The 72,089-nt window shown below is 44.0% G+C and overlaps 2 protein-coding genes and 1 non-coding gene across 4 annotated transcripts; all 3 read left to right on the top strand.

Moving 5' to 3' along the window:
* The first annotated feature begins 14,249 nt into the window (after window positions 1–14,249).
* cyp1a (cytochrome P450, family 1, subfamily A) lies at window positions 14,250–18,436 on the top strand. Its single transcript, XM_076287462.1, has 7 exons — window positions 14,250–14,359; window positions 14,871–15,771; window positions 15,868–15,994; window positions 16,180–16,269; window positions 16,400–16,523; window positions 16,612–16,698; window positions 16,840–18,436. The coding sequence occupies exons 2-7, from the start codon at window positions 14,935–14,937 to the stop codon at window positions 17,135–17,137; spliced, it is 1,563 nt and encodes a 520-aa protein (XP_076143577.1). The 5' UTR covers window positions 14,250–14,359; window positions 14,871–14,934; the 3' UTR covers window positions 17,138–18,436.
* A 2,615-nt stretch (window positions 18,437–21,051) lies between these two features.
* On the top strand, window positions 21,052–51,451 carry LOC143125733 (enhancer of mRNA-decapping protein 3-like). Of its 2 annotated transcripts, XM_076287460.1 has the most exons (7): window positions 21,052–21,144; window positions 21,526–21,700; window positions 21,881–22,029; window positions 32,589–32,948; window positions 45,507–45,660; window positions 47,891–48,108; window positions 49,209–51,451. In XM_076287460.1, exons 2-7 carry the CDS (start codon window positions 21,537–21,539, stop codon window positions 49,553–49,555), a joined length of 1,392 nt encoding a protein of 463 aa, XP_076143575.1. In that variant the 5' UTR covers window positions 21,052–21,144; window positions 21,526–21,536; the 3' UTR covers window positions 49,556–51,451. The 2 variants fall into 2 exon arrangements, with proteins under 2 accessions (XP_076143575.1, XP_076143576.1); XM_076287461.1 differs by lacking the exon at window positions 21,052–21,144 and having other exon boundaries at window positions 21,582–21,740.
* A 2,428-nt stretch (window positions 51,452–53,879) lies between these two features.
* Window positions 53,880–53,951, top strand: trnam-cau (transfer RNA methionine (anticodon CAU)). The gene has a single exon. It is a non-coding gene; the product is annotated as a tRNA-Met (tRNA).
* The last annotated feature ends 18,138 nt before the right edge of the window (window positions 53,952–72,089 follow it).

Raw genomic sequence — 72,089 nt, 5'->3', positions numbered from 1 at the left:
CATCCAGGAACAAGTTTTGCTTCTTTATGCCCCTCTGTGAGTTATGATTGAGAAGTGGGAGAAGTGGGAGAGAAGGAGTAACATATAAAACCTTATAACAGTATAACGTATAACATAACAGTGCAGTTTTTATTTTAACTACATAATTTTTTTTAATCACAAACTGCTTGCTCACAACATTTCATACACACAATTTCTGAAATGTGTCATTCATTCAGCAAAATCCCATGAAGTTAGATTTTGAAAAGGGATTATTGAGTTCTGAATGCAGTTTCTGGTGGAGATCATACTATTTTATATCATTACAACATAAGAGCAGCAGGCTTTGAACATGAAACGTTATATTTATGTAAAAATATTACTAAAACTTTGATTTTGAGGCATCATTTTTGACATAAGTGTAAGATGTGTATCCACAAGTTTCCTGTCTTATTTGGCTTATGTTGGCTTAACAGGAATGAGTCAAATCAGAAACAAATGAGTCAGCAATCACAAACAAAACTGTAATAGGCTAGATATGTCATGTATGTCGCTATGGAGACAAACTGGTGAATCCTTTAGGGGTCTAGAGACTATAGCCTCTCTCCTCGTGCCCTAACAGTTGGCGCTTCAGGACCCACTCCAACGCTGCAGCCGAGCCCAGAACCCAGGGCCTTGCCCAGCCAAGCCAGAGAGGATTGGTTTCAGCTGTGATACAGGAAGTCTCATTCAGCGGCTGGGTGTCATTCATGAAAATATTCCTGTGCCTGTGAATGGGAGTGCCGGGCTGTTCAGTCAGCTCTTTGCGCTTGTAAATCGTTCAGCATTCATGCCACGTCTGAGCAATGGGCCTGACAATTAAGCCCTGAGACTGCCGAGAATACAATAAGGATGAGAGAGAGAGAGAAAGAGAGAAAAAAAGTACACCACGTTCTTTGAAATGTCTCTTTAACTGCTTTGCTACATAACTCTCAGGCTGATTAACAGTGCTGTGCAGAGCTGACTCGTTTATTGCTTCGCTACATAACTCTCAAGCCAAGAAAATGTGCTTTGCAGATTGGAGTTTATTTTTGCAGTTGTACACTGTTCATTTTGTAGATTATTTTTATTGATGTAAACAAACCAATCTACCTGTTGCATTGCTAGTTTGTGTGTGTGTGTTTTCTTATTAGGTCAATGGGAATGAAGTTAGTTTTTTCCCCCTAGAAAACAGTCCTGAACATACATGCATATGTGTGTGTGTGTGTGTGTGTGTGTGTGTGTGTGTGTGTGTGTGTGTGTGTGTGTGTGTGTGTGTGTGTGTGTGTGTGTGTGTGTGTGCTTTAGCCACTGTATTGTTATGGTGTAAAAGATAAATAGCTGTCTTATGCTTCTGTAATATGTCTCAACACACATCCTTTGGAGCTGTCTTTGCCTTAGAGAAAGTATTAGTGCAGATTAAACATTAGTCATGAGTCACCATGGCATGAGTCACTCTGGCTGATAGACAAAAACAATCTGGCCTGAATTGTTTGGCCTTACAACCTTACTCACACTTAAGGAATTTGTATGTTGTATAGCATACCTGTCTATTTACTCTCTCTCTCACAGACACACACACACACACACACACACACACACACACACACACACACACACACACACACACACACACACACACACACACACACACACACACAAATGAGACAGGGAGACAGAGAACAATGCCAATATCCCCACCCAAATTGTAACAGGATGTCCTCCGACACCTTCTAACACCATCTTCTCTTTTTATCCTTATCCTAGCAGCTCTTGTTCATGAATCTGTCATCCCCTTCCCTTTCTCTTTCTCTGCCCTCTCTCCATGCCTGACATAATTCATTTGAACAACAGCTGTGTACCTCTCTTTGATATCCATCCAAAATGCTGCCTAGCACTTAGAAAGATGCCACGGTTGTAACTTGTTGCAATGCATGCACTACATGCTCAAGCCACTGTCTTTTGAGCTCCACTTGCTTGCTTGGGGAGATCTCAAAAGGCACGATGTAAGGCGCAGCGCCATTCATCGTGAACTCGTTTGCACTCCAGCCCCGGCGTGCTGCTGCGATTCGCCTCCTGTGGGATCTGTTCCAGATATGTGAAAAATGCCTCGGTCAGGTTTTGGTATGGGGAAAGACCTAAAACGCCACCGTGTCACGCCAGAGCCCGTGTTGGAGCCGAGGCCGAGTTGCGTACGTGCACCTTCACAGCATCGCGCCCCTATCCCCTGTCCTGTCCAGGCCAGCATAGAGGATTTAATAGTACGTGTCTGATGCTCACACGCGTGTACACACACACACACACACACACACACACACACACACACACACACACAAACACACACACACACACACACACACACACTCTATCTCTCTCTAAAAAGAAAGACAATCACTCACGTACAAGCACAAGTGCATACACAAGCATGAACTTGCACACTCACACACATGTGCATATACACTATACGCTTCCCCTATCTAATATTCTTACTCATACTCCTATATACACAAATACCTAAACAGTGTATCATTTGAACCTTTCTAATACCTTCTCTCTCTCTCTCTCTCTCTCTCTCTCTCTCTCTCTCTCTCTGCCACTCTTACTCTCCCTCTTTCCCTCCCTTTCATGCTTGTATGCTTCAATTATCTTGAATTAAATTGTTCTGAGGCGTATGTTGTTTGCTTTTTCATGGCATAAATCCTGAGATAATAAACCAAGACAATGACCCCAGGCTCAACAGTAGCCGTCTTCAGCTTATTTTCCTGCTGATATAATTACGGTTATGCTTAATTGGTAGATGGCAGCCTGTGTGTGCTGGCTGACAGTCAAGTCGAAATGACTTCTTCACACCTGTCGTGCAAGTCACTGGGAGATCTTTGGCAGGTTGATTCGTCAGATTGAGAGATGGGGGCAGATAAGAAGAGGAACTCAGCATGTCTCATAGCACGGAACCATAAAAATGTATACACATGTAGTTGGAATCAGTGCAGCACATCGCAAGTGGGAAATCATTTCCCCTAAACGAGTCCATTTCAGTACACTTAACTGTTTTAACTTTTTCAAGTGTACTACTGTAAAAGTGAACTACTAGTACACTAGTAAAGTGAACTACATTTGAATTATGTATGGCATGGCTCTGATTAAATGTATATGTGTTTCATTAAGTAAATGAGCGTACTAGCTCCTGATCCTGAGACACCCGGAATCCTGTTTGCTTGCTCACCATGTTTATCTTCTATCCCAGAGTGACATTACTTCTTTCCACAGCTTCGAAAGGTGATGCAGGTGTGTTAAGCTGCCACATGTGAGACATACCTGTTCAACAGATGAGAATGTTGGGGGCTGTGTAGTCTAGACATAACATTTGGATTAGGATATTTAGCAAAGTGGACACAGCAAAAATGATATCCTGAAAAAGATTTTAGCTGTAAGATGGTATTGCTAACAGAACTAATAAAAAACACCTCTCCATGGTCCATCACAGAAACTCTGATCTTCACATCACAATCATTGAATACATTAAGATTTTCATTAGTCATCAGACAATGTCCTTATTATGACCGCCGCGCAGGTTTAGTCAGAATGTTTTTTTTTTTTTTTTTTTTTTCGCATGCCCAAATTTCCGTCAATGATTCCCGGGACACTGAAAGACCGGGGTACACGAAACTTGGTGGGCATGTAACCCCACATGGATAGCATGGAACCATCGTTTTGATCTGTAGCCCCCCCCCCCCCCGCTGGACTGGACCCCCGAAAGGAGGGTAGGGCAGACACAGTTTTCTGGCCTAGGAGGTTTTTTTTAGTTTTTTTTTGCATTTTTTTATGTATGTTGATCTCAAGGGACCATGTCAACCCATTCCATAACCACTCATTTCATGTATAGCGCCACCTAGTTAAACACAAAAAAGTAAAAATGAGGTGTTGTAATCGCAGGTATCTGTGACCTAACATAGTCAAAACTGCACGAAATTGGAAGTGTAGGATCATTATGATACCCTCTGTATGCACGCCAAGTTTCGTGGAATTCCGTTCATGGGGGGCCACACAATAAATTAATTTATGTTACTATACACCAACTGGCCTGTAGGAGGTCCACCTTTTTTATGTATGTTGGTCTTAAGGGGGCATGTCAACCCATCCCATTACCACTTATTTCATCTATAGCGCCACCTAGTTAAAAATTAAAAAGCAAAAAATTAGGTGTTTTCATCACAATAGCTCTGGCTGACAAGGTCAAAACTGCACAAAATTAAAAGTGTAGGATCATTATGACACCCTCCGAATGCATGCCAAGTTATGTGTACTTTCGTTCATGGGGGGTCTTACAATAAAATAATGTATGTGTACATTTAGTGACGTACACCAACAAGGATTCCCGGGACACTGAAAGACCAGGGTACACAAAACTTGGTGGGCATGTAACCCCACATGGATAGCATGGAATCGTCGTTTTTCGTTTTGATCTGTAGCCCCCCCGCTGGACTGGACCCCCCGAAAGGAGGGTAGGGCATACACAGTTCTCTGTGAATATCTTGAGAACTGTAGGGACTAGCATGACCATTTTTTTCCGTATGTTTGCCTCCAGGGGTCATGTTAACCCATTTCATGTACACAGATGTGCACAAACAGATACACACACACACATATACATTCACAGTAATCATACGTATGACACATACTCACACAGTAGACATATGTACGCTTGCATGCACAGGCACATATGCAGGCACACACACAAGCACGCACACACACACACACACACACACACACACACACACACACACACACACACACACACACACACACATAACATACACATGTACATGCACACATGCACACAATTCAAGAATTTCTCAGAATTATGAACAGGCAAGATGGAGGTGGGGTTGTATAAAATGAATTTTTCATGTGAAATCTATGAACTAATCATGTTTTGGTACTTGTTGTCTAGCAGATATCAGTGAGAATTGAGTGTGGATAATGCAATTTAGTGAGACAGCTAGAATCATACAGGCCTTTCAGCGTGATTTATTTTTGTGGAAAAAATGTGCTGTACTGGGCGGCGGTCATATTTTGTACCGCTCTGCGGTACATCTAGTTATAGTAATCATAACAGGGAGGATACACTGGTCTTCTAAAACTATTTTTCCGCTTTGCGAACGGAGTGTTTCACTTGCAGACCAGATGTAGCCCAGGCCTAAGAATAAGTTGATTGTATTTGTTATGGTGTTTGTTGATTGCATTAACAATCTAGAGGCCCGATGGGACCTATCTCTAACACTAAGGACAAGGTGAGGAACTGTGGACCCGGAGAGTGGCTAGTGCAGGCTGTGCTAAAGCTCTGGCAGGTAGCCTGGGCTGCTTTCCTGTTAGGGCTGCTTGCATGCCCATCAGCAGCCAGCCCAGGACAGACAAGGGTTGAGGGGTATGCTGGTACCCTGCGGCGACAGCAGTTTATTTAGGAACGGGCAACACCCAAAGGGCCTGGGCGAAGAAAGACAGCTTCCATTCTCTCTCTCTCTCTCTCTCTCTGTCTTTCTATTAAATCTCTATTACTCCAAAAACACATGCACAGCATTGGCAAACAAACATTTAAAAAGCTTCTCAGCCACTGGTGTGCATGCCGACTCGATATGTAAAAACACAAAAACGTGTGCACTCACTCTTAAACATTCACACAACACTCACATGCACAGACATACAGCTCACATACAACAGTCAAAGAATGCAATAAACAACATCTCTCTCACTCTCTCTTTCTCACTCTCTCTCTTTCTCTCACACACACACACACTCACACACACACACACACACACACACAAGCCAAGCCAAGCCAAGCCTTTAGAGATAGCCCTCTTTAGTGTTAGCTGTTATCATGACAGACTTCCATAATCTCATAATCGGATTACAAGTCATCCTTATCTCACACACTATTTATCACACACATCACACACACACACACACACACACATATGCATTCATGCACACACACACAAGCTCAAGCACACGCACACACACTATACATTAATAGTCTTGTCTACACCTACAATACTTCCTCGTACACCCTCTTTCTCCTTCACTCTCTCAAATACACAAATGCATACTGCATGCCCATGTGTACATAAACACACACTGTCTGTTTTGGATACTGTTTATCTGTAATACATATACATTCACTGAAAAAGCGTTCTCACACACATGGACACACCTTTCTCAGGAATCAACATGCTGCTGGCTCTATCCCTGAAACATTCAGACTGTATAATGGCGCAGAGGGGACTGCATATTTTAAACACACGGCCGTAAACGTACCAAAAAACTATTGATGTGCCAAGGTTTGGGACTTTCTGCAATATGAAAACTATGACAGGTTGCAACTTGTGTTTGGAAATGGTTCACTGTCTAAATCTCCCACTTACTGGTTTATGTTTTACTCACCTATTGCAGCTGGCAGGCTTTCTCTCACACCTGTTGTAAGGTGTTTATCTTATGTGTGTCTGTATATATATGTGTGTGTGTATGTGTGAGTGTGTGTATGTGTGTGTGTATTATTGTATTGCGTGTTGTGAGTGGAACACTCCACCTTGGCCTCTTGGCATGCAGCGTTGATTAAATGTCTGCCAATGAGAGAGAGATGAAGATAACACTTGGCACGGAGCGACACTCGCGCACGCCACACACACACACACCTCCTCACGCAAGGCAGCCATTAGTCTCAGATGGATTTCACAACACTGGCTTTAAACAATCTCTTGCGGCACCGCACATGGGAAAATTAATGGGGGAATATCACTGAGATGGGATTTGTGTGAGTGTAAACATGCTTGTATGTGAGTGTACGCATGTGTCTGCAGTAGACAAGGTCTTTGAGAGTGTATATTTTAGTAGATATATTGTGTGTTTCAGCTTGTTTCCAAGCCCATGCACAATGTCTGTGATTGAGTTTAAGTCTTTGTATGTGTGTGTGTGTGTGTGTGTGTGTGTGTGTGTGTGTGTGTGTGTGTGTGTGTGTGTGTGTGTGTGTGTGTGTGTGTGTCAATCTTCTCTAAAATTCGAAGGAAGAGAGGGGAAGGAAAGAGACTGCCAATAAAACCATTACAAATGTTATGCATTTTTAGGTGCAGTCCAGTTCATGGCAAAGTTTGAGAATACCAGATTGGCTTCAGGGAATATGGAGGATATAGATAGCACTCCACAGGGGTGGATGCTCACACTTAAAAACAATAGGAACATCATTAAGTGTGAACACGGCCGCCAAACAATGCTCCAATAACGTTTATAATGGTCGAAACTATTCCTGACTGCTGCTGTCTCCTGTAGCCATACCCAACCCACTCTCTGTGGGGTGATTTCCTGTCAGTTCTGGGCCTATAAAGGAAACTGGGAACTATTTCAGCAGACTTTTAAAAATCTGACACATTTCCCAGTTTTGTTACTCACTGATTATATAATGTGAGACAGAAATAGGAATCCTTGCAGATCACCACAAAAGCAGTGTATTAGCTAAGACAACGGTTTATTAAAAATTATCTCAGGACTGGCCACAAAATTGAAAGATGCAATGTTGAGATAAACGGTAATTTTGCATGCACTCATGCATAGGACTGTGACAGCTTTTTAAACTTGACTCGAAGGCCACACATTCTCTGCAAATTGGCTCAAACAATATCACATACTGTATGCAAATAAAAGACAAAACACAAATCAACACAGACAACACAGACCCTCGGACACACACACACAGTAGCATGTTGCGCCTGACATCCTGTCTCAGAAGGGTTGAAGGGTCTTGTTATGCTTGAACCCGCTTCAGTCGATTACCCAACAGGGCCCTGAGGGAGAGGGACTTTGTGCCGTCCAAGGAAAACACTGGGCAGTGCTGATAGATGCCTTACCACCACTCCCACTCCCCCCATGTACTGCTGCTGCCCAGCAGGACTGTCCCATCAAGGGTTAGAGTCCACAGCAGAGCCCCCCCCCCCCCCCCCCCCCGCGCCCTGCAACCCTCCACCCTGCATCCACAAACCCTACAACGCTCTCCCTTTGGCCTCTGCTTGGGAAGGAATGTGAGGTATTTCACAACTTTCAATTGTTTGTCTTGTGTTTCCTTTCTCTCTCTCTCTCTCTCTTTGTGTGTATGTGTGTGTGTGTGTGTGTGTGTGTGTGTGTGTGTGTAGAGGGGGGCACTAACACTAAATAAAATAATAATAAAAAAAGTAAACTCTTTATATTTTGTGATGTTTGGTCATGTTGTGTTTTCAAGGTGTGTGCACAAATATTTGCAGAGTCCATTATTTTCAACAATAGACAAAAGTAATTCCAAATGTTGTGATGCATGTATAGTGACTTATCTGTGCATCCTTTGGATACTTTCTAATTGAAATCGGCGACTTCTATTTGAGGAAAAAGGAGATCTAAATGCACTCAATCACTGCCAACTTCTCTATTTACACAACAGTAGCGTGCTTCCAAAAAAACAGCCACTGATTGTTTTGATAAAACGGGTGACCCGCGAGACTGGCCGATGCCCCGCTCTGCTCTCTCTCTACAACCTCGCGAACCTTGGCAAAGCCCAAGCAAACACAGTCTGCACGCAATGCCGGGCCTGTGCCACAATGATTAACCCGTAGATGCGCGCGGAGCGAGCGAGCCCTCGCGGTGCTTGACAAAGGTCCGCTGCAAGAGGGAGAGTCGGTGGGTGGGACAGTGTGCGTGTGTGTGTGTGTGGTGGAGGGGAGGGGTGATGTGCTTCATGCCTGGCTTGTTTTGCGTGACAAGCGTCTCCATATCTTCTTTCCCCCACACGCTTCTCTTTACACGCTCCTTTCTTTTCTCGTTTTCTTTTGCCCCTCGCGCTCAATTTTCTCTCCTACTTAACTAGTCTGAGTCAGCGAAAGAGAGCCATTTAGTGGCACCTTCGTGTCCGAAGCAAGCAAGGTGACAACAAGATGAATGACCGAGATAGAGATTTCCGCACGCAACTATTGTTGTTCGCTGCGAGCGGAATTAAACCGACAGTTGGGGGTCGGGGGGGGGGGGGGGTGAGAGACGGCCACTGTTAGCTCACTTACTAATCTGCCGCGTATTCCTATCAGTGAGGGGAAGGTGATACAATTGGTCCCCCCACCCCCTCGCGCTCCTTTGTGAGCTGCTTGCGGAAACTGTGCTCGCGCGACTCAGCTATTCTCTCTTGCGTGTGGGCTTGCGTGTTGGAGGACCGCATTGAGTGAGAGAGCGGCTGAACTAATCTTGATGTTGCGTTTCTGACCTTATTTATCTAAGATTCCCACGCTCCGCTTTACACCACGGGTTATCTAATAGGAGAGCGGACTCTTTCACGACCCAAGGGCTGCTCTCTGACTATTCACTCTTACATATTATCAAGTTGTTGATTAGTTTTAACTCCTGACCCACTTGTCACAAAGTTGTCTCAGTTAAGTCCGTAACATGAAAAACTAAACGTGAAATGTAAAACATCTACACATTTAAACACAACAAAACTAGACTACAATTGCAAAATTATGTACAATATATTCCCATTTCTAGTTTGTACATCCATCTTTATATGTTTTTTTTAATCTCCACATGATGCATGTATATAAGGTGTATGCTTGCTTACATGTTTCTGTGCCTGAATGTGTAAGTGTGTAACTGTGTCCCTATCATGTCCCTATCCTTCTGTTGGTGGAATTGCAAATCACCAGGCCAGCCCAGTCTAGATTGGGTATCCCTGTGCCAGTGTGCCATGGGCAGAACTGCAGTTCATCAGTTGGGACCACCAACTGATTAGGGAATCAGGCTTGTCTGGAGGGTGGTTGGCTCAATCCCTGACTGGTTGGAAAAATGTGGGCAGAATAAGCCACATCAATGACTGAGGTGCCCTTGAGCAAGGCACCTAACCCCCCAACTGATCCCGGGTGCTGTGGCAGGGGCTGCCACTCCCCTGTGTGCTGTGTGTTTGTATTCACCATGGATGGGTAAAATGCAGAGACCAAATTTCCCTCGGGATTAATAATAGTATTTGTCTGTTGGTTGGTCTGCCTGTCTGTCTGTCTGTCTGTCTGTCTATCTATCTATCTATCTATCTATCTATCTATCTATCTATCTATCTATCTATCTACAGCCTATTAAGTTTGGCCTTGTCTGACCACATACAAGGACAGAAGCTTGGTCCTCAAATAATCCAAGCATCCCTTAACTCAAACTCACTGTCATGACAACTGCCTTGCCAAGTTGCCTGTTTAGGCCACTCCGTAATCCCAATTCATCCATAATGCAAGTGATGTCATTCAAGTTATTGGCAGGCCAGCTGACAATAGTGTAATTGCCGTTTAAACTGTTAAGGTGTCGGGTTCTTTAGACGTGAAAGCAAGGCCTTCTTCTTTTCCTGTTCGTGTCTCTGCTCGCATGCAGCTGGGTTTGAGAATTCGTGACTCCCAGGAACAAAACCTGTTGCTTACCCAATGGGGTATGTCTATAGGGGAAAACACAAATACTCTCTCTCTCACACACACACACATGCAATCTTGTTTGGCACACACATGGAATGGTAGTGAGTTGATTAGCAGTAAGAGCATTAGGCAAGGCATCAACCCCTATGCTGAACACCTAGGCACACAGACACACACAAACACAGACACACTCACACACACACAGACACACACTCACACACACACATACACCCACCCACACGCTCCCACCCACACACCTGGTTGTAAGGTGAATGTGACAGGTGTTTGGCTGTTGCGTGCTCAGACTTTGGCTTTCTTCACAGTCGTTTGACTCCCTTCATCTTGCACGCTCTGCTATAGGGAGATTCCTCTGCAGGGTCGTCAGAAACTGCACTAGTTTGAGGGAGGCAGTTTTGCTTTTAGTTACCGCTGATGATTATCAGTGTCACGCATTGGCTTTAAAGACTTCTCTACACTTTCATGATCTTAATGTTCCTAGTTCCGTAATGAACCATACAATATATGTTAAATGTATATGAGGATATATGTTAAATGTAAACTTTCTGGGTCTTAGAGGATTTTCTTGATAAATGAAAAACTTATACCCTCAATTCATAAAGATTATTTGAGTAGTAAAATAATACCTTGCCTAACATTTGAACTTCTGCCAAGACAAGCAATTGCAAGAACTTAAAAGAAACATGTTTTGGGAGTGATTAAGGAATTAAAATGATGCCATGGAAGAGGAAGGTGTTCAGCTTCAGTCCCATTTGTTGTCATACAATGAAAGTAAATGCACTGATATTATTTATCTATACTAATAATCGTAAATAATATCGTAAATAATAATTCGTACATGGAACTGGGCAATTGTCTCCTTTTCTATCAATTACTGTATGATGGCTCGCCATTACTGTATGGGCCCCTTTAGATGATTAGGGTAAACTTGTGTTTATTGTGTAACCCAAAGCTTGGTAAATGTCTCCTTTATCAGTTTCATGTGATATGAAAGAAAAGAAGCAGGCGCTCCCCAGTTCACACGCAACGGGACCTGCCATGCTTGGCACTACCGTGACTTCTGCCTGGGCAACGGCTTTTTGGGGGATTTAAGCAGTTGATTTCAGCCCTGCTGTTTTGCCTGCCTGCTGGAACCATGAGTGGCAGATCGCATGACTCCAAAGCCCAAGATCCTCGCATTTACAGAAGCTATGGCGCGCAAATATGTGCACCTCTTTGCTCAAAGAAAAAAAAACCCTCTCACGTCCTGCGCTCTTTGTTCTGCGAGTTTAAGACCCTTGTGTCTTTCCAGGGGCTGCTGCCTTCGCGTGACTGACCAAGCAGATTTAGGATTGTCCCGAACAGCGAGCCCACCCCTCCAAGCGGGAGCTCCGCTTTCTCACGCGAACACAAGTGCCGCGGAGCCGCAACTCGATGGGGTAGGCTCCGACGGGTGGCCGACACAGCGGGAGTCGACAGGCGCATCAAGCAACACGACTGAAGTCGTGTATGCTACTGCATGGCACTGAGCTTCAGGCTGGAGAGAGAGAGAGAGCGAGAGCGAGCGTGTGTGAGTGTGTGTGTTCTGCGCGCGCGTGTTTGATAACTTCAGCACATAATTAAACAGTCCCACTTACTCTCCATCCATCTCGGGATATAATTTCATACGATAAAGAATTTAATTGTATGATTGTAAATAACGGCCATGATGTGACATCGTGATTTAAAAAGCCATTGCTGAAAGCTATACATTTGTTTAAATTATAAGTGAAAACTGTTTAACTTAATGTTTTATTAGGCTGTAGGCTATGATTAAAGTTTTGTAATCATATAACCCAGAACAGACCCGTCACAAAAGGATGATTAAAAAGTCTGGTCATTTATCAGAGGGCCTTCGGCCTTACAGACGCCAGGTATGTTCAAAGAAAGTTTAATTTACCTAACGCACGGAAAAGGGCTCTGTTTACGATGAACTCATTTACCCTTTCACCTCTGCCGTTGCTGACGGCGTTTCCCCCCAGCACCAAAAAATCAGGTTGGGGGCAGGCAAGGGCTTGGCTGAGGCGCTCTCACGCAACTGGCCAATCTTTAACTAGAGTGCTAACAGGTGCATGCACGGAATGGCATCTGACAATTTTATCACAACTTTACCTGCCGTGATAACACACCACGCAAAGCCCATCCATTTGACGGTCTTTTATGGCTTTATTAGCCAATTCAGCAAAAAAACCCTAAACAAGAGCACAGCAGTTTTGACAGATACGTAGCTTACCTGGTCTGAAAATCAATATGGCAAAATTGCAACGTATTGCAATGCGCACAAATTGCTAGCAACTAAAATAAATAAAAATAAGGATGCCGTTGTGACAAAGAAAAAACATGGGGAATGGAGTCATATTCTTCTGAAGTAAAACCCATTTAAAGATGTAATACACAATCCGGTTTTTGATTTGATATTTGCGGTCAAATGTCGATTAAATGCTTTCAATGCTTTAAATTGCTCTTAAAAGACGGAGATGAATTCTGGCTTGGTCCGCGCCATTAGGCCTAGTGTTTCTTATGTATAGAGTTAGGACTGTGTACACACTAGAATTATTTCATAAGCCTTTTGTGTTTTAGAGCTAACAATGAATGGTTGAGACTTGCAGAAGCAATTCACTGAATAGCTTATAGCAGAGTACTGAATAAGAATTGCGGAGTGAAGCTTTGACAATACAACCCATCATCAATGCTACACTTTTCCGTCCTGCGTCTTATGTTTCCTCCTGTTTTCATTCATCTCTTGTGTTCGTTTGTTTTCTCATGGTGAAATGTAACGTTTGTCAGATAGCGTTGCCGTTTTTTCTTGTTGACATGAGTGAGATTTATCCAACTGCCAGGGAAGAGTTCTTTGATTAAAAACTCTCCGGGGCATGAAGTTCTTCTGCGCGGAACAGACACCTTTGCACGCCATGGAAACCTGTTGCCTAATAAGTTGAAGGGATCTTGGCAAAGGTAACATGACTACAGTATTGATGTCTAATCATTTCCTCAATAATGTATGACCATTAATAACCCCTGACAATATAAACACACACACCTGATCGTAATATTATTCTAATATTTAATACAAATAATGCAGTATTGCCTTTGGTTCGCATCAGGAAGCTATGGTGAATATTCCTGGCGCAGTCTAGCATTATTATTAGTGTTCTGTGTTCTTCATAAGCACTTGGCACCTGATGTTATGGTCAGAGTAGCCTTATTTCTTTATTAGTCAAGTAAATAGCTGTAAAATAATTGGTGTGGAATCTTTGCGTAAATGTCATAAAATTGCTGCCCTGCATATGAAGATGTGAAATGAAAAATCGGTTGACAAGGCCTTTGATTTTTCCTAATTAAAGTCTTGCCTTGATACACTGTAATTAATTGACAGGAGTTGCTTTAATGACTGTGGCATTAGTTTAGTTCACCCTGGAAATTAAAATGGTAGCCTATGAAATTAGCGCACACGAATAATATATTAATGTGACGTCAAACGTAAACATTACTAGGAAAAAGCAAACCAAGTTGACAAATTGAAATGATACTGCGTAATTTTATAATCCGTGTTATCTTTTGTGAGGGGAGTTTAACTTTATTACCCACCAATGAAAGCACGCCACAAAGACTGTGCCATTGTTTTCATAATTGAGTTGTAATCTGTCCTCTTTGCTGCTCTACCTCAAAGTGACCGGCGCTCTCTGTTCTGAAGCGCCCTTCGTTGCGTCACGGAGCCATCAGCCAATAGAGCCAAGAAGCGCTCTATAAAAGAACTTGCTGTTCTATCATTCAGAAGCTTTCTAGGAAAGCAACAAATTGAAATTTACTAGCCTACTGTAGTGGGACCGTACACTTACGGAACTACACCTGTTCAGTGACCACACTGATTTTGGGTAAGTAGTTTGTTATGTATCTATCTGTAGCGTTCTGAAGTTACAGTTTAAGTCGCAGTAATTGGCTCTATTAATAGACGAATCCGTGTTTCAGGTGTTACCCTACGCACATTCAGAGTAGCTTTTTTTTGTAGTTCTTAAGTTATAGTTTAAAGGATGTGATCTTGCTGACACAGCGCAACATTATTACTGAAGAAAGACACGAATCTATTCAAATTCTACAAATGGTTCTTGCAGCTGTTAAGTAATCGCGTGTGGGCTGGAACGAATTGTAACATATTTTCAACGGTACTTTAGCACCATTGGAAATGGTCCCGTAAACAAGAATCAGAGTCGGCAAAAGAAAAGTTTAAAAGGCGCGTGTCTCCACAGCCAGCGCGCACGTTTCCAGGTTGCGCGTGTGAGTCAGCCTCAGCTGTGTCAGGATCACATAGACGTTGCTTTATTAAACTCACTCTTTTAAGTCTTTGATTTTTGCCGCTGATTATTTCAATCCCATTTTATCCCACAGGCATATACCAGTATCAACACATGCTCAGACATAAACCTTAGAAGAAGGAAAAAAAACTTCAACCATGGCACTTCTGGTTTTACCTCTGTTGGGGGCTTTGTCAGTCTCTGAGAGCCTTGTGGCCATTGCAACAGTGTGTTTGGTATACCTGCTCTTGCAACTCCGCACAAAAATCCCTGAAGGTCTCCTCCAGCTTCCGGGTCCCAGGCCCCTCCCTATCATCGGCAATGTTCTCGAACTCGGCGGCAGCCCTCACCTGAGCCTCAGCGCCATGACCAAGCGCTATGGCCACGTGTATCAGATCCAGATTGGCATGCGGCCCGTGGTGGTCCTCAGCGGCGCCGACACGGTGCGGCAGGCACTCATCAAGCAGGGCGAGGACTTTGCCAGCCGTCCTGACCTCTATAGCTTCCAGTTCATCAACAACGGCAAGAGCCTGGCCTTCAGCTCCGACCAGGCCGGAGTGTGGCGTGCTCGCCGCAAGCTGGCCTTGAATGCCCTACGCTCCTTCTCCACGCTGGAGGGCGAGAATCCAGCCTACTCCTGCGTCTTGGAGGAACAGATCAGCAAGGAGGGCATCTACCTGGTCGAGCGCCTGCGGACGGTGATGGACGACAGCGGCAGCTTCGACCCCTTCCGCCACATCGTGGTGTCAGTGGCCAATGTCATCTGCGGCATGTGCTTTGGCCGGCGCTACAGCCACGACAACGAGGAGCTGCTGAGCCTGGTCAACATGAGCGACGAATTTGGACAGGTGGTGGGAAGCGGGAACCCCGCCGACTTCATTCCCTTACTCCGTTTCCTGCCCAACAACTCCATGAAGAAGTTCATGGACATCAACGACCGCTTCAACAACTTCATACAGAAGATTGTGCGGGAGCACTACGAATCCTACGATAAGGTCAGTAAAGGTCAAAGACCATATAAGTGGACGCACATCACAGTAGTATACATAGTACGTGGACATCTGTTGCTCACAGGTTTTGTTCTCTTTCAGAATAACATCCGCGACATCACAGACTCACTCATTGACCACTGCGAGGACAGGAAGCTGGATGAAAACTCAAATGTGCAAGTGTCAGATGAGAAAATTGTCAGCATTGTCAATGACCTCTTCGGTGCCGGTGAATAACTGAACACTTTTTTTCTCACAATATCAAAATAATGTGTCAGTTGGTAATTATGTTCACACACTGAATATGTTGACTGTATAAGATAATATACAGATGAGCTTTACATTTGTGTACAATGAATTCACAGATTATGTTTTTAGGATTATGATTCTTATGATTATGTTCTGTTATTATAGGATTTGACACCATCAGCACAGCTCTGTCATGGGCTGTTGTGTATTTGGTGGCCCACCCAGAGATCCAGGAAAGACTTCACCAAGAAATAAGTGAGTATTGTTACATCCAAAATCATTACTATTATAGCAAAAGATAGGCAATGGATCTCTGAAAAATCAACACTCTAAGCAGAGGTGGTTAGCACTGAGCTCATTTGTTGTCCCCTTATCTCTTTTGCAGAGGAAACGGTTGGGATGGAGAGAAACCCACATCTGTCGGAGAGGTCCAGACTCCCTCTTTTGGAAGCCTTCATTTTTGAGCTGTTCCGTCACTCCTCCTTCCTACCTTTCACTATCCCACACTGGTAGGTAACACAGTCTCATTCAAAAACATGGATGAATACTCTGTGTATAACTGCTGGATATCATCTAACTCCTATATTTAATTTACAGTACTACCAAAGACACATCTCTCAATGGATACTTCATCCCTAAAAACACTTGTGTTTTCATCAACCAGTATCAGGTCAACCACGACCCGTAAGTGTTAACTTGTGATCACACTGCCACTATATTTTGTGCATTGATCATGTTGTATGTAAATGAGCAGATACTTTTCTCCTTCAGTAAAGTGAAGGATTTGTTTTGAATTCCACCATCTCCTTTTGTGACCCCTCTCAGTGAGGTGTGGAAGGACCCCGAGATTTTCATGCCAGAGCGTTTCCTGTCTGCTGACGGCACGGAGGTGAACAAGTTGGAGGGCGAGAAGGTGCTGATCTTCGGAGTGGGCAAGCGGCGCTGCATTGGCGAGGCCATCGCCCGTGCCGAGGTCTTCCTCTTCCTTGCCATCCTCATCCAGCGCCTGCAATTCCACAAGATGCCCGGCCAAGAACTGGACATGACCCCGGAGTATGGCCTCACCATGAAACACAAACGGTGCCACCTGCGTTCCACCTTGCGTCCACGGGAGGAACACTGAAAAGGAAAAGGGGAGGGGGGTATCTCGCCCCAGAATTTTGCACCTAAATATTATTTGTCTTTTCAGGGGGGTGCAAATCTCCATGCAAATATAAAATCCAATTTGCTTGCATTTGCTGGTGTCCAGACAAAGTAGCAAGTGGAATAGTGTAACAGGGTCCACTGTACTATCTTTGGTTTGTGCGTTATCAGAGTGTACTCAGCAAGCTCACTGCTGATTGGACAGGGACATGAGATGAGGTGGATCTAAGAAGTTGTGAATTATATGGGAGGGCTTTTTGTAAGGTAGACAATGGAAAAACAATGCTTTTCATAGACTGAAATACATCCTTTGTTCATCCAATTAACTGACAATTCTGCAGAGGAATTCTCCATCTAAGCACATAACTACCTGGGCTCTCAGACAGGCAAAGTCAATGTTTAAGAGAAACACTGCAAGCACCCTATAGAAGAAAGCAAATCATTTCTGCTCTTTTCCAAGCAAACTCAGCTCAGGTCAAACAATCCTACACTGTTTGATGTATAGCAGGGACATACATATCAGCTGCTAATTAAAAGGGGTAATTTTCATCGGAAGGTTTATTGTAAAATATATTGCGCACAGAGGGGTAAAATATGTTATAATGGGAGGTGATGTGACCCTACCACCCACTTTTTAAAAATATATATATTGCTAAATTGGCAGAGGAAATGCAACATGTGCCTTTTATAATATACGGAGGACCACATATGCTGCTTGATAAATCTTTGATGTACTGAATTAGGATTACATGAAATTAAGGCCATCTATATATCAGTCCTTTGAAAATTTCAGGTGGGTTTTAAAAGACTAAAGCTATTTTGTATAACAGTGTAGTCCTTTAATGTGATACGATGTGTATATATGAGTATTTTGACTGTTGACTGCATAGACTGTATATATAGAGCAGTCTGTGGTTGACTGTTAGCTAGATTTGAATGTGCCTGAAAGGGTTTATTTTGTATTCCTATGGCAAATGTGCCATTTGTTTTGTTATTGCCTTTTACCCCACACAGAATGTAGCCAATTTGTTTATCTGCTGTATTCCCTGTTTGAGAGTGTAAGGAGTGAAACACTGTGCAGACAATGAAGGATTTGATAAAAGACACTGAGCTGTGAAACTCTGAAGAACATAACAACAAGCTATTAATTATTCATTAATCCCGACTTGTACATTCATTTTTTGTGATATTTTGTCTTTGATTTTTTGTCATATTTTTTCTCTTGATGAATTGGTGTAACTTGTTTGTGTATTTATAAATAAATAAAACAATTAAAAATTATAATTAAAATAAAAAAAACTCTTCTGTGATTATTGCTATTTTAAATTTCGCACATCATACAATTAAACAAAATATAGGCTACTGTACCGCTTAAAAAAACAAACAAACAATCAAATGAAACACTTAAAAGCCCATCACAACCAACACAATGCTGCACAACACATGACACCACAACATCTCCACTAAATGTTCATAACTTCTAAATTTAGGCGCCATTAAGACAGACCCACTGGGCCTTGGCCTACCCTTAAAGGTTAGAATGCAGTCTATCTTTGTTGATTAGAACCCCTCAACCTAAAACATTTTCATGCAAACTTTGCAGCAAACTCTTTTAGAAGTTCTATTTTTTTGTCAATGTAATACAAGCTTTTAGAACAGGGGTGTCAAATATAAGGCCCGGGGGCCAGATCCGGCCCGCCAGCAGGTTTCATGCGGCCCCCCAGATGTTTTGGGTAGGAAGGGAAAATTACAGCCAAAACAAGATATTCACATCCAGTTGTCTTCAATAATGTGTAATAAGCAATATATATATGATTAACATTACAAACTATCCTCAGGAAGGAAGATGCAGAGAAAACTGACATGGGAAGACCAGTATTATGACAGCAGTACACAGGGTTGCCAACTCTCACGCATCTGGCGTGACACTCACGCTTTCAGCACCAATCTCACGCTCTCACGCACACTCAAGAAATGTCACGCCAAATCCATTCTTTTTTTTTTGCAATCCGTTCATTTTTTGTTGGTGACTAGACTAGCCCACAGCATTGTTTCTAAATTACAGGATACGAGTTTAAGGTATACCGGTACATATGTCTAGACCAACAGCAGGTAGGTCTAATATCCGCCTACAACGTTCTCAGCGCAGTTTTCTCTGATTGTTGATTCGCTAGGGTATTTTAATCCGGTCCGCGACACCTTCACGGAACATTTTACGGAACTCACGGAACTCGCGAAGTAGCCTCACAGACATCACATTAAATAACTTTTTCTCATCTTTTATAAGGTGCTATAGCCGCTATTTGCTGCGATAAACGGTTCGCGAGAAAAATAAATTAACTTTCAAGAAATAATCATATTAGGCTATAGCTCTGCGCTCATTTCAATTCCTATAGGAGGAATATCTCACAAACTTTTCGTTCCACACATGACAAACCGTAAACCAGAATAAACAACAGACCTTACCGAACACAAAGGTGTAATGCAATCCCCTGTACAATAAGCCGTTCCAGAGTAATCCGGTTTTGAAATGGTAGCAAATTTCTATATGGTCTCCAATTTTGGGCTTTAAGTGTCTTAAAACTGAGCTGTGCTTAAATACCTACATATGTGTAAATATTCAAATCAGAGGATATAGCTCATGGCTAAGAGTTTGTCGATGTAGCCATAATGATTTGTTTTCACAAAATGCTAAGCATGCATTTAAGTGTCTTAAAAAAGTGTGCTTATATTGGTCAATGCATAATTTCATAACAGGCCAAATAGAAAATAAATGTTAAATGTTAAATATACTGTAGCCTAGACATAATATTAAAATCAGATGATGTAGGATAGTATAGAGTTAGAAGTTGGATGGCTCCAGAACTCACACCAGTGGATTGGGTCTTAAAGGAGCCACACCACTTTTATGACACTATAGCTGTTCTGTTGACCTTTAGATTTGTTGCTACTGGGCATGAAGGGCAGGCCAATTATGAGTTCTGTCCAACATTGATGGTAGGTTTAGAAGAAAAGTCAGCACATTTTAATCATATTGCAATACCAATAACCGTAATCATTTTGGTCATGATTTTTCATCAAATGTTCATACTGTATCTCTAGTGGCTGGTAGACTTTGGAATCCACCAGCCACAATGGTAGGTGGAAAAAAATATTTTAGGCTATTTCCATCCCTGATACATACGTACACTCATACACACATTCATAAGTCTCAATCTGTCCATTTCTTTCCACAAAACTCGCCAGAAGTAATCATTTAAGGGGTTATTTTTCATTTTTTTCTACTGAGCTACTACCTTTTTCAGGTGGGCAGGGGGGCCCTTTTCATGTCTGTGCCCAGGGGCCCAGTGGCTCATAATCCTTCCATGCCACGGGGTTAAAACACTGGTCTTGTTTTCAAGTGCAATCAATAATTTAATTGTACATTTTGAAGAAACTTAAATCAGGGATTATACTGTACATATCAAAAAAGTCAGGGGACAGACATTTTTAAAATTAGGTTTAGGGAAAAATGTAACGCACACGCACTATGACTTCACAAAATCTCACTCCAGCCAATCACCCAAAGTTGGCAACCCTGAGTACATGACCTGTACTTGTTTGCTGCATTGCCTGGGGAGGATATAGGAGGATATCATCAAACAATCTGTTACCCACGCAGAAAAATGACCAGGACCATGACGGCCCCCATGAGGTCTCATTCCAACAAATCTGGCCCACTCCCTAATATGAGTCTGACACCCCTGTTTTAGAAGAATGCTAAGCTATAAAATCATACATACCCTTAAACGTTTAGAACTCAGGTCTGATGTGGCACGCTAACCTACTTCACGCTGGAAGTGACGTATTCGTACAGATTGTTGTTGAAGGAAGTGGTCGGCACACGCGGTGGTGGACATTTATTAAGTAGATGGTAGATGGTTAGCATAATAGTTGCGGCAAGCTAACTGGGAGTATTTCGTCTTCCAGTAATAAATTCAACGCAAGGTATGCTGTTGTTTTAAACTTGCGTATAAGCTAGCTTGCTCTAGGCTAACGTTATTATACGTGCTTAGCTGTTTTAACGTGATCCCTGCCTATTAAACTGTGGACAGGTAAGCCTTCATGAGAAGGCGTTTGAACACACGTAACTTTATATGCACCAAATATAGTATCAGTGTCGCCTACTTGACGTAAAGCGGTTCAAAGTTAAAGTTAACGTCGTTAGTCTACTCTTCAAGACAGTTGTTAGCAAATCGTAATTTCGTCACAAGGTTGTTTGCAAGTTCACCGGCAACGACATTGAATCACTGTTGTCAGTAACTTAACTGAAGTTAATGTGTTATACGTCTTCTCGACCATTAATAATTTGTGTTGTGTATCTCGTAGAACTGTGTGCCATGGCATCAGACTGGTTGGGCAGTCTCGTGTCCATAAACTGTGGAGCCACGCTTGGTGTATACCAGGGAGAGGTCTCTGCTGTTGACCCATCCAGTCAAACACTCTCTCTGAGACAACCATTCCACAATGGTATCAGGTGTTCTGTACCTGAGGTTACTTTTAGGTAGGGCTTCACCTGTTTAAAGTAACATGCAAAAGAAGATGTAAGTACAAGTGCCTACTTTGATAAGCCTGTGTCAATATTAATGGTACCACACACACACTTTGCCAGTCCTTTGTATTACTTCATTGTCAGTGTTTTAGTTGTGGCTCAACAATTTAAGACTACCTGTTGGTGCCACAGTGCCATGGACATTAAAGACCTGAAGATCCTGGACATCCCTAATGTCAGAGGGGCCATGAACAATAACACTGAAGCCAAGCCATCCACTCTGCCTGCCGAGGATAAAGGCCCTGTGCCCATGAGTGCCCCCATCACCATCCTACGCAGAGGTGAGCATCACTGTGGACCAAGGGTTCTTGAATCTCCTAGTGAAGCTTATGAAGCTCCTGAATCGTACCCGGTGTACTGTATCCTGAACTGTACCCTGTTAATGTGTACTGTATCCTGAACCGTGCCCTGTGTCCTCTGTCTGGCCTTGCTCCACACACACACATAAGTTAGAGTCAGTATGAATAGCTGAATTGTTGTCGGCAGGTAAACTGTGCCATGAGTTAGTTAGTCAGATACATAGACTTGGAAGGAGGAGCAGGATTCAGAACAGCTGCGTTAGACAATGCAATATGAAAACAGAGCCTCTCTGACCCAGTCTAGAAAGATCATGAAACCTAATCCTAATGGAATACTCAGGCATAAATATATTTTTCTGAGGCTTCCTCCACGTAGTCCTTGGTTACATTCTGTTACTTAGCCTACCAAATGAAAATGCTTAAATGGACCTAAACCCACTCACACAACTCCTGGCTCCTTCGTTTGTGGTTTGTAGATTGTGTAATATGGAGAATAGCCACCATTTGCGCAGTGAGCTCATTTCACTCCAAACATAATGTATTGTCCTTATTCGTCATCAGCTGTTTCACCTGTTTTTTCACAGTTACGGTTTCTTGAGATTATAATTACAGTCGTAAGAGGAAATGAAGCACAGAATGTCACTGTGGCAAAGTGAAGCCAGGCACAATTACTGATTCCCAGTGTGGATAATCCATCTTGTCTGGGTTCGATGGTGTGATGTTTACACAATGTGCTTTTTTTCTTGCCTGTCCACATACCCTTTGTGTTCTGCCATCTCCTCTTTGCGACTAAAGGTTCTCATTGTTAACCTTATCCCTGGCTTAATGACACACAGCAGTGTGAAAAGCACTCACAGCAGTGTTACAGCCAGGCCATCTCCTCAGTGTAATCTCCTGTTAACAGTCAGCTGAAGATGAGCCAAAGCTTGTAGCTGAGTATATCTTATCTTAGCGGCTCACCTCTCCTTCACTATAAGCTGGCTAGGCCATGACGTTTTGAATTGGCTGGAGTGGCTTTGAGATAGAGGCAGTGGTGCGTTTCCCCAAATTGTAGATTAACACTGTTGTTAATTGATGGAGAGATTTGTTTTGAAAACTTTCAGTCATCACAGTGTTTGCTGAACAACGCTTTCTGGAATTGCAATCTTGCTCGGGATGAGTGTCTGTGTGTGATATCAGGCATCCCATAATAAATCACTGACTTTGTTTTTTTTTAGTTTGTTTTCACAGCATATTGTGTATGCAGCAGGTGCATGTCTGTTTTTGGCTTGGACGTCACCCAGCATGACTCACAGTAAAGGGGAGGAAATTGTGCCAGTGCATGAGCATTGCTGTTGATTTGGCCAGGGGTTGTGAAATACAGTGGACGAGAAGTTCACAGGTGTCCTGTTGCTGACCTCTGGTTGACAGTCGTACGCAGCTGTTTGCATTCCGGTGGTGTGAGAAGTAGAGCTGGTTTTCGTCCACCATGTGCACTCCATTAATTAAGTATAAATAAATATAAGTATATATACTCTTTTGATCCCTTGAGGGAAATTTGGTCTCTGCATTTATCCCAATCCGTGAATTAGTGAAACACACTCAGTGAACACACAGTGAGGTGAAGCACACACTAATCCTGGCGTAGTGAGCTGCCTGCAACCACAGCGGCGCTTGGGGAGCAGTGAGGGGTTAGGTGCCTTGCTCAAGGGCACTTCAGGCTGCCACGGCTGCCCCCCAATTAATCTATATGTAGGTGTTCAGATTTGGATGATAGCCCCTGCTAATCCATTGATAGTGTGTCTATTATGGCATTCATGCAGTGGTTAAAAGTACTGCCTCCGTAAGCTGTCTTTAGGTGTGAGACATTAAGCAAAGTGATAAGCCACATATAACACATCTCTTCCTGTGGTCATGTGATGTGACCTCTGCAGGTGAGATTTTACCTGAATTCTGAAAGTTATTGCTGCCAAAGTGCAGATGTGTGTTTTTGAGTTTAAGCACAACCTCCTGTAACAGATTCACTCAATGGTCGTAAGGTGTCTATATTGCTGTGACATAATAGTGACAGTCTATAGTGAGGTGGGATCCTAAAAGCGTATATTTAGGTTATTTATTTTTTGAATGTAGGTAATTCTTGAGTAGGCCAATTCTGTCCTGCTTATGAAGTTGCCATAACACCTGTAAGTTGGGTGCACTTTATTTTCCAAAGTGGTTCAATAAGTAAAGGATAATGTATAGAACGCCGGTCATTATTGGGAAAATAAGTGCCGACAGGGCGAACCGGACCCCGACGCGCAGCGGAGGGGTCTTGTTCCGCCCTGAAGGGACTTATTTTCCCAATAATGACCAGCGTTCTATACATTATCCCGCTTATTACATAGCTACTTGCCAAACCGAAACAATAAACTCCCCACGATATGACTCTTTAGCCTACATAGCCTAGGCTATAGCCTATTTGTTACCGTTTCATCGTGGCTTTTGCTGAGAAACAAATAGTTTGCAACAGCACACGCTGAACTTGAATCAAACATTCTTTAGAACAGACTTAGACTTTAGAACGAGAATTAGCAGACCACCGAACGTTGGGAAGGCCCATTCAAGTCAATGGAGCATTCTTCAGCATTATGAAGAGCCGTGTAATAATAAACATTAATGTATCATTTAGATCTTAACTCTGATAAAAACTTCAAGTTGTGTGAACTGCGGTCAGTCATGATAAGATGAAGTCGTTTGTGCAGACAGGCAACGTGCCGTTGACTTCTTGCGTTCTCCTCTGTGGCGGTTCCACCCCTCCGGCTCCGTGTGGGGATTTTCCCAAGGGGCCGTCTTACCGGCCGCGCCGCCCCGGGTGGTTCCGTGCGGTGGAAACTCTGGGTCAGTTCCTCCGTGGCGTGGTGTCACTGGGGCCGCAGCGCTGAGGGCCCCTGGGCCAGGGCTAACCGTCCGCTGCCCACTCGCCGACGCCTCCCAGAAGATTCCCATAGCGTGCTAGCAGGCTGTACCAAAGTTCCTCTTTACAATACTTGTGTGACTAAGATCAATAAACATCCCCCCTCGCTGTGTTTGAGCGCCTAAAGAGGCAGAGTTATGCAAGGCCTGGGCTACGTGCCGCACTGCCCCTTCCTCTCGCCCCCCACCCCCCCCCCATGTCTTTTCTTACTCCGATATCTCTCGTTTTCCATCTCTCTTTCCTTCACCTCCATCTGTCTTTCCTCTGCTTTCTCTCTCTCTCTCTCTTTTTCTCCACCACTTCCTTTTTCTCTAGGTCCTCTCTCTGTTCCTCTTCCTCTCTTTCTCTCTCTCTCTCTCTCTCTCTCTCTCTCTCTCTCCAGTTGCTCTCTAACTATTCTGGCCTGGTGCAGGAAACCCCTTCGCGCCCCCCACCCCCCCACCACACACACACACACACACACACACACACACACACACACACACACACAGGAAGTGGTGTAGTCTTGGCGAGCCGTGCATGGAAGGGCAGACCGTATCAGTGGTGGAAGCACTGTTTACCTTTGTCTTTTTTATTTTAATCTGCAGCATGGCTCGGGCCGGCGGCCAAGGACCTAATGCACAAATTGCACAGGGCTCGAAGTGCTGAGTAGCAGGGGCCAGGCTGACCCTTTCACACGCAAAGCCAGGACTCACTGTCTCGCCCCGAGCTGGGGGGGGGGGCAGAAGAAAGAGAAGCAGGGAGAGAGAAAAGAAGGGTAGAGGAGAAGAGATAAAAAAGAGAAGGAGTGAGGGATGCAGAGAGGGAGAGGAGAGAGGGAGAAGAGGGGCTGGGGAGGAGGAGGAAGAGTGGGAGGAGGAAGGGGCAATTGCTCGTGCAAGATAACGAGTGTTCTCTTAATTGTCTTCCAGGAATCTTTGTGGGAGAGTGAGGATGTAGTGGAATGTAGGAAATGGGAAAATGCCCAAACCATGCAGTTACCACATTCTTCCCCCAATTCACAATGGATCTGTACAATCTGAAACAACATGGAGTTTTAAATAGTCATGTGAGATAAAAAAAAAAAAGAACTGTTAATAACTGGCAAACACACAAACACAACACACAAACACATGATTACCAGAAGCCCAACTAAAGTGTGTGTTATAGTGCTGAAGCAGGAAGTTGGATTTACAGGCTTGTTGGGTTTGCTGTGGCCCTGGTCTGCCATCCATCTCACTCTTTTCCTTCCACCTCCTGATAGGGCCATGTTACGGAGGTGTTGGGCCTGACTCGAGCATTTCTTTTTCACTTGTCACCCTATTTGCCTACATTCTCTGTGCATTCACTTGCATACTATTTTCACTATTGCATTTGAAATAGTCGTACAATTGTGGTCTTTCCCCGAGTTTAAGAGTAGGAACTCTGACTTTGTGTGGTGTTCCAATTGTACTTTTTTTGTAGTTGGAGCTCAGAAATCGTAACTTAATGAGTTTGTGCAGAACACAATTGGGAAATGTCAACGTCAAATGTCAAATTCCAAGTTGTCAGGAGCGCAGCATTAACATTCTTGTTTTATTTTCATTTGCTTTGTTTAGCTATATTTTTCATGTAAATTCTTTCATTTCTGTTTACAATAATAAAACCCCCCATTTTTTTTCATATTAGTTGTCATTTACGACAGTAATCCTGAGAGGCAGACAGATAGACACACACACACAGAGGCCTGATAAGGTTTTTTTTTTTTTTTTTTTACTCAGACTGACACACACACACACACACACACACCACACACACAAAGACAGACACATGCAGCCTCAATTGTTAATCCCAGCGGCTGTCATGTCACTTTCCTCTCTGGTTGGCTGTCATGGTTATTAGTACATTAGGAACAGTTAAACAAGCTCAGCACACGTTTAAGAGAAACAACAACACTGAAAAAAGGAAAGTCCTGTATACCTGGTAAGCAGTGTTAGTGTGTGTGTTTCTCTTAAGCCTTAGGGCTGTATTTTCGGTCACCAGCGCATGGCGTAAAGTTCGTTATTCACCGGCGCGAAGTTGAATTCGTTATTTTGCACCTTTATTTTTTAAGCATTGGGCCCAGGGGTGTGGCAATTAACAACCTAGGGAGGGACCTGGCGCATTGTCTAAAAATCGCTATCATACACCACCTAAACCTGGTCAGAAGTCAATGGCGAGTTGTTCATATGCTATTTTAAGAGCGCATGTCAACAGTCATATTGGCAGGTGCACGCACCATCCTTCTATCATTCATGAACGCACACCAGCGCACGTCCATGCAAAGCATTACAAATTGCACGATTACAATGGGAAACATAATTAGAATAAAGATATTACGAAATACTGTACATCTCATGATGAGTAGTTAGTTATTCACCATCATTTGCAAATTGGTAATGACGGTTAAAAGTGATTAGGGGAGAGGCGAGAGACACGTATGGAGCACAGCTGAAGACGCACTGTCACGAGATATAAGCAACTCCTCTGCAGGATAAATGTTGTTTTATTCAGTCATTTGAGCAACATTAGGGTAAGTTGCTTTTCCCAGCCTATGTTTTCGATGGTAACCCATTGTCAGTCAATAGTGAAAGTAACTGCATATAACTGTCTTGTCATTGACTGACTCCTTTGGTGAAGTTAGTTTCACTTTGCCAATGAGTTCAAATAATAGACGAGTGCAAATGCGTGAAGGCTATGCTAGGTTTTAGTAAAGCATGGTTTAAGAATGACTATTCCATACGGTCTCGCAAGCAGCCTCCTTCAAATGCGCCATTGAATGCCAAAATACCGATGCATTTATTTGACATATCGCGCGTTGCGCCGTTAAAGGGAATGACAGATGTCATTCTCATTGGTTTAAAATGATGTTACGCCCCAAACACACCCATATGACTGATTAAGAGACCTAGGAACACCTTGTTACGCCATGCGCTCCACTTTTGAGAACGAAACCCCTCCCAATGTGAACTGGACATCCTACTAAATTTGAATAGACTTTTGACGAGTGACGATGCACTTTAGAATGTCATGATAGGGCCCTTAGACCCTGTGGCCATGCCCTTTCCACCGCACACACACACACACACACACACACACACACACACACACACACACACACACACACACACACACACACACACACACACACACACACACACACACTGTATGTTTTTATTGTTTCTGCATAGCCAGAAATCTGTTGGGGTTGATTTCTTCCATATTCCGTATGTTTTTTACCGACTTTGGTTGACATGTTCCTGACCAGGGAGGAGGTTATAGTATCAGAGAAGTCAGACCAGACAGCAAGAGCAGGGATGACTGACATAATGGACGCAACTCAGCATGTAGCATAGGAATGCTGTGAACACTTGACTCTGCTGACGGTTCCATCCGTTTGTTTTGTTCAGTCTGCTTGTGGTTCCTTGGCCCGTTTTCCTCTCATGTAGTCGGCCATATTACTTAGGGAAGACCCTCTCTGGCTTCAAGTCATTGCCTCTGATTCCCGCTCCTTACTGATGAAAAGAAAAATATGTCCTTGGTACGAAGTCCTTATGTGGGCCAATGATTCCTGGTGGTGGAAGTGGCCTTTAAGGCTCTTTGGTTTAAGGGGTCAGTGGGCCTGAATGAACTGGGAAGATGGAAGCATCTGTGTGTATGACTGACGGTAGGCTGTGTGTGTCTGTGTTGCATTTGTGTGTTGCGTGTGAGCTGAGAAGATGGAAGTGTCTGTGTGTATGATTGATGGCAGGCTGTGTGTGTGTGTGTGTTGTGTGTGTGTGTGTTGCGTGTTTGTGTTGCGTGTGTTGCGTGTGTGTGTTGCGTGTGAGTGTTGCGTGTGAGCTGAGAAAATGGAAGTGTCTGTGTGTATGACTGATGGTAGGCTGTGTGTGTTGCGTGTGAGTGTTGCGTGTGAGCTGAGAAGATGGAAGTGTCTGTGTGTATGACTGATGGCAGACTGTGTGTGTGTGTTGCGTGTGAGCTGAGAAGATGGAAGTGTATGTGTGTCTGACTGATGCTAGACTGTGTGTGTGTGTGTGTGTGTGTGTGTTGCGTGTGTGTGTTGCGTGTGAGTGTTGCGTGTGAGCTGAGAAGATGGAAGTGTCTAATGGCAACCTGTGTGTGTCTGTGTTGTGCCTGTGTGTTGCGTGAGAGCAGCAACGTGAAGAGTGTGTTGGCGATGCTGGCGTGCCACTGCCCTGTCTCGGTACACGTTCGCGTGAGAGCTCCACGCCACTGAGGCTGAGCACCAGGTTTTTCCAGTTTTTTTCTTTCTCTCTCTCTCTGTCTCTATCTCTCTCTCTCTCTCTCGCTCTCTCTTTTCTTTTTGTTCTCATGTTGGTTCTTTTTCTGGTATTAGCTTTTGTTTGGTTTGTGTGTGTGTGTGTGTGTGTGTGAGTGTGTGTGAGTGTGTGTGTCTGTGTGTGTGATACTCTGTGATCGTGTGCACATAAGGTTCTATTTCAGTGAGAGAAGTGTTCCCATGGCGGCTTGTTTTTAAGTTAGATCGGTAGGTGTTTGCAAGGATTAAAGTTCTCCGTCATAGGACGGATTTCCGTCAATTTGATTTTAGAAATGTCATATTTGAGATCGATGCAGATCCGATGAGAAAAAAAATAGGAGGGGGGGGGGGGGGGGGACTGTCACCTTTGCTTTTCCTTTTTTAAGGCAACTACAAATATTAGGTAAATGTTTAAAGACCTAATAGTGTTCTTGAGAACTTTCTGTGTCTCAATCCGTGACCGCTCAAGAAGATACGTCCTATACGGCCTACGTCAGCCATGAGTTTCGCTTTGTATGTTGTAGCTACACACTTGTCTCGGGCGTTTGCTTAAAAAAAAGAACACGTATGGAGGACTATAACGGTCTAAAAGTTGGATTATAGTGACACAATCGAGACAGCTGATGAGGTTGGCCAATCCGTTTAACTTTTTTGGATATGATATTGTGAGCTCTGTGCGAATTCGGAGGCTGTGTTCTTTCCGTGTATCAATGTAGACACTTACTATCGCGAACTCTTGTCAGGGGAGGTCATTCATTTTGGGTGTCACCTATGATTTGAACAGATAGCCTGCTATGCCACCCGATGTAGGCTACTATTATTGTTACAGTTTTTAATCAATGCAACTAACATTATGTGTAAAGCGACGCAATATAAACCGTAGCCTATGCAATTTATTATCCCGTCTGTTATGACATACAACAATGTTTTTCACAATTTGCGACGGAAGGTTTTGACTGAGCGTGTCGAGTAAGGGGGTCAGTCGTGTTTGACGCACAGACAGCCTTGTAGCCTATTTTGCTTAGGCCTCACTTTTAACGACAATAGGTTGTGAGTGTATGTTGACAAAAAATAACCATACAATTAAAATAGTCAACTTAAAACTTTGCTATAAAATATTATTAATTTATAGCACAAAACCATAACCAGTGGGCCTACCAGAACCTCGCATATTAGCGTCATGATTTGTGTGCGTCTATTTGGCAAGGCCACTAGCTGTCATGGATGCGTTGTTGCTAAAGGAAGGCAGCTGTTGGAAACGGGGGAGAACTAACAAGCCATGGTGTAAAGAAATTAAAGTGCCAGGAGTTTGCTTTTGCGCGGTTCGCTGCAAGAAAATTGTTTATGGATGCAATAGGAAAACGTTTTAGCACGCCACCAATCAGAAGACCGCCATAAGGTTAACGTTCGTGCACTTCAGGACATCTTCCCTACCTGGTGCAACTAGCACCACGACAGAGGTAGGCTACGTTTATCTATGGCTGACCGTTTTTACGTTTAGAAAGTAGGCTACGCATGTTCTTTCATAGCGCAACACGACCTGTCCTTAACCATATCGCAACCTCTTGTCAACCTTATACAATCTGTTGCTGAAGACAAAAGCGCCGTCTCCAGATTGTCGTTACAAATGCGCAGACCTCCTGCATGAGCACACACAGTATTGCTGCTCATTGGAAAACTGAGTTGTCTGTTAAACTCAAAATGACCATGTTATCATTAAATGCGGATGAGTCAACAAATGGAAATATGAACAATATCTAGAATGTTCTGATTTGTTACTTTGATGAGGAAATGGGAAGTCTTGCAAACTTGATTTTATAGATTTTACTTGGTGTTGAATTGCATATTAACAAGAAAAAAATCTCCCCTTTAAACACTTTTGGCCTGAAGTAATTAAATAGGAGTGTGTTAAAGCCTTTCTACAATATTGCTGCAGTAGAAAAGAACAGCAATGGCTAATCAGCAATGGTCAGGGATGGTACTAAAATATATTTTTGTTCATCAGGAAAACTCAATCTCAATCAAGAACACTCTCAATTCGCCTTATTCACATGGCGGCCATTGGCGGCTAAAACGAGGCTACAGGGTACACAAACCATAGGATTGTTATGTTCTATGCATTCACCTGTAGGTGGCATTAATTATATAGTAAGTGTACCCTGTAGCCTCTTTTTGGTTTAAACAATGGGCGCTGTGTGAATAAGGCGAATACTCCCTTTACTTTGCTGTTTGCATCTTTTTGTACATTAAAAACCAATAGGTCGCGACCGCAAAAGGGGTGCTATCTCTATAGGTAGATATGAACAACGTATGACTTATGGCCTGAAAAAAGTTCAGTCAAACGATTTTTTTTCACTTTAATCCCTGTGTTTGTAATCAACAATCAAGCCTATTTAACATTGCATTACATGACGCAGGATACAACGACAATGCAAAATTGCCTATTGGCAGTCGCAAACGCATGGATCCAGGATCCAGAAAGTTCCTCCTTCATGGTACCACATGCGCTGCCTGCCTGAATTTCCAACTCAAGAAACAAAGCAACAAAAACCAAATTACCAACAAAGCTACCTTAGGGTACGTTCAGACTTGGCTTGTTTTCCTGACAAGATGTAATGTAAAACGGACGCCGGCAACTGCGAAAAATACGCCTTGTCTGAACATATCCTGAATGTGCAAAAACAGCATCACCAACAGAGCAGCCTTCGTGACCATTTCCTCCTCGTTGCTGTGGCCATATTTATCCTAATAGATAGATACACTTCTACATATGATATGCATAAGGTTTCACCTTCATCCTTGCCCATTTCAGACTGTCATTCAACTAGTAGTTAGTAAGACTACTAAATAACTCTTGTCGCCTTGAGCTGAATTTGGTGATGTGGGAAAAATGAGCGGAAAAGCCGTAAACTGCCTGCATGTTACTTAATGGAAATATCCACATCTTGGAAGAATACTTTTTAAGCCATCATTTGGAAGCTGGGGTGCTCCTCAGATTCTGTGTTTCTCTACCTAATCGGAGTCCAGATGTAGTAAAAGACTCTCTGTCTCTGTCTCTCTCTCTCTCTCTCTCTCTCAATTTCAATTTCATTGTTGCTTTATTAGCATGATTGCAGGTACAGGGTTGCCAAAGCACAAAACAAAACATTGTAATAATTTGTACAAAAACATTGAGAACATTGAGGGAAAGGAAATGTCAAATGTCTCTGTCTCTCTCTCTCTCTATCTGCTAGGATTATCCCCCTGCTCATTAGCTCTTTGACAGTAATTTTTTGGCCTAAAGCCCCTTGTGTTTCCCAGCTCTTGACTTCTTCTCCCTCCATCTCCCAGGAACACCCCTGAACTCTAAAGCTGCGCCCCAGCCCCCCATCCAACCACCCCCCCGGAGGAACAGCACCCGGAGCAGCTCAACAGGCCCCCTCAGCCGGCCAAAGGATGACTATTGTTTCGGTGACGGGACGGAAGAAAGCCTGGACACGGACTTCGACTTTGAGGGCAACCTGGCGCTCTTTGACAAGGCTGCCGTGTTCTCGCAGATGGAGCGCCATGGCAACGGGCCACGGCAGCGGACCACGCCTGGCAACCCATCCGCACCCTGCTACCGGCACAATGAGAACGTCCTGGAGGCGCAGCCGGTGGTGTACAGACGGATTACAGTTCCTCAGTATGGGGGGAAAGAGTACTGCACTGGTAAGACCTTACTGCCTTTGCGTCATCTCAACACACTGGAACACTTTCACAGCTCTCTAAATACTCTCTCTCTCTCACACACAGCACACACACACACACACACACACACACACACACACACACACACACACACACACACACACACACACACACACACACACACACACACTAGAGGTGTCAGAACTACTGATTTTTACTAGTCGACTAGTCATTGTGTACCGGCACAGTGCTGGTGGTAACATCACCATTAGTGCTAGGTGTTTCAGTGCTAGGTGTTGGCAGCTGGTATTTCATCTTTTCTACGGCTATCCATAGCCGGCATGTTCTTATTGCACTTTAACACAGCTGGACACAACTTGGGTGTCTCTGTGGAACAGGTCTCATTTTTGGTGAAGTACTTCCATACATAGGAATGTCTAGCCCGTTTAGCCTTTAGCCATTTTGTCCATGACTACTTGACTGCTACCTACTAGGGATATTAATAGTTGACTTGTCAACTAGTTGATTAAACACACACACACACACTCTTTCTCAGCGTCTGTCTCACGTTTTCTCTCTTTGACACACTCTCTCTTTCTCTTTCTTTCTTGCATTCGCTCACACTCTCACACAAACATTCTCTCAAATATATATACTCTTTTGATCCCCTGAGGGAAATTTGGTCTCTGCATTTATCCCAATCCGTGAATTAGTGAAAAACACTCCGCACACAGTGAACACACAGTGAGGTGAAGCACACACTAATCCCGGCGCAGTGAGCTGCCTGCAACAACAGCGGCGCTCAGGGAACAACAGCGGCGTTCAGGGTTTGCAAACACACATACGATCACTCTCCTGTTGTCCAGACCAAGCTGGCGATTGTCTTGTTCAGGAGTACTGCTGCATCCTCTAGACGTTTTAACAAGTCAACATCAAGCCTCTGATTGGTTGAATCAGCAGTGCCCCACCCAATCAAAACGCTTCTTATAGATAAGATGGCGCAGCCAGCAAGTTGCCATGGGAGTGCAGCTGGGTCCCAGGATACCAGCCACGTAGGGCATCGAGCACACAGGCATTGCCCATGCAACGCTAAAAATAGGCCCAGGGCAAACAAACAGGAGCAGAAGCAAATTGGCCCGTAATCAGACACACCAGCGTAAGGAGAGGAGGGAGCAGGACAAGGATGGACAGATGGGGAAAGAGGGCTGTGGGTGGACAACAGAGTACAACGCACGGTTGTGTGCGTGCGTGTCCGTGTCTGTGCGTGCATCTGTGTGTGTGTGTGTGTGTGTGTGTGTGTGTGTTTGTAATGGGAATCTAATATTGGTAGGCTGAAATTCTGCCAGCTACTCCCTAAAGAGAGAACTATACTCCAGCAAGTGTTCTCTCCATTAACTCATTGAGTGCCAAAAACGTAATATTACGTTTTTCCTTCCCATGCATTGAGTGCCAAAAACGTAATATTACGTTTTTAGCTTTTTTTTATTACGAAACTAGACACTTTAACACACCTTATATGTGATTTTGGGAACTCTGAATGGAAATGAAATATATGACGATCGAAAACTTATGAAAACGCACAATCTGGACATTTTATCTGGACATTTAATCTTAAAACTCTGCTTTTGATGGTTGCCGCTTTGGGTTGAATCAGTGACACGTGTACGTCAGGTCAAAACCAGGCCATTTTCGTGGGTTTATCACTAGGTGGCAGTCTCGCCAGGTCACTTCCCGGAAACTTTACAGGCAACACTTCATATTTCATCAAAGACGCTGCATCTCCATTTCTAGAAATAAAACAGGGATTTTGATTAAAACTAGCCACTGTTTAGATTGGGATTTCTTAGGAACAGAGGCATGTAGAAATAAACGGTTTGTACCCACTGAGAGCTTAAAGTCTCACCTTTCAAACAAGCCATAGTATGTGTCCATAGCTATACCATAGAATACGCTGTGGCTCTACAACAATCGTCAACAATGATCAAGATTGCTGGCACTCTGGGCCAAAGCTGGCCAAAACAGTGCGGCATTCAATGAGTTAATTCTCTCCGTAAATTTTCTCTGTCTTTCTTATTCTTTCTCTTTTAATTTCTCTCTCTCTCCTAATAGGTAACACTCTAACCTTCTCCCCCCATCTCTCTCTCCTAATAGGTAACACTCTAACCTTCTCCCCCATCTCTCTCTCTCTCTCTCTCTTAATAGGTAACACTCTAACCTTCTCCCCCTGTCTCTCTCTCTCTCACTCTCTCTCTCTCTTAATAGGTAACACTCTAACCTTCTCCCCCCTGTCTCTCTCTCTCTCTCTCTCTCACTATCTCTCTCTTAATAGGTAACACTCTAACCTTCTCCCCCCTGTCTCTCTCTCTCTCTCTCTCACTCTCTCTCTTAATAGGTTGCACTCTAACCTTCTTCCCTTTCTTTCTCTCTCTCTCTCTCTCTGTCTTTCTCTCTGTCTCTTAATAGGTAACATTCTAACCTTCTCCCCTCTCTCTCTCTCTTAATAGGTAACACTCTGACCTTCTTCCCTCTCTTGTCATCCTCTCACTCTCCCACTCCTCCCTCTCCTTCACCACTCATTCTTCCCTGCACACACAGCCCGGGGAGCTGGCACTGTTTGTTATTCTTTCTCTTTTTTAAAGCCTTTTTTTGTTTGTTTTAAGCTTGAGTGAAGAGAGTGAGCAAGCGAGAGAGAGAGAGAGGGTTGGTTGGAGAACGAGGGAGTGATGGACTGGACTGAAAAGGCAGACGAGGGGACCAATTCAAGCCCAGAATAGAGTCGGGGCCCGGGGGAATTGGGTCCTTTTCCATAGGCCCTTAATTAGAGGCCAGGCCAAGCAGGTCAACTGCGAGCACCAGAGAACAATGGCAGTGGCCCGCAGGAGAACGGTGAGCGGGAGTGTGAGCGACTCTTGGCACGCATATGGACATGATGGTATAGGACACACACACACACACACACACACACACACACACACACACACACACACACACACACACAGAGGCACAGGCTGCTCCAGAGATAACAGACTCTTCCTGTTCGGAGTGGATGAACATGAGAATCAGCAGCTGCCGGAATCCAGCCGCCTTGGCTTACTCCCATTGGCTGGAAAACGGACAGAACTCTTTGTCATTGACCTATAAGGAGCATGAGGTCCTGCTGATGGACTAAAGTGAAGCTTGAGCGTTGTTCTATTGGCTGGAGAGAGGTCAGTGTGCTCTTTGAGTAAGAGATAAAGGCTGTGGCGGCGGAAGCAAAGAACTCCACGATGCCAAGTTCATTAATTCCTTATATATCGGAACACCTCGCACCTCGCAGGCCGTTAATTCTGCTTAATACCTGGTTGCCACTTATGTGTGTAAGCAAACCTGTTCAGTTGCACTACTTTCTGTACACATGGACTATGATAACATTGGTTAGTTTGCTTGGCTAGAGCTGAATCCTCTGTTACCATGCCTTGCTGGCTTGATGTCATGTTTATTATGACTGTTATACTTAAAGGTGTGATTTGTAGGATTGTTAACGAACGTTCTGTAGGCCAAAATCAAAACACTGGTGAACGTTCTCAAGACTACCAGACGCGAGCCTCTTCTGGGTTGCCAGATGTAATGAAGACTTAGCTAACGTTAGTTGACCTGCAGCTGCTTTAACGTTTCTCCAACCATGACCCAGCTACACATTACGGAAACAGTGAAAACAAAAAATACCTCTCTAACCAACGTAACATATTTAGCTGAAGTTAGCGATGCAGATTTTAGAAGTTTAGCATAGGCTACCTGTTGTGGAGAAATATGGCCAGCTCTGCGTCAGACTTGATATTCTTAGTTTGACGAAGACGTCACCATCTCAGGAAGCTCCTCCGATGTCCACTTAATTTGTTTCTTGTTTTAATTTTGGAAATTTGCCTGCCTCTTGTAGGCGTTCATGACTACAACTGACAGCTGTTGACAGTTGGCCTTTGCTAATTTGGCAACCCAAATAGGAGGACGGGCTAGCCCATTATTAATACGCTATTCTAGAATTAAAGGAGAATTCCGGTGTGATTTTGACCTAAAGTGTTTTGAAACATGATACCGAGTGTGAACGTATGTCTCATAGCCCATCTCGGCTTGTCCCCTGCACTCCGAAATCTGGCGCTAGTTAGCCGATGCTACCAACAAGGCGGTCAATGGTGGTGCCTCGGCATCGGCATAGCCATGCAAATAAATCACTGTTTTACACCATTTACGAGGCTCAATGTATCTCCACACTTCATTGGTGGACTTCTGAGGGCCCTGACATTTAAAACGAGACATTGAGAACTTTGAAAAAGCACTGGTAGTTTACTTACAAGACGATTTATACAGACAGTATCTTCTCGAAGTTTAGCGTTTGCAGCCATCTTGAATTTAGTCACGATAAGTCGAGCGACGAGTAAGAATGAACAGGTATGATAAGGGATCAGATTCCAAAAATAATTCAGTGGAAATGCATGGATTCCAGTTGCTGCTACTGGAAGAAACTGTAATCCATGCATTTCCACAGAATTATTTTTGGAATCTGATCCCTTATCATACCTGTTCATTCTTACTCGTCGCTCGACTTATCTTGACTAAATTCAAGATGGCTGCAAACGCTAAACTTCGTGAAGATACTATCTGTATAAATCGTCTTGTAAGTAAACTACCAGTGCTTTTTCAAAGTTCTCAATGTCTCGTTTTAAATGTCAGGGCCCTCGGAAGTCTACCAATGAAGTGTGGAGATACATTGAGCCTCGTAAATGGTGTAAAACAGTGATTTATTTGCATGGCTATACCGATGCCGAGGCACCACCATTGACCGCCTTGTTGGTAGCATCGGCTAACTAGCGCCAGATTTCGGAGTGCAGGGGACAAGCCGAGATGGGCTATGAGACATACGTTCACACTCGGTATCATGTTTCAAAACACTTTAGGTCAAAATCACACCGGAATTCTCCTTTAATCGTTCAAAACATAAACGAAAATTCCAAGAGATTCCGCCCCGTAACTGATTTTTTTTCATGGGTTTTACGGGGTTTCACGGGTTAGAGTAATGTTGTCAAATAAGCCATTACTTCAATTCATCGTTAGGGCTGTAACGATTTACAATTCGAAACCGAAATCGCGACATTCAGATCCACGATACTGTGTCGCGGTGTGAAAAGGCAGAATCGCGACACACACTTTCTAGTGTTTCACGCAGTGCTTTGCAGCTTATGCGGCCGCAAAAGCAACCCACAACTCCCGCTTTACTTATCGGTAGCCTACGTTGTCCAAAAACAAACAAATAAATAAATAATAATTTCATACCTCTCCTTGCTTTCATTGTAGACTATGTGTGCAACTTTACCAAACAGTATAGAAGTAAACCCCCTCTCCTTGCCCCGCTCTCTCTCGCGCTCCCTCCCTCTCACTCTCCCTCCCTCTCCTGCTCAATGAACACGCGCGACTTAAATAAAACATTCACAATCGTGAAAGCAAGGAGACGACTAGCTAAATTACTATTAAATCCGCTTAGCATCATTAGCATGCTGCACATATTTGTTTAAAACTCTTGCATTGAAGTTGACTGATCATTTCAATACCAACGTTTCCCAAAAGGGCCTGTCCCAAGGAGAACCTTGAAACTTAAACACACATGGGGAAACTGAACAGTCCAATCAGTAGACTATGATAGGCTAAGCTATATGCTACTTTGTTTACAATGTTTCCAGGCTTCAACCAGACAGCTGAATTAAAGAGGTAGAGTTGTAATAAAAAATAGTAGGCCTAAGCTATAGGCTAATCTGCATAAAGTGTGCTGTCATAAATATCAGTCATTCAGAAAAATATTTTTATATCAGGATATAAAATAATAGATATATTATATTGTAATCCTCTGGTGTTCTAAGGGAGGCTGTTAAAATGTTATTTAATAAAATGTCTACCCCCCCCCCCCCCCCCCCCCAAAAAAAAAAAAAGAAAGAAAAATCGAGATTCGTATCGAACCGTGGGTAGGCCTGTCGCGATATTCAATAAATCAATTAATCGCATGATAATTACAATTAGCTCGATAATTTTTCTGGCCACGATAAATGCCATTTGCATGCTTGTTTGTTTTCCTCGTCTCTCTCTCCCTCTCGGGTCCTTAGAGTAACCATGAGTGAACCCTCATGTCAGTCACTTGTCAGTCGCATGGTGTGTGGGGAGGCGGAACTACTGGCGTAGCCTACCACAGAGTGCAGCTAAAGAGCCGCGTGAGAAGTATACCGGTAGGCACTAGGCAGAGAGAAAGCTAGTTGCGAGTTCGAATAGGCTATGCCTATTCGAGACAAAAAAGATGGAATTGGTTTCTAAGCCAAACGCGATAGCTGCAGTGTGGGAGCATTTCGGATTTAAACCGAATGCCCGTGGTGAACCACTGAACGTGTACGAGTCGGTGTGTCGCATTTGTTGGAAAACAGTCGCAATTAAAAGCGGCAACACAACAAACATGCATATGCATCTAAAACACAATCATCCGCTGCAGTTTTCCCAGTTGGGGAAAAAAAACACAACAAGTGGGCCGTCTTCCTCTTCCCGAGGAAAATTCTCAGAACGACAATATTATCGCTTATCGCAATAATTTCTGAGACAATTTATCGTCAAGCAAAATTTGTTATCGTGACAGGCCTAACCGTGGGTCAAAAATCGTGATACAAACCGAATCGGGAGGTTGGTGTATCGTTACAGCCCTATTCATCGTGTTTCCTCACTCTCTGACAACATATGGTGATCATTTTTGGAATGGTTACAGTTTATTTTCCATTATTTCCTACATACTGGACCTTTAACATTCAAAAGGGCATTGACATGGAACAGTGGTGAAACATTATTATTTGTTTTTGTTCTTTACCAGATCTACTTCATATGACTTATATTTTCTGATGTCCCGAGAAGCCACTCAGAAAATAGTATTTCTTGTCTCCGGGGGGTGGGGGGGGGGGCAATGCCTGTGTGCTCTATGCCCTATGTGGCTGGTATCCTGGGACCCAGCTGCACTCCCATGCCAACTTGCTGGCTGCGCCACCTTTTCTATAAGAAGCACCAACAGGGTTCTGATGTTTTATACTCAGCTTGAATTGGGTTGCCCCATTTTTATATGGCAAAAATGTTGATTACATTTGCGGACACCTTGGTATCCCTAGTCATTTTTCTGCGTGTGAAATGCAAGGTGTGGCGTGTTGCGTGTGAGCTGGTTGAAATGCGGGTGTCTCAGGCCCAATGCGTGCAACTTGAGAACCCTGAGCACTAGGAACACCTATACTCTTTCACCTACACAATCGTAAACTGTCATGCACTCTTGTACATCAGTCAAAACTTAGCTTACAGCATCTGTATTTCTCTCTCTCTCTCTCACACACACACACACACACACACACACACACACACACACACACTCGCGTGCACGCGCACACACACACACACACACACTCGCGTGCACGCACACACACACACACGCACACACAAACACACATACTCATGCACACACACACACACACACACACACACACACACACGCACACGCACACGCACACACAAACACACATACTCATGCACACACACACACACACACACACACACACACACATTCTGAGAAAACCATGCCAGTCACTGTTACACAACTCGCATACCCAGGCATCCTAGACAGGCAGGCTGGCCAAAGTAAACTGGTAGTACATGAACACCTCACGCATGAATGGCTCAATTTTAGCCTCCTGGTTTATTGACTTTTCATCGATCTGGTTCCAATAATTATGTAACCCTTCATCTCCTGGCATGTCAGCACTCACTATTCACTATTCAGCACTCACTATTATTATAAGAATTTGGAGAAATTGGAGGACATGTTTTATGTGTCTCATGGTTGGAAGGATGCAGAGAAGGTTGGCATGTGCGATATAAATAAAGTCAGTGGAAGCTAGTTTTGCAGCCTCTATTAGACTATGTTTTGGAGTCTATTGTGTTGATTCATTTGTGTTTTTATGGAGTAACTTGGACTTTTCTCATGTCACAGTCAGACACAGGTGAGCTATGTGTCAGAGGTGAAGCAAGGCCAGTGAAGAGGCAAAGAGGCTGTGAATAGCAAGATTTAATGAAGCACTAGGAATAATAATAATAATAATAATAATAAAGCATTGTTCAATCATCTTTTGTATCCATGCTGTTGAAATAGCAGCAGAGTAGAGACAACAGGATGGCAAAGTCTGAGCCCTCCCATTATGAGTGACGAGTGGCATGGGTCAAAACGTCTGAGGGAGCATTTAAATAGAATGACTTGCCAATCAATGCACGCTTTTTTAAAATCTTGCCTACACTCTCATGCTAGAAGTAGTCCATGCCCATAGCTTGCCTTGCCACTGGCTGTATAGTGTGCTTTGCAGAGCTCCACAGCCTTGAAGTCTCAGTCAGGCTGTGTGCTCCTGGGTCGTGCCATGCCCTGGTTGGGCCCCTGGGCAGAGCAAGTCGGCCACCGCCTCCTCTCACTACTGTACGAGTGCCACACCTTTCACTTGACACCTTTACTGCGCCAGCAGCAGGAAGCAGGAGGGTGGATGGGTACCGGGCTGGCAGGATAATCCTCCTTCCTGTGCAGCCTGTAATTATCGTGCCGCTCCAAACAGCCCTACATAAACAGCAGCTCCGCCATAGGAACACACACATGAACGCACGCTCGCACGCACGCACACGCACACATGCACACATACACACACACACACACACACACACACGCATAGCATACGCATACACACACCCGGATGCACATACACATACATGGGCATAGACACATACTCAGACACACACCTCCAAAGCCTCTTGTATAAACACACACTTACCTGTAATCTCACTTTACACAAAGGTCAGTGTACCAAATCATATGTTAATGCAAATCTTTCTACACACAAACACACCACACACACACACACCCACACACACAGACACACACACACTCATGCGTATCGGGCCATACTCCAGAATGTACCAGAAGATGTTTGCGGAAACAGCTAAGATTAAGGGGGTTTCGATTGCCTGTAAACGAGTGGATTGACTGGAATGGCTTGTTCAGATTTTGTAGTTATTTAGCGACGCCTAAAGTAAACGAGAAGGGAAATTAGGGGTGTGCTGTTTGTTCACAAGATGACCAGAACACTTGTCACTCGTTTATCTTACTAAGGACCCACTTTAGACAGCAGGCAATATCCAGCCTGTGTAGGCTACTAAGCCAGTTTAATGCAAACTGATACGCACGCACGCACGCACGCATACATGCTAAGCAAATATATTGCCACTCTGGGCATAGACACACTGCCAAACAGTGCTTTTTGTGCGCGCACACACACACACACACACACACACACAGAGTGAATCTGTGCTCTTCAAACAGAGTGAAAGCGAGTGAGTGGCAGCCCTCCCCTTCTGGCACTGTAGCTGTTGTCACCGTAGGGGTTGGAAGACAGCTAGCTAGCCAGGCTGGTAATTGACAGCCCCACAGTACAGGTCTGCACAGCACTCTGTGTTCCTATGCAGCTCGTGCCCCTCCAGGTACCGTCCAGGCTCTGGGTCATGGCAGCCCTGGGCTCTCATTTATTCTCCATCTGCTGCACTTTTCTTCTGCCCTACACAGGGGCATATTTTGGGACTTCATAGAAGGGATTTACCAATTGTGAAATTCTGGGCTGATACCGATGGAAAACAATATAACAATTTGGCAGATAACCGATGCTGATATTTTTTTTATTATTTGTTTGTGTACTTTGTTTTTGTTGTTAATTATACCTTTTAGTTAGCCTGGGTGCCAGCCGAACTTAGCTCCGCCCACAACATTTGAGGTCGGGAAGTTCGTATCCTGACTAGAATCTGAGTATGACGGGTCAGGCTACCTTTTAGTGGCAAGGAAGAAAATATTAATTACAAAAATTACCAGAACCATTTACAAGTCTTTCAGGCCTTCATAGCACCATCTCTGAATGCCCCAGTCAGCATATAACACAACATTTAGCTAGCACGGAATTGATGCGACATAACTGATAAATGTCAACCACCGCCATCGGTAAATGTCATATCAATTTGCTGATAGCCAATCCAGTCAGCAAGGCCAGTATTGGCCCGATTGTGATGTAAGGCCAGAGACGATGCCAGAGACGATGTTAGGCTCTTCTAACCTGTTCTGCACAATAATAATGAACACCTTCAGGTAAAGGTCACCTGCCCTCTAAACTTTCCACTACTGAAGCTCACCTGTCTCATGGCACAACTCTGTACTCTGCTGCAGCTCACCTGTGTGACATCACAACCTCACCTATCTTACAGCCCAACCTCACTCGTCCACCTCTTAAGCTCACCTGTGTTCCCATCACAACCTCACCTATCTTACAGCCCAACCTCACTCGTCCACCTCTTAAGCTCACCTGTGTTCCCATCACAACCTCACCTATCTTACAGCCCAACCTCACTCGTCCACCTCTTAAGCTCACCTGTGTTCCCATCACAACCTTGCCTATCTGCTGCTGTTGCAGCATCCCCATCCGATACTTGATACTTGCAGTAACCAGGTCAGGTCACCTGTCTGACTCACCTGTGGGTCCCCGCCCACTGCCGTGTCCTGCTCCCTGCGGTTATCTCCTCGCGTGCTGCCTCAGCTGTGCGCTACAGGCCACCTGGCCGAGCAGGTTGAGCATTGCGTGTGTGGTGTTGCGTGCATCTGGGCAGTGGTTTTTTCTCGGTGTGTGTATCTACTGTGTGTGCGTGCGAGAGTCCGCGAGTATGACTGAGTGAGTTAGATCGGGCTTGCCAAAGGAGTATAGAAGAGATGACCGACAGACAGCGAGAAATCTTACTCATCTACCATTTTATTATTATGATCTATACATTTTTGGACAAATGCATGTTTATGTAGGCAATATTTTAAAACAGAGTAATGGCAATAAATCACAAATGGAATTGAACTGAGCGAGGGTGAGAGGTCGATAGGGGTAAGGTCACGAGAGGAAGAGGGCAGTGTTTGAGAATTAAGAGGGGAAGGGGGCGTGGAGTATTGGGGCCTTTTGCATGTTTACACAGATGAATTGTATTGGGGGAGAGAGGAGAGGAAGAACATGTTAGGCACTGGGAAGCCACAGCGGTGGCGTAGGAATGCTTGTCTGAGGCACCTGTTGGAATGGCAGCGCGTGTAATTAGCAGGCGGCCTCCGCTCCCTAACCCACCCTCCTCTTCCTGTGCTCCTGCAGCTTGCATGACAGCGTGTAGTTGGGCTTATCACTCGCGTGCAGCTGTGTGTGTTTGTGTGTGTGTGTGTGTGTGTGTGTGTGTGTGTGTGTGTGTGTGTGTGTGTGTGTGTGTGTGTGTGTGTGTGTGTGTGTGTGTGTGTGTGTGTGTGTGTTTGTGTGTTTGTGTGCTTGCGTGTCTGGGCGAGCCTTACCACTAAACCAGCGCTCCCTGGTGTACTCACATATACACACACACACACACACTCAGGCACTTTCACACGCAACATACACATTGTAATATGTTCCCTGTCGTTGTTCTAGAATGATAAAAGAACATGGGTGTGGAGATAAGCAGAGTGATAAGCAGTGCAGCGAGGCACGACACCTGAATATGTGTGTGTGTGTGTGTCTGTGTGTGTGTCTGTGTGCGTGCATATGCAACCTTTCCCATTTAGTTGCAACATACAGTACACCTTCCTGTGGGTGAATGCGATGTGTGAATAGTCCCCTCCCGTGTCTATCTGTGTGTATGGTATGTGTGCGTGAGTTTCTTAGAGAGAGAGAGAGAGAGAGAGAGAGAGAGAGTGAGGCAAACAGAATGGAAGTTCACTGGCTTTGTTCGTATAGTGTCTGTACAGCATGAAGTAATCACTCTGGCATCTGCGGAGCCTTCGCCGCCCTGATGAGCTCTTCACAGGAGGCTATTAACGTCTTAACTGCTTCCCTGTGGCCTTGGTGCCTGCAGAGCCTCTCGACAAGGGAATTGCGGGCTGAAAATGCGCTCTGTATATGTTGCCAAGACAGATAATATTGTCCTGTGTGTGTGTGTGTGTGTACATGTGCTTGTTTATTACAACTGTGATTGTTTTGTATCACTTTGAGTCTGTTCAACAGGAGTTTTGATTATGTCTGTGGTAATTGTGTGTGTCTATGCTTGTACTTGTAATAGGTGGTGTATGTAAACAACATACAGTTGTAAGCGTTAGCAAAAGTCATGTTAAAAGGGCAGGTCACTAACTGGCAGCAGTGCCAGGTGTGAGCAGTGAGCGGTAATATAGTTAGGAAATGAACATAGCTGCCAGTGTAATAAATTCCAGTGTGGCTGTTGCTTCTTGTCCCATCTCCCACCCATCTAACTTTTGCCTTTTTTTGTCATTTCATCACCCCTCCCTAACCCCATCCACAACCCCCCCCCCCCACACACACACACACACACACAAACACACCCATATTTCTACCCACACACACCCCCCCTCCCCCCCACACACACACGCACGCACACACACACACTCATACTACCACCCACACACACACACTCACACACACACACACCCCTCCCTCCGTGTCCTTGCTGCAGACTCGGGTCTGGTGGTGCCCAGCGTGTCCTATGAGCTGCACAAGCGTCTGCTGCGGGTCAGCGAGGAGCATGGCATCTCTCTGGAGCGCAGGCTGGAGGTCACCGGAGTGTGTGCCTGCCAGATGGCCCTCACACTACTGGGAGGGCCCAACCGGTTAGTGTGTGTGTGAGAGATAGAAGTTTGATTATATGTCTATGCAAGGTGTGTGTTTGTGTGTGTGTATGTTTGAGTATATGTGTGCATGTTTGAGCATATAGTTTCACCAGGATGTGCGTCAGTGTGTCTTTGGCAGGGTGATTTGGTAAGTGTTTGTGTGCCATAGTGTGTATTAGTTTGTGTGCTTGCATGGGTGTGGGATTGAGGGAGGTTAATGTGTAAGAGGGGAGAAAAAGATGTACTTTTGTTAAGATGGATGGATGTGTGTGACCAACTGGTGCAGGGTGTGTGTGTGTGTGTGTGTGTGTGTGCGTGCATTTGTGTGTGTGTGTGTTTGTGCACACGTACACTTAACAGACCCTGTTTACTTGTATGTTGCAATGGCATGTTTGGAGTGGGATGATCCGGCTCAGACTAAACACAAGACTCGGCCCTCCTATTCAATGTGTTATTTCCTCAGTTGTCATGGGGATGTATAGCCATTATTGCTCTGTGACACGCTAGCCTCTCCTGTCCCCGTTTCGAGGCCCCAGATTCCTCACAGGCACCACCCCCATCCCCCCTACTACACCCAGTGTGAGTAAACAGTAAACTCCTCTCGACCCTGTAAAAGGCTCAGGTAAAGCCGGCCCGGGTGAGGACCAGGTGTGTCTGGAAGGCCAGTCGTCTGCAGTTAGACGTGTCTAAAAAATCAAGAGATCTGACCCTGGTGCTCCCGTGCACCTTTACTACTGCCCGTCATTAGCGCTTCTCTTTGAAGAGCGACGGATCTACTTTATTCCGGTGTTACGGAGCCTTGGAGCAGAGCTGGAGGAGCAGCAGGCAGATCTGCAGCCCCACCACCACCACCTCTTCCGCCACCTCCACCTCCCAAAAAAAAGTGTTACTTCTTATGTAAATGTAGCACAACCACCTTTCGCTATTTCTTCCTCTCTAACCTCTTGGCACGGTTACAAACAGTTGCATGAGACTGGAGAAAAAAAAAAAAAAGATAAGCGACTGCAGACGATCTGGTCCAAAGGTTTCTTTTGATGGTGTCGGGTATTATATAAGGTGAGTTTTTGTTTAACGTACGTCAGATGGCTCACTGTCCCACTAGCTAGTAATGGATGAATTCAGCACGGCACGTAAGGCCCCACCGGCCCCGCTCCAAACCTTTGCTCTGAAGCTGTTGCCAAGGGTCAAAATGAACAGCTTGTAGGCTATTGTAACAACTCAGTTTGCATAAAGCATATGGTTATTGCTAAACACAGCTAAATATAGCCTATTTTGAATAATAAGCACAATCTTCTGAGTGTTATTTGGAACCTCTTGCTACTTTTTAAGACAATGAAACCTACAAAGTTTATTAGACAGCAAATATTTCCCAGTGCTTAGGTGTTCTTTGGTGTTCATTTTTAGGATGTAGAATATTGTACAGGAATGTTGTACAAGTACCTGTCAGAGGCTGTATCTAAAATGAGAAGCTAGATGGACAAAGTCCATTTTAGACCCAAGACCCAAACCTATGTGTGAGACCTTAACAAGTCTTTGAACAAACAAAACCAAATCTTGGATCAATGAAACAAATTGACCTGTTGTTTTGCATGCATGCATGCTATTTGACTGACCTGTTACTCAGCTTGATCACTCCCTCTTGTCTCTCCGCCCTCAGTCTGAACCCCCAAAAATTGCCTCTGTGGCCCACAGAAACCCATTGTTCAGTTGTTTGAAGGCCCCTGTCTGTCCTGAGGGGTACAAGTACGAAGTACGTTTAGTGACTAACCTCGTTAGTACTCAGAGTAAGTGTTAATTCATCTAAAAGAAAATTGTCTTGGCTTTGCCTTGCGTGGAGAATGAAGCAATAGGCCTCTTCTATTATGTTTACCACTTTAGTCACATTCAAACAAGGAAGAAACTATCAGCAATATTACGAAGAGAGACCATGGAATGTCAGTGACACGAAACGCCATGCAACAGTTACAGTTACGCTTCTCTCTGCTTCTGAGGCAACAGGTCATGAGTGACAAAATAAATCACCATATAAATCACTTGAGTTGATTGGCCCAGGTCCATTACTAAACCATGTACTTACAGTAGAAATACCCCACTGCGCCTACTGATTTCTACAGTCACACAAACATGCATCACCGGTACACACAGGTGCTCTGGCTGGTTTGACTAATTGTCTGTCCCTTATATTCTCTTTAAACCCCCCCCCACCCCCCCCCCCCCCACGCCCATCCAGACTGAACCCCAAAAACGTGCACCAGCGCCCCACGGTGGTGCTCCTGTGTGGGCCACACGTGCAGGGAGCCCAGGGGGTCAGCTGCGGTCGCCACCTGGCCAATCACGAGGTGGAGGTCATTCTCTTCCTGCCCAACTTTGTCAAGATACAGGAGGCCCTCACCCATGAGCTCAGCCTATTCGGACGGGCCTGGGGCAAGCAGGTGTCCAGCATTAGAGGTAGGTATGGCATGGCAAACAAAACCCCTGGTGTCGGTCCGGTCTGAAAAATCAGTGGTGGTGTTGGAGAAGTTGCACATTAAAATGCGCATGTTCACTCAACTGAAGATGATGGGTAGTAAAGTACCCTTAAACATCTCAGTAAATTTACCTTACAGCAAGAACTTTGAGATGGCATATTAATGGTATATTAATAGGTAATTAATATCAGTTTTAGGTAATTAGCATCAGTTGTTCATGAGTGTCTGTAACTTAGCCAACAATTTGGGGCAGCCGTGGCCTACTGGTTAGGGCTTCGGGCTTGTAACCGAAGGGTTGCCGGTTCGATCCCCGACCAGTGGGAAAAATGTGTAAAAAGTAGTTGAGCACTGCTCTCCCATGCCCACATCCACGGCTGAAGTGCCCTTGAGCAAGGCACCTAACCCCTCACTGCTCCCCGACCGCCACTGTAGCAAGCAGTGCTTCACTGTGCCTGTGTGTGCTTCACCTCACTCTGTGTGTTTCACTAATTCACGAATTGGGATAAATGCAGAGACCAAATTTCCCTCACAGGATCAAAAGAGTATAATGAAAAAAAAATCTCACCTGTTAGCTATATTAAATAGATAGATAGATAGATACTTTATTGATCCTCAAGGGGAAATTCAAGAATAGTCATAGTATGGCATAAATCACACTTAATTGGAATGTACTCTTATAACTCATTACCGAGGCTGAGGATGAAAGACATTTCAAAAGCTTGAAATACTGTAGTAATACTTGCTTACACTGTAAAGGTGTACTCTAATAGTTGTTGATACAAGACAAGAATTGTCTGCTGCCCTCTGTTGGTTGAGAAAGGAACAATTGTGTCCCTTTCACCTTTACATAATTTGTTTAAGCATTTTCCTAAGAGGTATGCTTTTATTTATTCAGTTCTTAGAGCCCTAATCTCTTGGCCACAATAATAGTGCATGGATCTTTTGATTGACAGTTATTGACTGATTGACTGAACATTTCCAAGGCTCTTGTTTTCTAATCTGTGGTTACCTGCTGTAGGCATTCCTCTCATTCTTTTTCCATTATGTAACCCCCCCCCCCCCTCCCCCCATCCCAAGCAGACCTGCCAGTAAGCCCGGTCGACCTGGTGATCAACTGCCTGGACTGCCACGAGAACCCGCACCTGAGAGAGCAGCCCTGGTACCGGGCAGCAGCCGAGTGGGCCAACCAGAACCGGGCCCCGGTCCTGAGCATCGACCCGCCAGTCACCGGGCAGAGCCAGGCCCAGGGCCCGGCTGTGGAGGCCAAATGGTCACTGTGCCTGGGCCTCCCCCTGGCACTGGGAGAGGGCGCGGGTCGGGTTTACCTGTGTGACGTAGGGCTGCCCAGACAGGTGTTCCAGGCCGTGGGCATCAACTACTTGTCGCCCTTTGGCTGCAAGTTTGTCGTTCCCCTGCATTCAGCCTAGGCGTCGAGAGATGTTACATTTCGCTCTATAGACACAGACGCAGACACAAACTCACTTGCTCTCTCAATACAAAAGGCACACATAGACTATAGTTTCAAAACACACTCACACACAAAGCACACATTCTACAGTTTTACTATGTTACACACACACACCTCTGTCTCAAGAGTGAGATTAGCTATGTCAGGGGTGAATGCACATATCTGGACAGAGACCTACCTTTAGATGTGGCACTGTAAAATGGCTCTGTGCAATCTATTTTTCTTTTGTCGAGACTTCCCAGGAGACGGTTACAAAAGCAGATGGTTTGGCTCGTGGCACTTTACCTGATAAGGCACTTTAATAGTCTGCTGCTGTAGGACTGCTGTTTGTGTTTTTGGTGGATGGGGAGGGGGGTAGTTAGGGGCAGTTAGGGGTTCACTAGGGTTCAGTGATCGCGTGCGGAGGCTCTTCAGAGGAGGAAAGAGCCGCACTTCCTGTCTCTTTTGTGTGCGTGGTGACACAGCTCTAACCGTGACAGTGGCAACCTTGGAGTCAGAGGCTGTTTACCAAAGAGGGACCACTGTTAGTGGCACCTGACCTCTCGACCCCTCCTCTTTGACCCCTATGATTGGCTGGGGCCTCCTGGTGCACTTCCTTTTTCCTGCTCGGAGTTTTGTGTGGGGGAGTCCTGACACATTGATCCATAGTAAAGCACTACATTCAAATACTTAACACTAATACTTAAGCCATGGACAACAGTTTGTCTGACTTGACAGTTTGGTTTGATTCTGGAACTTTCCCCTTGTCCCCTTCAGTCTCTCTATTGCAGTTTATTAGTTATGTATGTCTTCCTCTCAGTTAAACAGTAGGGTACATTGTATAAGCTAAACAATGACTTTGTGACAGCAATCAGAACAAAGGATAAGTGAAGGCTAAGTAAAATTGAATGTACTTAAAATGGAAATAATAAGGTCATGAGTTTACCCCTACAGGAACTTAATATTGCTGAGAAAGTGCTGCAGAGATTTCCTGAATGTTCCTGTGGTTACTGCCCATGAGGCCTTAGCAGTGAGATTTGCACTGACCTGGCAATCAGGTGTTTTTGAATTTCTATTTCAAATGTTTAGTTAACTTTTTTGTGTGTAGTGGGGCATTTTTTCCCCAGCCCTATTTTTCAGTTAAACATAGTCTACCTCCACACAAATGTGCTTGCGTGCCTGCAGATTCAGTTCCTAGTTATTGACAGTTCATGTGATACTGAGCCACACTGAAGAAACATGTTAGCAAGCCAAGTTTGAAGTCTCATAGTGAAATTGACATGCATTATTCATCAGACATTAAATGTGATTACCACAAGTCTCACATGTTTTGGCAAACTTTAATATCTGAATAGCAAAATAAAAAGCATACCCATTGAGTGCCATTGTGGAGTTATTATAGTTGAAGAAGATTGCTTTAATTATTAGGCTGGTGATGCAGTCAGTTGTTGTGTTGTGAAGAGAATGCCTGTCTTTTCTTCATTAAGTGGCTGTTATTAACACAATGCTGATATGTCACTGGCAACAGGTTATACTACTTGCACAGTGATGAAAGATGTGCCCTATGCCGCCTTCTCATTTAGCAGACACTTGTAATTCAGAAGAAGCTTACAGTACAAGTAGATCTCTATACTACTGTGTGTATGTGTTTATACCACAGGAATACATTATTTGATGATCATCATCTGGGGAGGAATGTTCTTCTGCCATTTCAAGTTGTTTATGTCCACACCGTTTGGACACATTGTCCTGTAGTAAAACACTTTTACACTCAATTTGTTGAATTGTTACATTTGTACACATGTTGTGTAAACTAACATAATCTTTTGTGTCCATCTTCACTTTATTGTGAATTCATTAAATGGGTTTTCAACCACCATGGTTCTATTCTGTTTGTGTTGGAGCAGTCTGCGGTGGGTATATTGACATTTCGAGATCCGCCGCTTCACTGTCAGGTTTCCGCCTGTTCTACGGGGGGAATTTCGGGAGGCCAGATGAGCTCATCCTCACAAGCTGCCTGAATGCCACTTTGATTACAGAGGTGCAGGGTGGAACTTGCCATCTGGTTTGTCAGCACTTATTCTATGTGTGCACAACTGCTTGCTTGCTTTCTTTTGAATGCTTTCTCTAAATTAAACAAAAATATGTAAACATGCCTATTGGATGCCGTTTTAACAAGCATTTTTCCACAGTTTGGTCAGGATGTTACTATTTTGAAACCAGCCTTCATCCATGAAGCACAAAGCCTCCTAGTGACCAATGCTTGCAAGTGCACTGACTGACAGTCAACAAATAAATGAATGAGACGTTACACTCTTAGTATAAGAGTATAAGGACAAAGCCATTATATTTTAACAATCAGCATACAACTGCAGAAGGAATTCATTGTACTCCAGATGCAGGAGTGTTTTTACATTAAAAATGCATTACAGTTACACTGTATTGCTCTTGCAGAAATGCAGTAGGCTATTTTGGACATGTAACTGCATATAACATGCGTTCACATCAGAACATTTGCAGTGTATATTCTGTACGTCAGAATATTTGCAGTAGCCTATATATTGTAGTTTTTTGTCCTATAAAGCAGTTATTTTCAGTAGGGGTGAAACCAGATAAAGAATGGAGACCAAGTTTGGCACAGAAATAGAGGTTTGACTAAAAAATGGAGAAGCAGTTAAGGCCTCTCTCAGGCCTAATCAGCATGGCCTGACTCAAAGTTTTTGCCCCCATAAGATCCGCTTTGAGCTATTCAACCCAGCCAACCTGGTCATTTCCCACCTATTTTAGCCTACCATCAAATGCCTGACCTCTTTAGAAAGCTGAGACCCTGTAGTTTCTTAGGAAACAATCATATAACACAATTAGGATTAATTGTGTGAAGTACTGTCACGGAGTTACAGAGGGTAGAATATTGTTTTTTCTTCTTCTTTCTACCAGGTTACAAACATTTTTGAACTGACCACATTTCAGCCCTCTAAGTCACTTGAAACACAACTGTGCCCTAGCATCAGGTCTTGTGATGCTGTGTGTAAAAGTGGATGAATATAGAAGAAACAATGAGTGGTTTACACAATTATTTTTAAAGGCATGTCCATGCGTTTTGCAAAATGCCCTATGGAGACTCCCCGTAAGACTTTTGGTTACCCAAAATGCATACTGACAATAAAAGGTGTATTGTGAATGAACCCCTTGGTAGAAGCATAATCATGGTATCAAATGAAAGCTTACAATCTGAAGTTTCTTGTTGGTATTTAAATTGTATGCCAGGGGTTCTGACATAGAATGACTACACAAAATTGAATTGAATTTAAATTGAATTGAGACATAGTAAGATTAATTTGACAATGCACATGAAAAAGGTTGTCATGGATTCCCAAGAGTCCAAGCTTTCAAATGGTGTGTAATATTACTATGTTACAGAGTAATATGGTGCATATTTAGATTTAGAATGTTGGGGGAGGTGGGGAAGGGGGGTAAGCGTGACGTGGCCGGTACACTGTCTCATAACAAATCCTTGTTGAGTTTGTGTCATGTTTAGGAGGATAGTTTTGTGCTGCATTATAGCTTGTTATAAATCCATAGTTACACATATCATGTTGTGATATAATTTGTATCAACTTAAGTTCTATTGGATATTACCAGTTTTTAACTTCCATTCCGTTCAAGTCAGGAAGGGGAAGATTGGGGAAAGGTTCCAGTGGGGGCTGGCATAAAGATGGGGAGTGAGTGTGTGTGTGTGTGTGTGTGAATGCAGTCCATCTGATCAACAGGTAGGCCCTATGTGCCTGGACTCAATTTTATACACTGACCATCTTCTCTCACCCATTCATTTCTGACCAGGGGTAGCCTGCACATGGGTGTTCTAAAGTTAAAAATAAATAAACACGTAGGCCTACAAATTGTTATGCAAATTATGAAAATTGCTTTTGTGTGTTCAGATGTCCTATGTTAACAAAGTTATTGAGCCTATGATAGTCAGAATAAAGTAATAATATTTTTGAGATAAGAGAAAAAATTGTAATTTGATCGTAGCCTAACACAACAGGAGGGTTAAATGACGAGTTAGCTTTTAGTTGTTCAAAATACAACGCCAAAGCTTTACACTTGGAAATCGAAGACGTCGGTCCTAATTGCACCTACCAACCAAGCTGGTAATGAGGTAAAAGCATGATCGTCTCGTTTATTTTATTTCAATTAGGCTATTAACGGAACAGTGAGATTTCGGAGGTAAACACATTGAGAAAGCTTGCAATTCAGGTGACGCTATAGCTTTAAAAACGATTGTTTTCGAAAACGTTTTCCGCAGCAGAGTGGCGCAGCGGAAGCGTGCTGGGCCCATAACCCAGAGGTCGATGGATCGAAACCATCCTCTGCTATGATCTTTTTCGCTCGTGGGTATTTTACATGTTGATATAGTATACAAATATGTTTGGTTAAAAACATATGTAGGCCTATGACCCATATTATGCCGTCAAGAAGAAAATCGGTAGCGAAGTCTGTGTTTTATCTTAGGCTATAACATGAAGTTGTGTGTGAATAATGGTTGTTATGGAAAGCAATTAGGCTACTTTTAAAACGTAAGTGCACAAACCTAAAGAGACATTATCATTTCAATTGGGTGGTTCATTTTGCCCCATATTTCACAATAGCACGATTTTAACGTCTTCAGACACTAGATGGCAGCAAAACATCGGAAGGATTTGTAGCCTACCATTGTTGGAAACTGCTGACACGTCAAATAAAAAGCTAGGCTACATTTTACCATTTTACTAGTCTTAGACTAGAAGCACCCAATAACTGAGCCTCTTGTATTAGCTAGAGACCACAAAGTAATTTTTCTCTTCAACTAGGCCTATAAACAAATTGCTATTGGTTTTGTTTAGGAGGTGTTTCATGTTGGCACTATGACCAGCTGCCATGTGAGCTATGAGATATAGGCCTATCCTCTCCCTCATGACCACTTGAACTCACCTCTTAAGCAGTGTCCATACTGTGTATAGGTCAGTGTGCAATGACCAACACTCTCAGCCCCTTTGGTACTGCAGGGTGTCTTATTGTGGAGTGTTTTTGGTTGAAATGTCAAATGCGGAAGGGGGCTTTGTTAGTCTGAACAACAACAACAACACCAAACTACAACATAATAAATACATAAATAAATAAATAAATAAAACATTTCTCTCTCAGCGTCTAGTCAGCATCCAAGACCTTTAAAAACACAGTAAGAAAGGTTACATTAATGAATCATGGATATGTTAAAATAATGGAATGTGGGACAGACAGACCCCATGCGCCATGCTTCATCAGTCTTAAATAGATCAATAGGCAAACGTGCCTTCAAATACTGATGGATGAGCAGAGTGTCTTTTTTAAAATCATCTCATGAATTTGTTGTTCATATACCTTATTCTTTCTAAAGACAAGCTCTGAGCTGACATTGCTTACCAACCCACCTTCTGTAATGAGTCTCATCAACACAATGACTCTATACTCAATACAAAGAAGTTGAAAAGATCAAAGCAGCATGATGCCTCTGTGCAACATTGAACCAGAGACTGACTGCAGTTTGTCATCAGCAAGAAACAATTTAGATCAGAAAGACATTTGTCCCCTCTTTATCTCTGCTGTCAGAATCTGAACAAGTGGAGAAAACTGTTTGGAGGCGTAATCTAAAATCTTGGGATGTGGTTCTTTGAATTTGTTCAGTCTTTTTCTTTGCTTGTATTAAATTGTCAGTGACAGGCCTAACTGAGTCTGGGGATTTTCTCTACATAACTTTATACAGCTTATCTCATGTGAATTGAATTGAGCTTTGTTTTTTCCCTCCTCAGCTTTTAGCTTCCTTTTATTCAACAAATGAACAAATTGCTTTGCCACGCGTCTGAAAGACAACAAAGCACAAATTACACCATATGAGGTGTGTGGTTATTTACTCTGTCATGCAGACATCTCCTGAGTCCTGAGAACTACATGTTGTGGTGACTTAGTGACAGAACCAAACCAAACCCCTTATTGAAGCAGAACAGCTATACCACCAAGGTTCTGTTCTGGTTCATTTTGGTTAATTTAGCTCAGGCAGCCATTTCAAATAATTGTGGATGTTGGCCTTTTGATCTCTTCTGTTTGGTGATTTTTCACTCTTACAGGGACATGCATGAGTTTTTTTTTTTTGTCTTTTCTTCTTTCACCATTATCTGTTCCTTCAACACTGTCTGCAGGGCTTCCACACACAGCTGCTCGAAATCATTCAATATGGCGGAGTCACACACACACACACACACACACACACACGCACACACACACATACACACACTGGTTTGATTACAATGGGAAATAACATGGCCGACTGAGCTTTAAGCTCTAACGTGTTGTAAAGAAGATAATGTAAATTGCATTTGCTCTGTTTGTGTGCCTCAGACTGAGCACCGACAATGTAGCCGGTGATGGCACTGTGTTTCATAAAACTAACCTCATTTTTACTGTCTGTCCTGTTATCTTACACTGCCTCTCCTTGTGTCTTACTTTCTTTTGTCCTTTCTTTGGAAAAGTATAGTATGGGGAAATGTAATAGGTGTGTTTGATGCCACATCATTTTTTAAAATACACTTTTCCTCCCTGTTGAGCACTCTCCTCGTCTGGCGAATCACTAATATCCCGGCTGTGCTCAACTGAACCAACTATTCTTTCCAGACAATCACATAATCAATCACTGTGCCATTCTCTGACAAGCCCATTGGAGAGTGCCTGAACAGAGCAGGGATGGAAAGACCCCTTTAGCCTGCCATAGGACAGAGAGAGAGAGAGAGAGAGAGAGATGAAAGAGAGAGAGAGAGACGGTGACTGTAGTAACATGTTAGCCTCTGTTTTGAGTGTAGTTCTGTTGCAAAACACCTAAAACATGGACACGGAATGTCTGAACAGACTGCACATAGCATGCTGAAAACCACATTCTTCCCGCTTAGGCTATAGTCTGTTTTGAGGTGGACATTTTCCACTTTTTAAAAGCAAGTGTAATCCCGATTGCTTGTTAGATGTGTGAATAAAATAAACTTCCAGAAACAATATGAATACATTCTGACTTCTGATCTTGGCATCACTTTTTCACCTCAATTTGTTTGTGATAACTCTTCGCTGCCCAAATATGTTTTCTTGTTGAAGAATTCCTGTCCTGTTTACTATTATCCCAGCTTGATGACACGTTATTATCATGTCTATTAGTGGTGTGCCTCTCTCCCGCATAAGATGTTACCTAGATAGATCGGCTAGATACAACAATAATATTATGAAGAGTTTTGTTCCAAAACGCTACAGTATATCCACCATTTTAATGAATTTTCTTAAATCATTTTTTTACATTTGGTTTTCCAAGTAATTTCAGTAGAACTGTAATTGGGTATTGTTATTTGATTTATCTTTCAAAACAACACAACTGCAATTTGATTGATATTACCTGAAATACACAATTAAATAGCCTGACTTTTTACTTAAAAACGGAGATAGCATTTTGGAACCAAACTCTTCATATGATGCAGGGATGATTCATGTAACAATCTGGTGTGAGGCAGTGTGCTGCAGCTGGATACAGCTCTTAATTTTGTTTCATGTAGACACCAATTTTCCATTATGAATTAAATAAAATATAGAATAGCACACAATAGTAGCGCCACCAAGTGTCCCAGATCTGGAACACATGAAATTGTGGTGCTGATTGGACATTTATAATTGGTGTGATTATGCTACACAAAGTTCAAAAGTGAATAAAAAATCCAATGCAATGAGACATCCCTGTGCATATTCTGATGTAATGTAGTCCAGGCCATGAAAATGTCTGGTGTTACCCTGCAGTGGTATCAGATGAAGTGCAGGAAAGTCACAGCTAGATTATTGGTGAGACTCACTCCAGGAAATAAGCGGTCCAGCTTACAGTCACCCAAAAAATAACTAGCATAGTCTGCACTGCACTGGCATCGTGAAAGCTATTTTGCTGAATTGTGTTTTTCATTACGATCCAATTACAGTCGTAATCAACAATAAACTATACAATTTTTGTCATGATAATGAAAAGAAACCAACTTTTATACTCATCTTACCAGCAGTGTTAGGCAGTGATGGGCAGTAACACGTTAGAAGTAATGCACTGTAATCCAATTACTTTTTTCAAGTAACGAGTAAAGTAGGGATTACAATTGCAAAAACAGTAATTAGATTACTTTACTTTCCTGCAAGCAGCCTGTTACTGCGTTACTAAACTGTGATTTTGCCATAGACAGTAAAATAATTTGGGATTTTGCCATATGGATTTTGTGAGACTAACTCGTGACAATGATGTAGGCTATAGCTGCGTGATATAGATGTAAACAACAGACACACGTGTGCAAGACATGGAGTGCGGGAGAGAGCGCGAACATGGAGCATTTAATTCATTGCAGTTCAGACATTACGAAAAAAACATTAACGCTGTACACTCTTCATGGGAAGAAACATGTTGTCTACAGCGAAAAATTCCACCTTAAATCTGAGCAAGCACCTAGCAAGCCGGCACAGAAATGTGATACTCATTGAGACACCCCCAGATCCCGACATGAAGGCTGCAGCAACAGGTGAAAATAGAGGACGTCGCGGGTTCCCTGTAGCCTACTGGCCCGTTATAACAGGAGCCAGGGCATTATAATATTCTGGCTGCATTCACTGTGGTTTGGAAAATGGGCAAAAATATAATGTGGTCTTTGCCTTTTTGTAATGGGGCTGGTGAGTGTTGAAGTCTTCAATAATTCGTTTCCCTTAAACCAGCGTTTCTCTACTGGTTCGCGGAGACATGCCAGGTGGGGCGCGAAAAACAGGAGTTTTTTTAATTTATTTTTTTATCTGTAGCCTAGGCCCAGGTAGCACCCGATGCGCAATGGACGCATGTGTTATTCATAGGGAAGCGCTCGTGTCAAGGCAGCGTGAGCGCATGTTTGAATCTGCAAGCACGTTCACTAATGAACATTTCATTTCTTGAAGCTGGCCTATCTTTGCGATATATTTGGAAAGCTCAATGAGTTAAATATCCAGTTACAAGGCAAAGACAAGCACCTACCTCACCTAGCAGATAAGATTACTGCATTCACCAAAAAACTTGAGGTATGGGACAGGCGCCTCGATCGCAACAGTATGCCTTTAAGAATCTGAGTGAAATCGCTGAAACTTCTGCTTCGGGAGCCACTCTTGTGATCCCATGTATTAAACAGTAGGCCTACATCACATCCCTGCAAAGTTTATTTCAAAAATATTTCCCAACCAGCAGTGCTCAGTATGACTGGATTATGGATCCATTTAATGCAGCATGTTGGTATTTCATTTAATATATTGTACAATGCTGTAAAATATTGGCTTATGCTTCCTAATATGTTGCTGGAAAACAGAAATATGTGTGTTTAATTTACAATGGCACATTATGTATTTATTTATTATTATATCTGCAGCACCAGCTGATTTTAACTCTGCTGAAGAGGATATATTTAGAACTTGTCATTATTTCAATACATTTGACAATTTTAAGCTTGACCTACCACTTTCTTAGAGCAATGAGGGACAGGTGGGGCTCGAAAAGGCCCCCTTGATCAAAGAGGGGAATGAAAGAAAAAGTTTGAGAACCACTGCCTTAAACTAAGCATTTACATGAAGCACAGTAGCCTATGCCGATTGAAACACATTCCACTCAGATAGGTGCTACCAGGCTCATATAGGCTATCACTTTTAATTGCAAACAGAAAATGTCTAGCTAGCTGTTTATACCAACTTAATATCATGACTATTGCTAATATAGTGCCAAATGTGGAGTTTGTGGACTAGCCATAGGCTTATATTTGAATGGAGCTGATCATTATGAGAGTTGTATAGATGCTCTTAAAGTGACAGTGCACCATTTATAAATGCATCAAATTAGTAGTATTTCTTAAGAAATATTTTAAACTAACAGTTCTGCTTTGGGCACCAAAATAGCCAGCAGCGGCACTGCACACACACAGTTCAAACACATACTCTTCTAGACATTAGAACAGCCTAAATGTGGCATGCAACATCATTTTCTGTTTTGGTAAATGCATTACTCCTCTCTGCACTGCAACTGTTAAAAGATGTAAATGTTAATAGAGACTTTGGTTTTAATATTTTATTGCTGTATTTTATTTACATCTATTCGAATGAAGGAGTATACACACCAAAAAGTTAAGATTGAAACTAATAAAACCAAGTGTATTCAGGTTGTGTATAGCTAGTGTGTTTTTGTTAAGTAACTAAGTAAAGAAAATAGTAAAGTAACTAATTACTTTTGAAAATAAGTAATCAGTAAAGTAACTAGATTACTTTCTTGGATAAGTAATCAGTAATCAGTAACTAATTACTTTTTCCAAGTAACTTAACCAACACTGGCACGTCCTGGTACATCTGGTAAATCTGGGTGTGTTCAGACCCACATGGATCAGATGGGATCAGCTGCAACATTTAATAGATTTGTCCTTGGCCCATGTTATACATATTCAGCAAATTTCAAGGACATTTGGCCTGTAGTTGTATCCTCCTATTAACAAACAAATCAACCAGCCAACCCAACCAACAGGGGTGAAAACATAACCTCCTTGGTAGAGGTAATAACAATAATAATGAGGGGTATGCAATATTAACAGGTGTCCCAATTAACAAAATAAATTATAATCTGACTATAATCTGTTGTAGCCGACAGGCTAATGCTAGCTGCTTTCTGTTAGGTTGCCTTTTAAATGCTGTGCCTAGACTGACTGGAAATATGACTTCATTCACTATATACAGCAATAAACCAGTCCTACACTACACACAAATGTGAGCTCATGTTTGTGTTGACCAGGGTAGTGTGTCTGTTACATCCAGTTATTACCAGTTTGTGGATTAGTTTTATTTGAGAATTTAGTATATATACTTTTTTGATCCCGTGAGGGAAATAATGTAGAATGGCCATTGTAGTAGGCTAAAGTGACTTTACTGTCACTAAAGATCATGTAAAGATTTATTAGTGAATGAGGCATGTTTTCAAAGGAAATTGACTTCTAACGTCAGGTTTCCTACAGTATAGTTCAGATTATGTCAGAATTTGTATCAAAGCTTCAGTCATCGAGTTTGTAGCACAAACCACTAAAGTGGTTGTTTGTATATTTAGATTGATTCAGGGATCCACATACCGATGCAGTGTTTTTTTTTTTTAAGTTAGAAACAGTTTCCGATATGTGCCGGTAGATTGTTTATATAAATCTATTTAGGGCAGCCGTGGCCCACTGGTTAGCACTCTGTACTGGTTGCCGGTTCAAGCCCCGACCAGTGGGCCGCGGCTGAAGTGCCCTTGAGCAAGGCACCTAACCCCTCACTGCTCCCCGAGCGCCGCCGTTGTAGCAGGCAGCTCACTGCGCCGGGATTAGTGTGTGCTTCATCTCACTGTGTGTTCACTGTGTGCTGTTTGTGTTTCACTAATTCACTTCACCGATTGGGTTAAATGCAGAGACCAAATTTCCCTCACGGGATCAAAAAAGTATATATACTTATACTTATTTCCTGATGACTAAACTTTTGATTTGATTTTTTTTTTTTTGTCGGCCAGTAGTTCCATTTAATTGCACTGCTAATTATTTGTAGAGGGTGGTGAAGAGTTGATTATCTGATTAGCTGCAGATTTTTGTGTTCAACATAAAATAAAAAGGCACAATGTGAGCCTTCTGTGGACTGGCCAAGTCACTGTTTACACTGCAATCTCTGTATGCATGTATGCATCTGCCCCCTAAAAAAATGAAGTGAGTAGAGCAACATTAAAGGAGTAGTAGAAAAAAATGAGAGAGAGAGAGATGGAGGGAAAGAGAGAGTGAGTCAGAGAGAAAGAGAATAGTGATGTGTCGGTCGCTTTCAAGTGTGCGATAAGGGCCTCTCCTGTCTGATAGCCAATTTCTTTTTTCATTCACTTCCTTTTATTTTATTTTGTTGATTAAAACAAGACAGAATAGGAGGCTCTGTTCTCAGTACTGCATGGCCACGGACTTTATGTTGTGCTGTGCGTGCAATGCAACCTGTCAGTACATGTGATGTACAGACAAGGATCTTGCCATGAGGAAAGCAATGGAGTGTGACAAAAGCGGGAAACTAGATGAGTGACAGTTGCATGTCACATGATGAGTCAAAACTGCTAAATATGGCTGAATTATAAAAGCCAAATGACACCAAATGAAGAGCTGTTTGGGAGCCAAAAGAGCTGGCTCCTATTGCTGCGCAGAGAGAGAGAGAGAGAGAGAGAGAGAGGCAGAGAAAGAGAGAGAGAGGCAGAGAGAGAGATGGATGAGGATGAGTACCATGCCTTCAGCAGGTTCAAGCAGGCAAAAAAACATCAGCCCAGTAAATATTCAATTTAAAGGATCTCCAGATAAGAGGAGTTGAAAAATGGAGGCAGAGCCCATTCTTCTAGATAAGAGAGGACGGCGGCATCTGGAGGGAAGCAGATAGCAAACTCCCACGCCATCCCGGAGACCTTCTCCTCATGTGCTGCTCCGAAGGAAAGGCGAAGAAATAGTGCGCTTGCCTTTATCGCCAGTTCACAATGCATTTATATTCATTTATGAGGCAGCGAAAGCCTGGCTTCTCCTCCGGTAATCAAGCAGTCGCTCATCATTTTCATTTATTTATTTTATTTTTTCTTCTAGTCAGTGTAATGGTGATTAGAGAATTTCAAACTCGACACACTGCAAGATGGTGTCTCACCCTTGTGCTTCTAAATCAAACATTCGGTTGTAGCACACTTGTCAGAAATGTCCTGCCAGCGCTGCATCCATTTAGATACTCTCTTCAAAGCTTTTTTTTTTTCCTTTTTGCCTTTCTCAATCGCTCTCAATTCTTTTTCTCTCTTTTACCATGATAGTCCCACTCTCTTTTCCTTTTCCCCTCTCTCTCTCTCTCTCTCTCTCCCTCACACACACACACACACACAAACACACACACCAGCTTACACCCAGACACACATTCACCCAGAACCTCTGGAGGCGGATTAATTTGGTGTCCCTGACAAAGTGTGCAATCTATTCAAACGTTAATGAACTCACAGAAGACACGGCGTCGGCCTTTCAGTTCCTCAGCTCCTCGGGCTCGGCCAGCTCTGGCCGGCAGCTGGCTCGTCTGCCCGTTTCCACAGTGACCGGCGCGCGCGCTCGCCCGTGTGTGCGTCGCCCAGGCCCCTCTGGTGTGCCACGGCCTAATGCTTTTGTCACAGTGCTTTATCTCCCCGCTCACTCAGGCAGTGCATTGAGTCATCCTTCATTAGTCTCCACACACACACACACACACACACACACACACGCGTGCGCTCGCTCGCTCACCTGCGGCCGGAGCCTGAATACCTAATTTTCTCAGCAGGGGCGGGTGGGCTGGGTCGATAGGAGATCTCACCAGGCGAAAACAGCGAGGGTGACCTGAGTGTTGGTCGGCGCGGGCCTCGCAGTCGAAGCTGTTACCGCGGCGATAAGAGTAGCGCAGAGTGATAACCTTCACGTGGTCTCGAGGACACTGTGGGCTCCCTCCATGCGTGGATTACTGCAGTGGCTTTCCTCTGCTTTCCTTTCTTTCTTTCTTTTTTTCTGTCTTTCTTTCTCATTCCACCTCTCTTTTTCTTTCCCTCCATCCCATCTCCTGAACTCCTTTACTGTTAATCTTCTTCTCGCTCTCTCTCTCTCTTTCTCTCTCTCTCTTTATCTCTCTTGCTCCCACACATATGGGCGCACACACACACACACACACACACACACACACACACACACACACGTATGGTTTCAACCTTGAGTTCTCTGCTCTGCTCTGGTTCATTTAATGGGTTCGAAGAGAAGGTTAATGTTGTGTCTGTTGCAGACGTAGTCACAAGCGCACTACAGAATGCCCCAAATGCCCCCTCAAAAAGGAAAAGGCGCTTTTTTTCCTTTCAGATACTCAGGCAGATGTAATCTCTCCTAAATATTGGGACTAGACTCTTGTAGAAAGGTGTACAGGACAAACCTATTAAGAGAAAGCCTGTGACATTTTGATGAATTGATTGCATTAAAGAAGTTTGTAGCCTGCAGAGATTTTCATTATGATCCGCCGAAAACACTTTTGGTAAAATAGAACGGCGTGAAGAGCAGAGAGCAGAGATCAGACACACCGGTCGAGGGGAAAGCGCTAACACATACGCGGGAGGGAAATCGCTAACACATACGCGGGAGGGAAAGCGCTAACACTCGCACAGAATTGGGCCTCTATTAAATGCTGTTCCACTACGTTATTTTGGCATTGCACCGAAGTAGAGCTCATGCATGCTCTAGACTTGTGAGTGGCTGTCTCAGAAAGAGTACAGGCTAACTTTGTTTGGATCATGGTCACATCAGTATCTCCTCTACGATCCTATGCTGTGCCAATATGTGTCTGGTGTGGTGTCACAGCAATCTACTTGGAAGGACCCTGCTCACAGTCTATATTAAAACCTACTAATATTTTCTCATCCATCATCCAGTCGTACAGTGTGTTTTATTTTGTGGTGTTTCACCACATTTTTTTATAACATGTAAGCATATATAATATTTGTATATTCTGTTTCTGTTTCATTTGAATTTATCAAATGAAACAGAACTCTAACTCAAACCTGCCAAGTGAATCCTGACCATGAAAGCGAAAAGGAGAGTAACAGTTTAATCATCCTTTTAGACTATCCCTCTGATTCTCTAAATCTGTCTCTCACTGGGTCGTTGCCATGGCTTCTAATCATGTCTAATGGCTCACCGTCATTGGAGTAAAGATTGTCTTTTTCTGGGTTATCTTGACTTGAGCAGAGATCATTGCCAAATCTTCACATTAATTCACTGGAGCCTTAAAATGTGACATTGGTAACATTATGTTCACATTTTCCTGGCGGGAGGGGGCGTTAAACAAATCATTATAGAAGGTCAAATGGCTGTGTGTTAGTCTGTGGTCTGTGTTAGGGCTGGGCGATATGGACCAAAACTGATATCCCGATATTTTGGGGCTGATTGGCGATATACGATATATATAGCTAAGTGTTTCGTATTCACTCAACATGACAATTATGACAACACAACCAGCTTTAATTAGAATGATTTCAGACTGCTCTAACACAGCTGTTCAAAAAAGTGTAAACAATAACATAGGCCTACCAAGACCAATAGGCATAGTAGGCTACAGCTGCTCTGATAAAGCTGTGCAAATAACTAAAGACCAATAAGTCGACCCTGACTGACAACACAGGCCTACATTGTACTGCACAATGCAATATTTTGGGCACAAAAATATTGCAGTAGCCTACTGCAGAAAAAACCCTGCAGTTTTGTCACACAATGCAGTTTGTTTTACCGGGGTTTGATAGGGCCTAGATGACAAGCAAATGTAGCCTATTATGGCCTAGATATGTGTGACTTGCTATCGATACCAATTAATTAGTTTTAAACAATTAGGCTACTTAAACAACGTAACTGAGTCACTCACCAAGAGTGTGATAGATGCTACCGTCATTTTGTATGCGTTCATTACCATTTTTGCATGTTCCGGTTCGTAAGAAAAAATCCCTATGCACGATTGATTGAATGGGGTTTCGGGAATCATAAAAAATTATGCCCTTAACTGCTCGCGAGTCCCCGCGTGCATATCCTCTTAATAAAATCAGTGTGTAGGTTGTCTCCCTTAGGACTTTAGATCTGCTATATCGCTAAACACAAGCACCCATAAGTGTATTTAAATTAGCTAGGCTATGTACCAAAAATGACATTTTACCGTGAGACTGCGTGTACAAAACCGCTTGGAGCTTGAGTGGAATTTTCACATTTAACAACGAGAATTCTCGGTCTAGCCATTGATGTGCCGACGGAAATAGGCATCAGCACCAACCTCTGATCACGGTAAACTAAATCTGACTTAGTGTCCATCATGTTTGAAAGTTTGTAGTGCTGCTAGGGAGAACGTGCACATGCAAGGGGCGCAGTTGAGCAGAGCTGCGGCTATCTGAAAGGTCTGACCACAGAAGAGCAAGTGACTTTGATAAAATGGCCCATTATTTGACATAATACCGGTATTACGATATTGTCTCAACTGCATATCGTTTTCAAAAATATATCGGTTGTAGTCGTAATACCGATATATCGCCCAGCCCTAGTCTGTGTTAGTCTGTGCACATAAAGATCTGTGTGTGTTATACTGTACTATGGACTATGAACACCCAGCCTAAAACCCAGACCTCATTTACACACCGTAATACACGAACACTCTTATGCACACAGATTAACACACAGACCCCTATGCACATAGCCTAAGACCCAGAACCTAATGCACAAAGACTTGCGCAGAGAGAGCTTAACACACCTCAGTTTCAGAGCGCAAAGCTTGAGTGCTTTCAGGCACTGATGGGGGCCCAGGGACTGTGAATCCCCTCAGAGTGGGATTTAAAGCCGCCTGGGACAGGTCAATTAGACAGGTGAGACTGTTTTTACTTAAGGCCTCCGTCAAAGCTCATTCTTTCCCCTGTCTCTCGCTATTTGTCTTTCTCTCTTACCACATATATTTTGCCTTGTCCATCTCAACACAAACATACCAACTCGTTCTCTCTTTTTTGTCTCATTTACACACACAGACACAGACACACAGAGACACACACACACACACACACACACACACACACACAATCACTCTGATTCTAATCTATCTTTCTCTCTCTTACTCAGACACACAGACACCCACGCACACACATATACACACATTGCTATTTCTCTGATCTGTCTTTCCCTCTCTCTCACACACACACACACACACACACTATCTCTGTCTTCTCTCGCCCTGTCTCTCACGGGTTAAAATGCACAGCACTGTGTTCTCCGGCAATCTTAATGAAGATCTGTAGTCAGCCTGAGGAGCCACTGTCAGCCATGCAGGCCTGGGAGAACTCTGTGCTCAGTCTTATCACACTGGATGCCATTAAATCAGCTGTCTCTCGCACAAATCTCTTCAACCCCCCCACAACAACCCCCCCCCCCCCCATCAGAGATTAGCACCCAGCGATTTCCTGCTTCACTGCTACTGGCTGCGAGCGTCAGACCATGCTGGTGTGAAACAACCACAGGTGAACTTTAGTCATCACAGAGAAAAGGGAGTCAGGGTTTCAGATACAGTGGTTCTGTTGTATTGTATTATATTGTGTTTTTGAATTCAGCTTGTTTATTGAGGTTTGAGCAAGGCAATTTGACACACAAAAAAATCCCGGTGTTTACAGAATCTAATGTATGGTCGGTAAAATGAAATGCCTGCAGGAATGAAGAATTAAATCAAGGAAATGGGATTAAGTAATCATCTTCATGGCAAATGAATTCGACCCCATGCATGTCTTTTTCAGCGAGTCAGGTAAAAGTACAGGGGATTGATTTGTGACCATTCGTGCACATGAAACACTAAGAATGTCAGAAAATTACAGGTCTTGTGCAGTGCTGCAGGTTTGAAAATCCATTAAACAGTGTTTTGCGACAAGATCCCCATTTCACTGACACAGCACATCATTAAGGTCCCTCTAAAAGCAAAAAGCCATTTCCAGGTGACCCTCCTCTCTGACATGTCTCACACATCGTTTTTCTCTCTTACACATACACACACACACACACACACACACACACACTGTTCAGGCTCTCAGACAGGCTCTTTGTCCCCAGCCGTTCTCATCTCTCTAGGCATAGCCTCAGGTGCTGTGTTATCATCAGAAAACAGTATTCTGGCTCTGTGATTGTCTCAGCAACAGCAATGTGTGTGTTTGTGTGTGTGTGTGTATGTATGCACGTGTATGTGTGTTGTGTTTTTGCATGTATATATGTGTGTATGTATGGTGTGAATGTGTGTGTGTGTGTGTGTGTGTGTGTATGTCTGTACAGTGTGTGTGTGTGTGTGTGTGTGTGTGTGTGTGTGTGTAGGGGGAGATCGGACCCCATTTAGCTCTTCTCCGCCCCTCATCTTCCTCTTATCCTGTTCCATCAGTCTGCAGGGCAGCATAGCGGGACCGCTGCCCTCACACACAGCCTCTTAGCGACAGGCTGGCCAGCCTGCACCAGGGGCTCCAGCAGCATGGCTCTCTTAGTCGCCGCCTGGGAGGGGCCCCCCCCCTGCTCCTCCCGCTCTCCCCACAGCGCGCTGAGCGTCTCGGGGGGCTGGTAGCCCGGCTCGCAGGGGTCCAGTGGGTCCTTGGAGAGCAGGATGCTGATGGACGGCACGGTCCGATGCACGGTCATCTCGGAGGAGGTGCCGCTGCCAGCACCACTGCCACCAGCAACAGCAGCAGCAGCAGCGGGCTCCTGGCTTTCCCAGACTTCGCGCACGCCCTTGTAGCAGAGCTTGGTGAGCTGGTGGAGTCCGCCCAGCTTGCGTTTCATGATCTCCGCGCACGTGATGGTCTTGGTGACGGCACGGCCAGACCCGGAGAACACCACCTGTCTCAGGCCCGCGGAGCCGGCAGCGGACACGGCCGATCCGGAGGACGCTGAGCTCCCGGTTCCGCCACAGAGCCCTGGCGCGGTTTCGGTCCCGGTCGGCCCCTGCATGCGGGCCATGGCGAAGCCCATGAGGTTCCGAATCTTGCTGCCCTCCTTTACCCGCATGTGGAGCACGCCGGCGGCCAGCCCCGGGAATGGGCACGGAGACGCCTCCTCCGTGCGGCACACCTTCTTGAAGCCCCCCTGCCCTGGTTTGGGGGGCGCAGCGGGGGGCACAGGCGTAGACTGCGACCGGGGCAGAGCCGGTGCTGACAGTGGTTGTGGTGGCAGTGCAGGGGGTGGTGGTGGTGGTGGGGGTGCTGGTAGTGCGGGTTTAATGCAGGCGGCGATTCCACCCACCGCCGTACATGTAGACTGAGGATGCCCATTGAAGTGCTGACCCTGAAAATGCAGACACAGGTCAGGGGTCACGCCCATCTCCCGACTGGCCTGAGTGGCGACCTGCGGTGCGGCCAGCAGCCCGCCCGAGCCCACGACCCGGCACTGGCCGCTGATGTGTCCGTTTATGGCGCTGAATCCGGCAATCATTCTCCCATCCCAAAGGATCCAACCCGCTCACCTCACCTCACCACTGTCCTTCCCGTTCTTGACGTCCAGATTCAGAACGCTCAGTCAATCTCCAGGGCAGAGCAAATGGAATGAGAATTGCAAGTCTTTCTTTAAGTCCCCAGAGAGAGTGAAAGAGTGAGTGAGAGAGAGAGAGTGAGAGTGGTTTCTGTGTCAGCACAGGAACTGTTGAGTCTCAAGGCAGAAGCTTGGGGAGCATTATCAAGCGGGCACAGAGGGCTTTGAATGAAGCCTTTTAATGCTGCTTTTCAGAGAGCGCTGAGGAAATAAGATAAACGCAAATGGTGAATTAAGACTTCCAAAGCGAGCGAGCAAGAGAGTGTGTTAAAGAGAGAGAGAGAGAGAGAGAGAGAGAGAGAGAGAGGGAGACAGAGAGAGAGAGAGAGGGAGAGAGAGAGAGCAGTCAAACAGTAAAGACGGCTCAGCTAAGTGAAGGCTGCACCTCAAAAGAAAAATGCAATGTTGCAAACTCCCTCTCTGGAAAACAACTTTATGAAATGATTAAAAATCTGTTCAAATTCTGTTCTCTCAGGCTTGAGTCTTTCTCCCCATCATTCCTGGAAAACTTTTTCTGTGCAGCTCCTCTCCTGCAGACCGTGTCTGTGTGGCGTTGGAGGAAGTTAGCGTGCTGTCCAGCTGTGACTTGGTCTGGGACGATCGGCTGCCTCAGCTTCTCCTCCTGCTCTTCATCTCTCCTCCCACCAACAGCAGCAGCCTTTACGTGTTTGTCACCCCCCCCCCCCCCTCTCTCTCTCTCAAACACACACAATCTTCTGGTGCTCTTTCACACCCTCTCTCTCACACTCTTCTTCTCTCTCTCTCTCTTTCTCTCTCTCTCTCTGTCTCTCTCTCTGTCTGTACCTTGGCTCAGAGTTGACTCCAGGCGTCGGCATCCCAGCGCATCCTGGCCGTCGCTCTCTACGGTCTCTGTGGTGCCGGCGTTCCTCGGCGGGCTTGAGAAGTCTGCTCTGTTTCCTCACCACCACGGGCGTAAGGGGACCAGCTCTCGCTCTGCCACGCTCACCGGGGGAGTGTCACAATGTGGAAGAGAGAAGGGGGAGAGAGAGAGAGAGAGAGGAGGAGACAGAAAGAGAGAGAGGCTGGCTCTGTGTGTGTGTGTGTGTGTGTGTGTGCGTGTGTGTGTGTGTGTGTGTGTGTGGAGGAGGAGAGGGGGGTGGTAGAGTGATCGCAGCCCCCTTAAAGGCACCGCCTCTTGCCAGTCGTGTGGTCAGGAAAAAAAACACACTTTCCTCTCCTACTCCTTGTCCCTCGCCAGGCGGCGTTCATCTCCATGGTAACGGATGGCTGCGTCGTCCCTTTAAGAGCCAGGGCGCTGGCCGCTCAGTAACTTTGTCAATCTTTTTAGAGGACGTTCCGGCGACCGGACGTTCAGCGAACATGACTGATTAAGCTCCCCCCGTGTTCTTTGCTCATACACACACACACACACACACACACACACACACACACACACACGTGCACGTGCGTCGTTGGCAGCAGCAGGCGGCGGTGGTGGGAGTCAGTGAAGCCTTAAAAATGCATTTTCAGCTGTGAAACAATGAATTAAATTAGCAGCCGGCGCTCGTAATTGAAAACATCCTTCAAAGAGCTGCTCAAAGTCAGGGGCATTAAATTGCTCCGCACTCTCTCTTTACCCTATTACATGTTTTTGAACATTACAATTTGCATAATGCCATTGTAATGGCAATGCCATGTCTTGATTGCGCCGGCAGTCACACCGGCCACTGTTTTCTGCCGGTTAGAATTGTCACCAGAATTGTCACCCTCGTGGGGGGAAGTCTTCTGAAACCATCGAGAGCCTGGGATGAGAGGAGAGGGGGTGTGGGTTAGTCTCCACAACCACACCCAATGCCAAAGTGGTGTAACATGATTGGAAACAACAGGACTGATGTGGGCTCTCATGATGGAGTAGGCTTTGTCAGGAGACTGATGGATGCCTCCTGAAGGTGGGTGACCCCTTCTGGCCCAGGTGCGCCGTGCAGGTTAATCACCCCACAGCCACCTGGGGATGGAGCCTCCACTTATCAGCTTTATACACCCTGACAGATGAGGAGTCCCTGCTGCCATATACACACACACAAACACAAACACACACACACACATGCACACACTGTCTTTTTCTCTCCTTTATGAACACACTCTTTCATGCAGATGTACACACATAAACACACAGACACACACACACAAACACACAAACACACAGATTTGTTCTCGCTCTTTCTCTCCCTTATTAACACACTCTTTGATGCAGATGCATACACTCTCCCTCTCTTTTTCTCACATACACACAAACACAGACACTCTCCCTCATGCACACACAAACACACACACACACACACACACACACACACACACACACACACACACACACACCCCTCATCACTCCCCTCTTCCTCAATGCTGCTCCTGGACGACAGGTGGGTTTGTTTTGGGGGTGATTGGCAGGTAGTTAAATGGGGGACGGCAGCGCACTGAGGCTGAAAGGAGAAGAAGTGGGGAGGGGGGGGGGGTGGAGAGAGTGATGGAAAGGAGAGGAGGGAAAAGAAAAGAGGAAGAGAAATGTGAAATACAAACTCAAACCTTTTCACTTGCAAACACGCACACACACACAACATATTCTTCTATTTTGCTTCCATGCTGTGTTTGTTTTAAGATTTGCTTTTGTGTGCACAACAACAACCAACTTTTTACAAAGAAAACAAGCTCAAAAGCAAAGCAAAACATATTGTTGGTCATGGTTCAATGTTGTGGCATTGTTTTGTAGTGAATGCACTTTGCAGAGTGTGCTTTTGCAGATGTAAACCACCATAAAGTTATGGGCTTGCAAAAATTGGCTTTTTTTTGCAGTCCTTTTAAATGGTTTCTCATTGAATTTCTAAAGAACGGGTTATAGAAGTCAATGTTTTTTTTATTTTCCTTATTCAATTTCGGTAACACGTTTCTTGACGGGTGAGTTCATAACACATTCATAGCAGCTGTCATAAACTGCACATAAAGCATTCATGACTGTTTCATGAGACATGACTCAACATTCATACCAAACCTTTCATGAATGTGGAAGACAGAACGATGAAAACTTAAGTCAAAATAAAAGTCCATCAATCGCAAAGCAGCATTGCCATTTTTGTAAATATTTCATGAATATCTTATGAAGTCTACATTGAATGTCACTTTACTATACAAGTTGTGAAGTATTTGTAATCACTGAGTTTAACACTGGGAGGTAAACTAGCCTACATTCAGCTGACTTGTATTTGTGTAACCTGGAATGGTTGGACATTCCCAGTAGCTAAAGATGAGAAATTATCTGCAAAGGTTACATAATAAAACAAATACATACACAACAAAAATTATTTGCTTGACCATATTCTGTCTTTTTGG

The sequence above is a fragment of the Alosa pseudoharengus genome, unplaced genomic scaffold, assembly GCF_046254945.1.
Source record: "Alosa pseudoharengus isolate Yale_2024_CS ecotype anadromous, Long Island Sound unplaced genomic scaffold, YU_APseudo_1.1 YU_APseudo_1.1_scf_16, whole genome shotgun sequence".
NCBI classification, from domain to species: domain Eukaryota; kingdom Metazoa; phylum Chordata; class Actinopteri; order Clupeiformes; family Clupeidae; genus Alosa; species Alosa pseudoharengus.
This window is presented reverse-complemented; position numbering and strand designations above follow the sequence as displayed.

Bases quoted from the DNA above. Each gene is read 5' to 3' on its own strand.
- LOC143125733 (XM_076287460.1), top strand. From the start codon at position 21,537: ATGGCATCAGACTGGTTGGGCAGTCTCGTGTCCATAAACTGTGGAGCC. The intron at 21,701-21,880 runs GTAGGGCTTCAC...TTGGTGCCACAG, and splicing joins GTACCTGAGGTTACTTTTAG to TGCCATGGACATTAAAGACC. The intron at 45,661-47,890 runs GTTAGTGTGTGT...ACGCCCATCCAG, and splicing joins CTACTGGGAGGGCCCAACCG to ACTGAACCCCAAAAACGTGC.
- cyp1a (XM_076287462.1), top strand. From the start codon at position 14,935: ATGGCACTTCTGGTTTTACCTCTGTTGGGGGCTTTGTCAGTCTCTGAG. The intron at 15,995-16,179 runs GTGAATAACTGA...CTGTTATTATAG, and splicing joins CAATGACCTCTTCGGTGCCG to GATTTGACACCATCAGCACA. The intron at 16,699-16,839 runs GTAAGTGTTAAC...GACCCCTCTCAG, and splicing joins TATCAGGTCAACCACGACCC to TGAGGTGTGGAAGGACCCCG.